At 41.8% G+C, this 72,089-nt stretch overlaps 3 protein-coding genes across 4 annotated transcripts; all 3 read right to left on the reverse strand.

Moving 5' to 3' along the window:
* Positions 1 to 20,865: 20,865 nt before the first annotated feature.
* On the reverse strand, positions 20,866 to 23,088 carry LOC115101768 (forkhead box C1-A-like). The gene has a single exon (XM_029621233.2). It carries the CDS (start codon positions 22,742 to 22,744, stop codon positions 21,317 to 21,319), a length of 1,428 nt encoding a protein of 475 aa, XP_029477093.1. The 5' UTR covers positions 22,745 to 23,088; the 3' UTR covers positions 20,866 to 21,316.
* Positions 23,089 to 39,029: 15,941 nt separating this feature from the next.
* Positions 39,030 to 43,796, reverse strand: LOC115101769 (forkhead box protein F2-like). Of its 2 annotated transcripts, none has more exons than XM_029621235.2 (2): positions 42,398 to 43,796; positions 39,030 to 41,015 (listed from the first exon to the last, which is right to left on the reverse strand). In XM_029621235.2, exons 1-2 carry the CDS (start codon positions 43,371 to 43,373, stop codon positions 40,843 to 40,845), a joined length of 1,149 nt encoding a protein of 382 aa, XP_029477095.1. In that variant the 5' UTR covers positions 43,374 to 43,796; the 3' UTR covers positions 39,030 to 40,842. The 2 variants fall into 2 exon arrangements, with proteins under 2 accessions (XP_029477095.1, XP_029477094.1); XM_029621234.2 differs by having other exon boundaries at positions 39,030 to 41,018.
* Positions 43,797 to 48,113: 4,317 nt separating this feature from the next.
* LOC115101770 (forkhead box protein Q1-like) lies at positions 48,114 to 50,583 on the reverse strand. The gene has a single exon (XM_029621237.2). It carries the CDS (start codon positions 50,359 to 50,361, stop codon positions 49,540 to 49,542), a length of 822 nt encoding a protein of 273 aa, XP_029477097.1. The 5' UTR covers positions 50,362 to 50,583; the 3' UTR covers positions 48,114 to 49,539.
* Positions 50,584 to 72,089: the final 21,506 nt, after the last annotated feature.

Consider the following 72,089-nt stretch of genomic DNA (forward strand, 5'->3'; position numbering starts at 1 on the left):
AACAGGGGAGGGTGGGATATGTGTATGTGACACTTGGGGATTTGGGGGATTTACAATTTCATCATGTGGACTCCCTGTTAACAACCTGTGTAACTACTCCAATAAAGTTTTTGACTGGCCGCCAGGGGTTCCATAGATATGACATGCATTGTCTTCTCTGTTCAAGATGCCTGGGAAAATCTTATCTGCCACAAAAAGTCTCTTTGGTCTGTGTGTCTCTTGCACTGTATTTGATCAGCTGTCTGCGATAAAGTATTATTCACAAACTATATTAAAAAAAGATTTGAGAAAGTCAGAGATGGCAAGACCGAAGGTTGTATTCTCATTTGACAGCTCCATATCAGCTCTAAGACCTCACATTGCATAACACTCTGAATCACCATTTGACATCCCTCCAGGCATTTCCTGGAGGGATACCCCCCCCCCCCCCTCTAAAGGAAGAAAGAGAAATGAAGGAGAGGAAAGCGTGTATGAGTAAATGTCAGACTGGCATGGGGCACAGCTCTTACTTTGGGGGGCGTCTCGAGAAGCATTGTGGTTGGGGGTGTGGGGTGTTGGGGGGGTGACCTGTCATGTGTTTAAGTGACAGACGGCCAGCTGCTTCTCGAGAGCAATGGTGAGGAGTGTCTAGATGGAAAGAGGCCCTGTCTGTCTTCATTGTTCTCTCCAGTGGTACTCCCTGTCCCCGTCACGGCCCAGCGAGGGCAGGTGCTTTGGGGTGCGAAAATAGGAAGCCCTCCCACGCCCTGGACAGGCTTGGCTGAGGTCCATGCCCTTCTGAGATAAGACAACTCTCACCTTGTCCGGCACAAAGGGGAGACTACTCTGTCTTCAACAAAAAACTGCAGCCCAGAGAGGAGACTCCGGAAAGTCTTGCTCAAACAGGAAGCACCAGCCTTTGGACCCAGATGAATGTGTTCTGGACAGAGTTGGTCATCCCCTTTGTAATTTTTAATCAGTTACGTTTGACATAGTGGTGATAACACGCTTGCTGTGGTCTTTCATGTATCATTGATGTGAGGATGGTAGATCGATGTCCACTATGACTCACTTTTATATTATGCTCAACGTTTTATTGGTGACCAAGACTCTAAAATGCATTGATATTAAACAGATTTGAATGCTCTCTTTGGGGATCATGTTTGTGCAGATCTTATAGATATCAGTGTGACCATGTCAGCGTACACAGCTTTTGTTTGACAGACATGAAAAATAGATAAATCAGGTCCTAGTTGAATGTAAAATTGAGTGGGGGGGGGGGGTAAGAGCGATGATTAAGAGCAAAGTAAAGGGGAGAATTGTAGTGAAGAGCTAGAATAGCAGCAGAGCACTGGAGCCTGTCTGAAAGAGGAGCCAAGTTTCTCATCAAAGCCCAGCTGATTATTTTCCAGGAGATTTTCCTGTCAGGATGTTATGATTGTCTCCATGTTCGGTGGTCACTGATAAATGGTGTCTCTCTTTTTTCATTTGTGATGTCATACGCCAGGCTGAAGGTCTGACTTCTCCTCCAGTAACCGTGAGACGAGACATACATTCCCTGTGTGTGTGTGTGTGTGTGTGTGTGTGTGTGTGTGAGGAGAGTGTGTGTGTGGAGAATGTGTGTGCGTCACACTCTCCAGCACTGTGCCTCCTTCCTGAGTGACTGTTAGGGGCTGGGATGGACACTCTTGGCTGTTAGAAGCAGTGACCCACATGCCCTCCTCTCTTTATGTGGGTTTTCTTATCGCACAGCCAGCTATGTTGGCTGGATGGTAATGTGTATAGACACAGGCTGTTGTAAGAGGCTGGGCAAGCGTGGTGGGTGGACACTATAGAATCAAGATACCACTCTTATTTATTCTAGATTAAGCTTGAAATAAAATTCAATGTGGATCTATATTTCTTCATAATTTAGTGATGAGCAGAGTATATGAGCTTCACATTGATAGTGTTGATACCTACAGTACATTTACACTTTTAAAGGCCTACCCAGAAGAAAATACCATTATTTAAAGTTAATATAATTCTGTAAATGTATTTAGTCACCAGTCACCACAATCCACTAGTAAAGTGAGGGTGGAATGTATGTTGGTTGCTAGGGAGTATAATAATAATGTATGCAACAGCGTGAAGTCAACAAGCTGCAAAACTTTGTTTGTTTTCACAGTGTATCTAGCCCTCACTCTGCAATTGGTTGATTGGGGTTAGATTAGATTTCCTGCACTGTAAAAGAAGCCATGGCAGGAATGTGTGAGTGTGTGAGCAGGAGCACTAATGTAGTGCACAGGTGCAAGAAAATATTGGGTTGCAATAACAGTGGTAGGAAAAGGTGTGATCTATGATTTTGATGTGCGGTGTTGTTTATAGTAAAATGAAGATGTGACAAAGGTGTCAAATAAATATACTGTTCAGCTGAACTTCCCCATTCATAGTCATGTTTCGCAGACAGTTTTGTCTTGACGGGGGCTTGGGTGCTTTGGAAAAGGGTCTCATATGTTAGCCCCTTTCTACTGGGCTTGTGATCTTGATTGAGCTAGTTGTGTGTGTGTGTGTTTGGGTATGAGTGCATAGTTTGTAGTTTATCCTCTCTCATCGTGTTCCTTTAACTCCTGTGTCAGTGCCCGTGAGACTTGCTGGCTGACTAAGTTTCCCTGAGGCCGGGGGAGCCTGTAGCCATTGTTCTGGAGGGCTGACGGCATTCGACAGGCCTCCCGCTCACGCTGACGGACATCACCAGCGATTCGCCTGCGCTTCCTGTGCAGACTCAGACGGAGGTCGCGGTTTACCTCTCCTCGCTTATCTCGCCTGTCACCGGGGCATAGCCAACGAGGGGGGAGAGTGAGAGAGAAAGAGAGCGGGAATCTCCCCCAGATTTATTTGGCCCAATAGATAAGTAGTAGCGTATATGTGGGGAGAGAAGTTAAGTGTGTGTATTCGAGTGTGTGTATATGTGTATGCGGGGGGGGGGGGGGGGGGCGAAGTTGCACTACTTTCATTATCGGTCTCCCTCTCCCTGTTTGGGCACGACGAGACGCGATAGAGATTGTTGCTGCGATAAGATTAGAATGTAGCAGCCAGTCGCTTGTTCAGATCGCTGGTGCAGAAGGAGGAAATGCCTATCTGATGAGATTTTCACTTCTTTGGATTTAGAATGTTGAACAGATCAGGGTGAGAGAAAGAAATGTACACATCTGTCTTCACCTGGCTGGGGTTTGTGGGGAGGGCCTCGGTAGACTTGTAAACAACGACACACCTAAAAGTTGCTTACTGACTCTAGTTGTGTTGAATAGTATTGCATTGAATTACCTGAATGGGTAGCTGTGTGGGGGGCATGCCTGCTCCTGCTAGTCCAAAGGAGATCTTTGATTGAGTGCATGATAAGTTATAGGCTTTTCTTCGATGCCCAGGCCGGGTACCCACAATGGTTTGACCATTTGCTTTTGTAAGAAGAAATGCTTCCTCTCTCCCTGTTCTCTATCTCCACCACTTCACTGATACCTCTTGTTCCCTAGCCACCCTAAATTCCAAACCACTGCTTCCCCCAGTGTGTAGATTGACTCTTCCTTGCAGGCGGATGCAGAAATATTTCGAAGCGTTGCCATAGCTCCCAGCAGAGATGATATTGCCAATGCAGCAGCGTCTCTCTACCTCTTTAGTTGAACCCTTTGTGTTCGTCTTTTCCTGATATTTAAAGGGGCAATCTGTGATTGATAGCGGGGTCAATTCCCTGGACCAACTATACTTAAAAATGTATGCACGCGTGACTGTAAGTCACTTACTATACATCAGTTTGAATACCAGATTTCCCCTTTAATTGTTCTTTGAAATGAATGGTGACCTCAGGTCTACCTCCAACTTATTCCCACAGTGGCAGCAGCCGTATCAGCCAGCTCCAGGGAACAGGGACTAAGTGTGGGTGGGAGCCCCGCCCCGGAGAGGAGAGTGACAGGATCTGTTGGTGAGAGGAAAAGCTTTCTGGAACTCTCTTGAATTAGTGAACTTCCTCATCTGGCATTCCTGTGATTATACCAGTGAGGAATGGCTTCACTGAAATGTGTTATTGTTTTGTGGATTGGTCTTCATCTATTTAAATATTTAAAAAATATCTCGTCTCTACGTGATTTTGTAATTATGAATATTTCCATAAAAAGCCTTTTTTGAAAGCAGCAATGTGAAACGAGGACAATAGAACCATCACCATATGACCATTCCTGTAATTGATTACTAAAATGACTCCTTCTGAGATATGTCTATTGTGGACAGAGTGGGGGAGAATGTGAGCCAGTGGAACCACAGTCAGACACCAGCTCTGGGCGAATCTCAAAAGCTTTTCCTTGATTCCTTGTGTCCTCTCCTCGCCTCCTAGGAACAAGGAACAACTTTTGAGATTCACGCTCAGTCTCCCTGCTGAGGGCCTGAGAGAACAGAATCAGGACCCTGGAGGTGAAATGTACCATGGGTAAACCAGGCACTGGCAGAGATGAGGGTTCTGCTGGCCCCTCCATTCCCCCTTCTTCTTCCTTTCTCCTCCCTTTTTCTTTTCCTCGCCCTCACCCTCCTCCAGCACTCACGAACAGCGCTTCCAAAATATTTGTCATTGCACAAGAAAAAAAAATATGAATTTTGATAGTGGCTTTTGGATCCCCTTTCCAGGGTGAAGATGTAGAGGGGAGGTATGGCAAAAATGCAGAAAGGACAGAAAGACAGTTCTAGACTGTGTTTTATGTATAGATCGAGTGCCTGGTGAGATTAAATCTTCCCTACATGCCTCCTTCCAAAATGAAAGAAACAGAGCCTTTTAACAAACACACACACATTCACACACTGATACACACGTTCACTGGCTCACACAAAAACAGGCACACACTCACATGCTCGCTCACAAACCTCCATGAAGTCTCACGGTATGTGTAACCATGTTTATTGTCCTTAGCAGGGGCAGCATTTTCTGTACGCAACCGTCAGGGCAGCCTGGCTTGATTCTCTCTCAATTGCTTTGCAACATACCAGAGAACCACAGCCAGAAACAAGGGTCGTGATGTTTAAAGTGGACTGACATACTGGACTCTTGACCCTACAATAATGATCAATTATTGTCATCTGTCACTGAGATTTCAGATCACATCAGCAAACGTCCCTTCTTACGGAGGCCAGTTCTTGAGAAGCAAAAGTTGTCTTGTACAGAGGAGGATCGTTTGTCTTATTTACCAAGCGCAAATCAAGTCCGTGACCTCTGCATTGTTTTTTGACTTGACGTCGGTTCTACGTCGTCCAATCAGACAGTTGTAGAACAAAGCAGAGCAAAGCAGCGGAGCTGTTTACTTCTGTGTGTGTGTGTGTGTGTGTGTGTGTGTGTGTGTGTGTGTGTGTGTGTGTGTGTGTGTGTGTGTGTGTGTGTGTGTGTGTGTGTGTGTGTGTGTGTGTGTGTGTGTGTGTGTGTGTGTGTGTGAGTGAGAGAAGCCCGAGCCGAAGGAACTCTTTCATGTTTCCCCATATGGCACACTCTATGCAATCGTTATGAGCATGAAGTAAACAAAACATTAGGTTGTCATTAATCACTGGCCAATGATGTGTCTGGGGCTGCAGAAGATTAGAAAGCCAGAGGAGCTGCAAAGGGCCACAGAGACCTTGCCCCCTAGTGTCGTGAGTGCGTGCGTGTGTGTGCCAGGCTGAATACTTGTCCCACTGCCTGATCCACCCTCGCCCACCCCCTAGCATCAGCGCCCACCCCCCAGCAGTCAATTAAGATAAGGGACAATTACTTTCTCCGTCTCTGCTTTGAAGTCCAGGGTTTTTTCCCCTCTTTTCAGTGTGGCAGCTGAAAAACAGACGGTAGAAAAGGGAGATTTTTTTGGCTGTGCAACGCTTTGATCTCGGAACCTATTACAGGGAAGTTTAATGGAGGCTCTGTATGATTGAATATGTGCATTTCGATTTTTTTTTAATTCTCGTGAAATTTGGAGCTAATCCCAATGGCCTTGGCTCCATTTACTAAATTGTATGCGACTTCTCATTGGCTCCGTTGCTTACCGGGTTCCATTCCATGCCAGTAGTAAACTCTTAGAAAACAAAGTGCTATCTAGAACCTAAAAGGGTTCTATGGTTGTCCCCATAGGAGAACCCTTTGAATAACAATTTTTGGTTCCAGGTAGAACCCATTTGGGTTCCATGTAGGACCCTTTCCACAGAGGGTTCTACATGGAACCCCAAAGGTTTGTATGTGGAACCTAAAAAGGCTAAGTGTAGGCTACCCAGAGAGAGAGTGGGAGGTGGACTGTTCCACTTTGCTTGAACTCCCTTCTCGTGACTTCTGGTTCCTCGCTTGTAAATGCTGAATCAGTGTAATTATATATGTTTCCCACTGAGTGCGGACTACAGTGCAAGTACCAGAGGTGTGTGTGTGTGTGTGTGTGTGTGTGTGTGTGTGTGTGTGTGTGTGTGTGTGTGTGTGTGCGTGTTGTTCTGGGAGCTCTATGGGGAGCTGGGGGTAAATTGTGTGTGTTTCAGGTTCAGTCAGCACATGAGAAACACAGTGTGTGTCGGCATTGGCGCTTGATTAAACAAACGCATGCAACAGAGAATGATGATGCTAATGTGTGGTGTAATAGTCAATGTCTTTGTATTGCTATCTGAGAAGATATCTAAAGCGTATTCTGTTTTGAAATCTTTCTCAAGTAAGTTTTCCTGGAGCCATCATGTAGCCTACAGCCCTGCCAGAGCTGTACTTCATACATTGTACCCTCTGAAATGAACTTAATTATTTTAGATGCATTATTGTAATTACATGCATTCATTTATTCTGTCCGCGGTCCGTGAGTGTTTCTAATGTGCGTTGTCGGGCCATTTTTCCTTCTTTGTCCAAAAGTTCACATATTTGCATGGCTTGTCAGTGTGAACACAATGGTGAAAACATCAGAGGGGCCATGGACTGGGGATGTTTATATGAGCAGAGAGCCTGAGATGGAGCAGAGATATGAACCACTGATCTGGGGATATCTGGAGGAGGAATCACTAATGCTGGCCATCACACACAAACACCATCTGTCTTCCCCCACACACAGACATACAGACACACACAAACACACAGACAGACAGACAAGACAGACAGACAAGACAGACAAGACAGACAAGACAGACAAGACAGACAGACAGACAGACAGACAGACAGACAGACAGACAGACAGACAGACAGACAGACAGACAGACAGACAGACAGACAGACAGACAGACAGACAGACAGACAGACAGACAGACAGACAGACAGACAGACAGACAGACGACCACACACCTGCACACCTACTGGGCATGAGTTATAATCAGTCACACCACAGTATGTACCTGTCATTGTACAGCCCTAGATGGGTCAGGTCAGGATGCAGTATTCACATGTGTTTCTGCTGGAGTTACTGAACTGCATTATGCTTTAATCTGATTCCCATGTTGTTGTGAGAACCACATGTCATATATGGGGGTGAGTCAAATGTACAGTATGTTCTTGTCTTCCTCCAACATTGTTGTGTGACTGTGAACCACATTTTCTATTCTCACATGAGTTGCCATATTTTTGGCAGTGGGCTGACTCTATACCCCAAATAATGCCTGAATTAACATGAATACTACAGGTTTTATAGTGAACCTAGTCAATATGGGCCATTTGCCCAATACTGAATAACACTAGACTTTTGAAAACGTCCGCATATTTCTTCCCCCGAACACTACCGGCGCCTTTGCCAAAAAGATAATCCGTGGGAGGACCAATTCATATTTGTGCCACTAGAGCTATTAAGATCTACTTAATATATATATATATATATATATATATATATATATATATATATATTTCACCTTTATTTAACAAGGTAGGCTAGTTGAGAACAAGTTCTCATTTGCAACTGTGACCTGGCCAAGATAAAGCAGAGCAATTTGACACGTACAACAACACAGAGTTACACATGGAATAAACAAAAATGGAGTCAATAATACAGTAGAAAAAAAGTATATATACAGTGAGTGCAAATGAGGTAAGATAAGGGATTTGAGGCAATAAATAGGCTATGGTGGCGAAGTAATTACAATATAGCAATTAAACATTGGAATGGTAGATGTGCAGAAGATGAATGGGCAAGTAGAGATACTGGGGCGCAAAGGAGCAAGATAAATAAATAAATACAGTATGGGGATGAGGTAGATAGATGGGCTGTTTACAGATGGGCTATGTACAGGTGCAGTGATCTGTGAGCTGTGAGCTGCTCCGACAGCTGGTGCTTACAGCTGGTGAGGGAGATATGAGTCTCCAGCTTCAGTGAGTTTTGCAGTTCATTCCAGTCATTGGCAGAAGAGAACTGGAAGGAAAGGCGAACAAAGGAGGAATTAGCTTTGGGGGTGACCAGTGAGATATACCTGCTGGAGCGAGTGCTACGAGTGGGTGCTGCTATGGTGACCAGTGAGCTGAGATAAGGCAGGGCTTTACCTAGCAGAGACTTGTAGATGCCCTGTAGCCAGTGGGTTTGGCAACGAGTAAGAAGCGAGGGCCAACCAACAAGAGCGTGCAGGTCGCAGTGGTGGGTAGTGTATGGGAATTTGGTGACAAAACGGATGGCACTGTGATAGACTGCATCCAATTTGTTGAGTAGAGTGTTGGAGGTTATTTTATAGATGACATCGCCGAAGTCGAGGATCGGTCGGATGGTCCGTTTTTCGAGGGTATGTTTGGCAGCATGAGTGAAGGATGCTTTGTTGCGATATAGGATGCCGATTCTAGATTTGGGATTGGAGATGCTTAATGTGAGTCTGGAAGGAGAGTTTACAGTCTAACCAGACACCTAGGTATTTGTAGTTGTCCACATATTCTAAGTCAGAGCCATCCAGAGTAGTGATGCTGGACGGGCGGGCAGGTGCAGGCAGCGATCGATTGAATAACATGCATTTAGTTTTACTTGCATTTAAGAGCAGTTGGAGGCAGTGTCCAAAGAGGGGTCAGAAGTATACAGAACTAAATTCTTACTGAATCCATCGGGTTCACAGAGAACTGAACTAGAGAAGTTGAACTCAGTCTCCAATATCTGCGAGTGTATAACGAAGTCAGGTCGCTCAAGATCCACCGCGAAATTCGAGGTCCGTCCAGGTAAGCAGGACATCGGGAAATTACTTCAAAACCAGCCACCAGGGGCAAAGGTTAGCGCTATGACCATCAAGTAGGCTTGTGGTTTGCTAGGGCGTTGTGGACGGGGATGGCGGATAGGCATAAACCGTGAGCTGCGTCTCCGAGGGTCAGGTATTCAATCCCAGGCACTTGTTTTTCTTTTTGGGTTTTAATCCTATACCAAACGTTAACCCTTATCTTAACTTAATTCATGCCTAAAATCAACCTTCAAAATGTTACCTTTATGGACAAACGTAGGATTCTGTGGTAAGACTGTGAGAGCTTGTTGGGATAATGATGTATAGTGTGCTCCTATGTATAGTGTGCTCCTATGTGTGCTCCTACCTCCTCCTATACCCTTCGCCTCTGGCACACAGACAGCTAATTTATAACTCTGCAGTCTTAAGTTGCACTCTCTTTGTCAAGGCCAGCGCTGGGGAGGGGAAGTTGAAAGAGCTTTCCTCCTAATCGTAACAATTGGACATTAAAACAAATAGCGAGGAGGACTCGACCGCACATTTTCAATTGCCTGTTAGAGTAAGACGCCAGTCCACCCCTCCCTCCCTCCATCTCTCTCTTCTTTGCCCTTTCCGTGGATCGCTTAAACATACACACACACATACACACATATTAAATACACATTCTTACATCCTCCCTTTTCTCACCTTCTTTCTGTCATTTTTCTGTTGCCGTCAGCAGCTCGCACTCCCTCTCACTGATTCTTGACAGCGCTTTCCAAAACAGTCAAGCGAGAGAAGGAGGCCTCAGAGAAAATTAGTTAACTGACTTGAGTGTAAACAACAAGGTGTTGAAATGTCCCATCAGGAAGGCACTCTGCTTTCTATTGAACAGAGAGGTCAAAGGGCAGATTGCCCAGCGGTTATCAGTGGTGTCTTTTCATAGATGTCAAGGGAATCCAGGGTCCCCCAAAACATTTACCACTAAAAAAAGATAGAAACATATAAAATAATTTATATTTTCTCTCTCTGTGTTTCACAATTGTCCTTCAATTCGCAAAAGGTTGAATGTATCTCACCGGAGAAAGCATCCGAGCGAGCGAAAAGCACCCCTCTGCCACTGTATGTGTAGGCCATCTATCTGCAGCTGTCTGGTCAAAAAGAGTATGACTTTGTTGCTGCCCGTAGCATTGAATGCAAAGAAAGCCAGCGAGCATTTGGCCTCCCTTGATAAAAATCATTGTTGAACTAAACTGACTGAGCGCCACTGTGAATGATCCTGGTGCACAAAAAAAAGTATCAAGGGAAGCCAGTTTGGATTTGGCTTCACTCCAATCACATCACATCGAGAGCCAAACGTCATGGACAGAAAGAACATGAATTGTTGCATCTCATTGTGTTGTTGTCCTCCGGTGGCTAGCTAGCTAGCTAAAATTAGTAATTTCCTAAATTAGCCATGGATGGAGATAGGGATTGAGACTTGTGGTTTTGATGATGTTGAAATGTTGAAGTTGAAATGGTGCTGGAATAGTGAAGGCAGCTCCTGTTATCTTTGCCACTTGCCGTAACTTTCTGTGGACTTCACCGGACAGCGGTGGCTCTCCGGATTTTGTGATGAAACAAAGATACGGTTGAATTTACTGTGTCTTCGTATTGTCTCGGCCTTAGGCCTATATATCACGGTCGCAAGGCATATGAACTAACAGGTTATAGAGCAAACAACACAAGTATCACAACACAGGTTGTAATATGGCATTTTTTCCTGGCTTGGCTTCCCCTGTGATTTTACACACACACCGCTTCTGGTGGTACTAGCACTGACTCATCACCACCCTAGGGCCATTAGGATACCTCTTTGCAGTATTATAATGAATAGTATGCAGAAGTAGGACCATTCCATTTCGGTTTGTAACCATTTTCTAATACTTTTTAAAGTATATTATATTCAAAAAGAAACATGTTTTATGCCTAAGCACTGCCAAATGTTTATATTTTTATGCATTTTTTACATTTCAATGTACATTGCAATGTATTTTATTGGCACATGATTACTAGATTCTCATACTACGTGCAGATTACATTGATAAAACAGGATATATGGTGAGTTGAGGTTAGCGCTATAGACTAAATAGGATCCGTATGATGTTTATGTGCTGTCAACTCCTGTTGAATTATTTGAAACAGGCATCTACTTCAGTGTTCTTAGTCAGTGGAATATTCTAATAGTTGTGGGTTTAGTGAATGTTATTCTTTTCACCGGCTTGGGTTTCCATGTACGTTTTTCACCTCGCAACCCCCGGCATAGTAATCCTCCATTTCAATGCGGTGTGTGTGTGTGTGTGTGTGTGTGTCAATGTGTTTGTGTCCGTGCGTGTGTTTGTGTGTGCATTCCTGCATGTGTATGTGTGTGTGTGTGTTCCCGTGCCCTTGTAGGTGTGTGTGTGTTTACAGCACTCTGCTTCAGAAGGTAAACCCCTGCTTCCTGCTATTCTGGTTACAGGGACTGATCATAATCTAAGTGGAAACATGGGGTATGCTTGAGCGCAAGGCTGTCACTAGAACAAAGCTCTCCTTTTCTCTCTCTGGCACACACACACACACTAATGGACACACACACACACACTACAATGGTTGTTAGGAACTCTTGTAGGCAGGGAGGGAGAGGGAAACATTGGCTTCTGTCTGCAGTAGAGTGGTTATCTATTTGGTGACATCATCTGTATCCACTATCCTGTTTGCCGCTCTGCTTTCCTCCGTTCAGTTCCATTACCCATCACACTGTCCTATTCTAGCTTCCTCTGCATGGCTATCATCACCAGCTCTGAAATGATTAACACTTCGTCTTCAGCAGTAGACCTGAGGAAAAAGTATGCATTCGTGTAATTGTAAGAAATTAAGCAATGTCTTTATTTTTCTCCTGACTTCATGGCTATTTGTAGAATTCATTATTTGCTCAATGTTGTAGAATAGCAACAAAAAAAATGACGATTTCTTCTGCAATTTATTTAGCTTGAGATGCATGGGATATTTAAGCAATAAGGCCCAAAGGAGGTGTGGTATATGGCAAATATAGCACAGCTAAGGGCTGTTCTGAACACGGAGTGCCTGGACACAGCCCTTAGCAGTGGTATATTGGTCAAATACCACAAACCCCTGAGGTGCCTCACTGCTGTTATAAACTGGTTACCAATGCAATTAGAACAGTAAAAAAAATGTATCATACCCATGATGTACAGTCTGATATACCACGGCTTTCAGCCAATCAACATTTAGGGCTCAAACCACCGAGTTTAAAATGCCATCTATACCTCTTTGTAGCTAATGGGAAACTGGCAGAAAGGAGAGAGAAAGGGAAAGAGAATGGTGACTGGGGAGAGAGAAACAGAGGAAGTGGCCTGTTCAAGTTGCAGACTGCTTACAGACTGTTTTGGTGGTCTGAGACTCATTCTCAGTGGATTTCTCTGCACAGCCCAAATCACAACAGGAACAGATTGTACACAAACCCTCTCATTTCATTATCTTTTGGTACGGCGGTCAGGGCCGAGGTGACACTGCTGCCGCGGATTGATGACCAATGGCACTCTATAGCCTCTACTTACTGCTATTCTGCCCCGACACACACACAAACACACACATATGCATTCACATGCACATACGCACACACTCACATACATCTACACACAAATATACATACTCATGAACATAGAATGATACTGTTCCTTGCGAAACAGTGTGCAATAAACACACACATAAAGGTATTTATGAGAAAGAAAGAGAGAATTTTTCAATTCCAATATTTCTCCCTCACCTCTCATCCCTCTTTCCACTGTTTATTATGATTCATTTTGTTGACTGTCCATCCCTTTCTCTCTCTCCATCTCTCCATCTGCACGTAGTTTCTGTCCGGCCCACTCCATTCTGCCCTCAGCAGGGCAGTGTTGGCCTGCCTGCCGGCCCCTGTGTTGTGATGGGTGACGGCCTGCCTCTGCACTCCCTGTATATCTGCTCCGATGACATTACACCACTCTGGAGTTATAAGGTGTGAGGAACAGGGGGAGAACACTGTGCACTGTCTGGAGATAAGAAGCCAAGATGGTGGTTGTGTGTGTGTGTGTGTGTGTGTGTGTGTGTGTGTGTGTGTGTGTGTGTGTGTGTGTGTGTGTGTGTGTGTGTGTGTGTGTGTGTGTGTGTGTGTGTGTGTGTGTGTGTGTGTGTGTGTGTTGACTGACAGGGATATCACCATTGCAAGTGCTGGGAGTTCATGAACATGATAATGGGAATTTTTGAAATGGTGAATAAACTGACTGAAACATATTTGTTGATCGTTCTAAATTAGCATACAGCAAAATGTATATTACAATGTTGACTAATAAAGACCATTCACATATTCTATTGAGAGCAAAGAATAAGAGCACAGGTTTTGACTTCAATGGTGAAATATTTTGGCCATTAGTGTTATCCCAATATTTTATCTCTCATGTTAGATGACTCTTAAAAAAATACGCCAAGTAAGGACTCAAGTAAGGACTCAAAATTCGAGCAATCCCTTGAAATAAAGAGCCAGACAATCACAAACGAACGTTTAATCACCACTGTAGTCTGCTGTTGACGTGGTTCTAGTGGCTGCCTAGGACCGTAAAATGGGGCGAGACCTGTGACACAGACAACTGCTACTGTCGCTCAAAAAGCAGGGCTCAGGCCACTTTGATGTATCATGTCACATGCTCACGGGTTCAAGTTCGTTCAATGTGTGTGCTTCATTGCTAGAAAGCAAGGTGCTATATATGGACGTATAAAGACACTGTTCAACTTGATTTCATTATTTTCGTTTATTTTCATCACTAGAATAACAGCTGTTTGTTGTTGTTCTTTTTTACGTTCTTTTTTTTCAGTTTGACATCAGATGACAGGCTATCGAGTCAAATAACAATGGCCTATTTATATATTAATATATAGGCCTAGGCTTATTTATAAAATGAATTTACATTTGGTTTCCATTATTTAAACTTCTATACGAAGTAGGTATATATGTAATAATTTGTCAGTATTACCATATTGTAATAATTATTGTCTCATCATGTATAATTACACAATATGAATAATTGGCCTATTGTTAGAAATAAATGCCTAGATGTATACATGTCTGAGGTAAATGTTGTTTTGCCTTCCTACCTGCTCATGGAATGCACCAGACACAATGTTAGCCTACTGGTTGAACCTCAGATACAGAAATTATAATTGAACACAACTTGACATTTCATACACAAAGAACAATTTCCTATTGCTCTGCTCGATGTAAATGTCCATGAATGAAATGAGTGGATGTAAATTTGAAATAGGCAACCTTTGTTATAACGAGGGGAAACATTGTATAATGATTTAAACACAATCCAAATAAAATGCAATAGAAATGCAACGTGTCGTTATTATTTTATCACTTAGGCCCTACAGCTGTAGCGAGTAATCACGTGTTCCTCCTAGTTGCATAATTAAAACAGAAAAATATGCCTATACTCAACACTTCTGGTATGAGACATTTAAAATATCATCGTAAATTTAAACTGGAGACAATAAAATCCTGTATGTCACACGGGCAGAATCGAGACATTCAGGGCCTAGCACCGTGTGTAAAAAAAAACCCGGCTATAATTAGCCTCAGTCTCCAGTCTCCACACAAGGCCGAGCGGAGTAGAGCAGAGCAGAGGTAGGTTTAATGTACAATTTAAAGTGTGTAGTTTATGCGTTCCTTGCCAGGCTTCTCGGGTTATCCGTAGGTCGTCGGGCACAGACGTTTCCCCTTGGTATGAAATCACACTACTCCTTTATTCCACCCTTTTCCACCGCGTTCCAAAACTGCTGGAGCGCGCGCTTGGATGTGTTTAATATTAAACGTTTTTCTGTGCAAGACGTCTGTATTAATAACCACGCGATTTCAAGACTTTTGCCATAACCGTGTTGGAGAGTAAAATCTTGAATGTACCATTTTTCTTGATTTGGTCCTTGAAAGCACGCGGTTTTAATATACGGTATAAAATATATGTTTGTATTATAAAATGACCTATAGAAATATTGTGGTATAGGCCATTGTGTGTTTTTACGTAAATAGTTCACCTGAGAAAAGCTGGTGGCCTATTTAAGGATTTTCCTTTGACATTGTGGGTTTCAGAGAAGAGGCAATGGCGTCTATGGGGTTTTATTTTTTCTTCTAAAAGACAAGTGTTGGACCTCGAGCCTTTCACTAGTTTGACTGTCAAACAGAGCCTGCGTCTATGTGGACTCTTAATTATAAACAGATGGCGCTTTGAGGTCGAGCCTTGTAACCAACTGTGAGCTGAAACACAGCAGTTTTCCATTGAGCTGACTGAGCTGGTCACCCAGCCATACAGGTGCACAGTCCCCGGGGCCGTAGTGGGCCGCCACGGTGTGTCCCTCTCAACGGTGTGCCCTCTCTCCCCTCACCCCTGCCCCCCTTCTCGGGGTAAACTGGAAACGAACATGAGTTGATTTATTCTGAAAAAGTGCGCACAGTCCAGGGTGGCGCGTGCGTGACACCACTGTTTCAGGGGCATGGTAAAAGTGAAGGACGCTGTTCAACGAGTCTCCTCTCTCCTATGTGTTCCATTTACAGTGGAACCACGACGTTGTTTGGAAATGCTATCGGTTTGATTCAATAAAATCTGCTTGGCTACTTTACACAGAATAAGCAAAAACCAAAACGAATAGGCCAACTGGTAGGCGTATTGCACCTTCTCGTTTATTAGTGAAATCCAATACAGTTTAATATGTTTTAATCTCAGACATTTGTCAATGTTAAAAAATCTGTCATAATAGCTATCATTATTAACCGTTACGTTGTGGTTATTGCAGCATACAGGCTATATGATGTGCTATTCAGAATTAATTAGACCATCTGTTTATTTTGGGTGGTTGTTATCAACTAATATAATGTTGATTAAGATGTATTTTTATTTGATCACTATGCGTTAGGGCTACAGTATTTCAATTCACGGATAGGCTATACTTTCTATATTTAAAAAATATATATCGTACATGTTTTATTTTAGTGCCATCTTTACATATTGTATTTAGCATGGTGTGTAGATTAAGCTATTTGAGGAATTGTAAATTCGTTTTAGAGAATCGAACTATGGTTAACACTGAGCGAGCTGATCTTTTCTCTCTCTCTCCATGGCTTGAGGGTCAGTGAAGTTGAGATGTCTGGACCCCAGGCTCTGGCATGAGACAGCAGAAGACAGCGCGGTGATCCGAATGTTGTTCCTATACTTTTCCGGTACACAAATACCTTTCTATAACTTTACTGTGTGTTTTTTTTTTATTGTTTATTATTGACTCCTCAGTTAACTTGGTTTGAAAAAACATATTTAGAAAAACGAAATGAGTCCTTATCGTTTGTCACTAATTTAGTTAAATGGCCTTACACATTCTTGTTAGACTGCTGCACATATGGACATCTTAAAATCTGTTTATCAGTTGGTGATTGACGAATTTTTTGTCGTTGAACTTTGACCCCCATGTCTTTAAATCCTCGTTAAAACTTCCTGGTGTCAGTGGGTCTCTTTCTGATATTTCACTGAAAATGGCATCGAAGTTAATCAAATCTCTACAAAGTAGTTACAATTACAAATAAATTACGTCGCTGGATGTGATTTTACCTTTATAGTCTAGGCAACATATGGCACAGATGGCATTGTTAAGATGGTGATATAAAATGGTAGTTATTTTCCACTGAGTGATGCTTGTGTGTGAGGAAAAGATAAATATAGCTGATAAGAAAGTACGCATTGGTCATTTATCACTCAATCATCAGGAGATCAACAAAGTTCACATAGGACTAATGCATTGTAATATATGTATCTAAACATGCATTTCAAATAGCCTACAGTCCAAACGCTCACCAGAAATATATTCTCTATTTGTAGTCAACTTCTGTTCAATTAAAACGGATATTGAAATCGTGTTGTTTTAATGAGCTAAATATAAAAGTAATGTAGAACACAGTCACTTTTGTTTTTGGTATTTGACCCAAAGAAATGTGGGAGAGAGTGTGAGAAGGGAAGGATGCGTGCTGACGCGCATGTGAAGCTGTGCATTTCAGGAATGTAGCGGAACGTTTCAGGAAAAGGGGAAAATATTGAGGGGATAGTGAAGTCAGTGGGGAAAAAGTGGCCAAATAAACAAAGTTTTGCCAAATGTACAATGTGGAATCCCCTATATAGCATTACACGTGTAGGCTTTCAAATCAATAGGCCTAACTTTAGGCCATGTCAAAATCAGTACGTTTTCTTAGAGACGTTATAAGGAATAAAACAGGGGATTGTTATCTGTAAAGAAATTAACATAGGCGTACTTAATGTACAACTCTTAGTCACACACACACACAAGTAATAACATCGATATAAATAGTCCTACCTAATATATTAGCCTAAGAGTAGAAGTAGACCTATAGTAGTACTGGTAGTAGTAGTAGCAGTAGTAGCCGTAGTAGTAGTAGGTAAATCTGTTGTAGTAGTGCGGTATACCTATGGGCTAAATTAGTATCCTAGTAGGTTTTAGTTAGTAGTAACATGAAGGGAAAAAACTACAGATAATCTGTGTACAATAGCGATTGAATAATAATAATAACACATAATATTAATATAAATATGGATCATAGTATTCATAATGACATTGATAAATGGTATCATCATTATCCATTTTAAAAACGGACTTATTTTAAACGTTGTCCTATACAAATGAATAAAATAACGTGTGCCCATCTGGGCACCATCTCAGGTCATGTTTGGGATAACGATTTGAGTGCAACCGATGTGCATGCTATTCTGTTGCACTTTTAGGAACTGTGCACAAATATTATTATGGCACATTTTGTTATTTAATTTCTCTAGGATATTTGTGGTAGCATTCGTCGCAGTTCACGTTCCAACTGCGCAGGTGGGGTCCAAGAGTGGAAAGAAATCATAAATTGTAGAGTCAGGCGTGTTCCTGAGTACACACACAGCGCACTGTCTTTCTCCTGCCATGCCTGGCTTTCTCCTGCGGTATTGTTGACGGTGCTCCGGCGGCCGACATCCTCCCCATTGACCCCCGTCTCCCTCTCTGCCTTTTCCGTCCCATGAAAAATGATTCCAGCGCTCTGATTGAATTTTATTCCTTCCTGACCTGGCCCGTTCTGTGAGGGTGCCATCAATCTTGGGACTAACACGACGTTTGTTTATAACTTGGGAAAGGATGTAATGACTTTTAGTTTTATGAGGCTGATTACAGCTATTCGACGGTGGGAGATAATGGGGCCTACATAGCTGCATTTCATTCCGTCTTTCTAGGCCAAAGTGTTGCTCAATTAAACACTATTATTTTTGCTAAACAGTTGATTTTTGTGCTCCGTTGTGATTCTGTTGTCAACGTTATTGTGGCTGCTGTGTGATTCATAATCTATTCTATGTAGGCACGATGTATACAGGATACATCGGGAAGATGCAGTTTACATACCGTTTGCTCATTGGCAAGACTTCTTGCAGATGCCTACATTCTAAATTCTGCAGTTCTACATCGTTTACACGTTGGCCAGACATCAAGATTATATTCTGATGTTTCGTCGACGTCTTCCAAATGTGCAAACGCTATCCAAACTGCATTCCCATACGCAACTTGATACGTCGGCCAATGGAGTGCGTGTTTACTGGGTATATATAGGTCCCGCTATTATTATGAGTTTTGTTTTGATGCTTTTGTTGAAGTTGTTTATCTTGTAAAAATAAATATCTATAGCTAGCCTATACCTTTCTTGTCGAGGTAATGTTGTTATCAGCCCACACGATCAGTTCGACGTATAGACATACATTGTTCCATTTATTGCAACCTTCAGGCCTATGGTTGTGCCCAGAGGATACACGACACGCTGCCATGCTCATATGATCATATCCCGTTTGACCCTCTAGCCCCAAGGGCCTCCTTGATAATAGTTACCCCTCATCCGCTTGAGCATAACATCAAGTCAACCAATGCCATTACATTGATATTAGACTAACGCAAAGTTAATAGTCAAATAATTGGCTGTTAACTTTGCGCTTAACATAACCTATAGCCGTGGAAATTCTAAGCAAATTTAAAGCGCTTTGTTGACCCTATCTAGGCAATTAGCAGCCAAATCAACCACATTAACCGAAAATATCTAATACATGCTTGAACTTTGAAAACATCCGTTGCGCTCTGGTAGCCTTTAGCAATAGTTGTTTTGGCAATTGGAAATAGTGTGCAAAAGGATTACTAAAATAGTAGTAATATTATAATTATCATTAGTAATATTATTATTATTAGTGGAGATGTTTTTATTCCTGGAATTTGAGAATAGGCATACACTTTACGCATAGTAGGCCTTGTTTACGCATAGGCCTACTTTACGCACAGGCCTACCGTCACACCAGAAAACAATAAAGTAGGCTTATGTATGTCAATTTTGGCATATGTAATTTGTAAAACCGTAATAAACTGAAGATGTCATTTATAACAGTATTCAAATGGAGGGATACAAGTATAAGAGAAATATATGGATTTATGCACAACATGGCTTTAAGCGCGCGCCCATGTTTCTCCTCATTGCAAATTCAACAAATGAATCGAATTTACTTCAAGCATACATCATATCATACTGTTCCCAAGGGTTTAAATTTAGGCAGTGGAACATGTTTCTGTAATTTGAAAATGTGACAACGAGGAAAATATGTCCCTTCATTAACCAGTCGAGGCAAGCCAGCTGTCTGAAGAAAAAAAAAAATAATAATAATTTACGTAGACCTGCCGATTAAAATAGGCCTATTTACGAATTTCTCCATTTTTAAAGAAGATTTCAATTAGGTGAGACCCTTGTGATATGTTTAACTATAAATACAAAACAAAAGCCACATAGGAAAGTATACTTTGCGCACGCGCTGTAGGATGCGTTTGGCTCTCATCTCCCTAATACAGATAGACGTTCAAGTTGGAGTCATCTTTATAGATCGCAGTCCCCAAACCATCGTGTGCCTACAGGACTATCTTTGGCATGTGTGGTATGATTTTAATTAAGCGTTGGAATGTGACTGTAAACACACGTGGCTATTCACAAGTCAGTTTTGCTGTGTGGACTACTAGCCTGCATCGATGAACTGTTATGAGGCCAGAGGGCCCCAGGTCAAGATGTTGACAGATCGTCCGTGTCTGACAAGAGAAGAGCTGTGTCACTTTAAATATGAAGCAAAACAATCATCTAAATACACTTCCACTTCAAGTCATCATCAACACAAACGATAAATATGTCTGTTTGTTTATACAGTTGACATCTTGGATCATTTTTACGCATATAACATTCAATTGTTTTTTGGTCATCATAACAAAAACGGACTAGATCGAGTTGCATTGAAATTCAAATTTTTGGAAATAAATGTTTTCCTATTCTAGAAAGATTCCATGTTAATTTGGGTAATTATTAATTATTTCATTCGACCTCGATTTTGTTGACAAGCTTAAACGAACTGACCAAACTCCGTGACTACAATTATACATTTTCTGTGAAAATGTATAGTGAGAATGGTAACCCAACCTGTCAAAAAAAAGGCTGTGATTTAAAATCTGATTTATCAATCGCTGCCAGTGATCGATCCCACGTCGATAGGTTTCAAACAGGGTGCAAAACAGCTTAAAGGTCTGTGAGAAATAAGGTCTGGTTAAATTACACAAACTGTCAAAAAAATATCATATAGTCTATAAGAAATCAGGCGTAGCTTTAACTCAAATAAAATGGCAATTTATTAAACAAACAATGCAATTCCTTCAGAATACTTTTCAACAAAAGAAGAAACTTTGAAAGAGTAGGACGATATACAAGTTCCGCTTTTTATAATGGAACATATTTGGACAATTAAGGCATTTCAATTTAGAAACACTTTTTGGTGTTTGGTCCATAATTTCCGGCAGTTTAGAAATAAATTACTATATGCAATTTACACGTAATAATATGTCCATGAAAGACTGGCATATTCTTATCTTTAAAACATGTCACAAAAGCGAGAAGAGACTTACGTGTTATTAGCCGTAACACTGTTCTTTACAAACCAAGATCATGTCTTTTTTTATCTGTCCATTATTTGTGTTCTGTTTCGTTTTAGTCCATCGTCGTGGCAGGTGGTGGGTAAAACGATATTTTTATGAAGAAGATCAATACGATGAAAACCTAATTTGGTCAGAACTTGCTGCAGTCATACACGAAAGCTCCTGAAGTGCGGTAGATGGATTGGCTAGGGGGAAATGACATTTGACAGCTGTTATTCCCGTTCACAGGAGAATTATTCAAGCCAATTCTTTGAGATTCGAACATCTCGCGCACAGAGTGGAAGTTCTGCTGCTGGGCGGGGTAGGTCGCCCCGATGTGGCCCAGGTCCCCGGCCTGGTTGAGGTACCATGAGGGAAGCCGCCCTTGGTGGGGATGGTGGCCCTCCTGCCCAGTGTTTAGATTGCCGTGGGCCAGAGGGGGGGAGGTGGTCGTGATGGAGTAATCTGGCAACGTTTCATCCACGGTGGTAGTCGGAGCTAGGTGGCTAGATCTATCCCCGGCGTATAAACTCATGGCTTGCATATTACAATGGTAGCTAGCATTCGAGGTAGTGGAGATAGAGTTTTGGTTACAGGGTGAGCTATAGACTGACGTCTGGTTCGGTGAATAGTTTAGGGACAAAGACGGTGTTATACCTGTCCTGGACGAGGCGATGAGGGACGGGGCAAGCTCTGTGGCATCCTGTGGGGACCCCCGGAGGGAAGTCATGATGTTGTCCACACTGAAGCCCTGGGCCTGGCTGTGCTGGTGGTGCTGCTGCTGCTGCTCGGAGCTCTCCATGCCGATGGACCTGTTGGACGGGATGCTGTGGGGGCTGCCGTTGCTGGACATGCTGCTGCTGCTGCTGTCGGGACTCTCGACTTTGGGCACAGTGCTCAGGGAGGGCGAGGCGGCCTGTGGGGGTGTCGCGTTACCGTTCTCGGTCTTAATATCCTGGATCCGGACTGGCTGGGAGCCCTGCACGGGCTGTTCCGCGTCCCGGCCCTGTCTAGACGGCGTCTCCTTAGCACCCCGATCATCCTTGTCTTTCATTGCGTCTTTCTTCTTGAACCGTCGCCTCCTCCTCAAGAAGCTGCCGTTCTCGAACATGTTGTATGAGTCCGGGTCCAGGGTCCAGTAGCTCCCCTTGCCAGGCTTTTTGTCATCACGGGGAACTTTGACAAAACACTCATTGAGAGAGAGATTATGCCTGATGCTGTTCTGCCAGCCCTGTTTGTTGTCTCGGTAGAACGGGAACCTCTCCATGATAAACTGATAAATCCCGTTCAGGGTCACCTTCTTGTCAGGCGAGTTCTGGATAGCCATAGTAATGAGCGCAATGTAACTGTACGGGGGTTTCACCATATCCTTCGGCTGGGGCTGCGGGGTATACGGTCCATAGGCTCGCGCCATGCTGGCCGGGTACTGGTCGTGGGCCGCGTGAGAGTACATACTCATAGGGGCCGGCATCCCGGTGTATCCTCCACCCGCGGCGGCCCGGTAGTAGCTTTGGTCGCTACTAATGTAAGGCACGACGCCCAGAGAGTTGGGGCTCGAGACGGAGTAGCGCGCCTGCATGTCTTCTCCCCACAGCTCAACTATGCTCCTGCCTAAAACGAACTTCCCAAAGTATGCAGACGGAGAGCTCCACTTTTTCTTTCTGAAAAGTTGAGGCGCTCAAAGCACGAGTTCCTGTCTTGTCACTTGACAAATAATACTATCAGGAATGCACTGTACCAGGTCTTAATAGGGTTTAAGCGGTTTCCATCTCAGTGTGCTGAGGCGCGCATTGAAAAACGTATGAACTTTGGGCATCCGTCACTACAGAATACTTTTGCGCTGTTAACTTCTTTCCCCCTTTTTGCTGCCAGTATGCTCCTCCCAAAGAGAATCCGAGCTGTCCAATTGTAGGTCAGGCAGTGCAGAGTGAGCAGCAAATGGATTGAGCTCCTGGCCACACACACGTCTTTAGAAAAACGAGAGGAGGGGTAACTCCCAGCCCACTCCGACAAAAGACTGGACTTCAGCAGTGAGCACGCTGCTTGCCCACGTACAAAATCAGATTATGGACTAGATTTAGTTATTGAAGAATATTTCCATTCACGAGCAAACACATTGTTGAGACCACCAGGTGGAATGATACATAATAAATAGCAATGTATTTTGTAAATTAATTAACTACTGTATGGGATAATAGGCCTAGATTTTTATTTAAGCATGCTAATGTGCTATTAATGATTAGGACAGTTGGCGATTGTGTGAACCACAGAGATCCTATTCAATTCCTTATTCTATGGTGTGACCTTAATTAACACATGAATTACTAGTCTATTGCAATAATGTTTCGAAAGAGTTTTCACTTAGAATGTGACATTGTGATATTCATTACAAAATCAATGGAGAACAAACACTCCATCATCTCCGTTTGGGTGAATCACTCCATTAAAATCTCCAGCCGCACATCTGTTTTCAAATATGCAATAAATACGAGTTACGAGGAGGAAATAATCCCCAGTGTTTGCCTCCTGCTGTTTAGCATCTTAATGCGATGCTTTATTAAGGCGGTATGTTAGTTAAAAGTCTCAATCAACATGCGTGGTCGGATCAAAGCGCTCCTCCTTCCGTTCAGTGGGCAGTATGTGAGATCTCATTACGGCAGAATTAAAGCTAGTTTGGCCGGAGAAAGGGTCAAGTTGCGAAGGTTTGCTCTAAGTGAGAAGCAGATTGAACAGAAGAACCAAATGGTGTGATCAGACAGCTAATTGTGTCATTCTTGTGGTCAAAATGTGTGAATATTAAACGGAATAAGGGCATTGTCACGTAGGCTAGACAAGATAAACTATATAGGGCATACCGTTCGTTTTTGTTGCACGGGAAAGCTCCTATAAACTTGCTCAGTGAATACAGAATTGATTAAATTCAGACAGATTGTAGCAAGTTGAAGGTGTCTAAACAAGCTTCAGATCCCTTGGATCGTATTGATCTATTCCTTATATAACCTTCATACTTCTTACCATCTCTATATTATAGGCGGATAAACATGGACACCACGCAGCCCAGCCTCACCACGATATTCCGTTTTAAAATGTTATTTTTTTAAGAGGACCAATTGTATTACTAAAACAAAACATTTTCAACCAAATTATCTCAGGGAGACACTATTCAAACATTTAAAAAACACACCATCAATGTTTATGGACGACCAGGTTTGCATTATATCGAAACCATTACAGTCATTCTATATAGGCCTAAGTTATTTTATCGTTTTGATATTTATTTAGCCTAGTATTTCTTCAGGCATACCTAGCAATTTTGAATTACTAAAGAAGGCATATTTACAAGAGGTATTAGCCCCTCAGCAAGAATAGTAAAAAAAAAAAAATCCTGAATATATTTCATGCAATTAAGGGAATCCATTGTTCTTAAAATGTGCCTAAATACAAATGCAAGCAACACAAACTTGTATGGGAGCGTAACTGATATGAAATGCCTTTGGCTATTACACAGGCGATGAAAAAAGTATTTTGTATGAATACGATGCTCCACAACAGATTCTCTTTTGCCAAACTTTTAGAGAATATACAGAAGAGGCAAAAATATGAACTTGTTAATTGATCCTTTGTCGCTCAGTTGGTAGAACATGGCGCTTGAAACGCCAGAGTAGTGGTTTGATTCCGGGGATCACTCATACCTAAATTGTATACACGTATGTCGCTTTGGATAAAAGCGTCTGCTAAATGGCCTTGTGAGGCACAATAACGCACTAATCTCTTTCAGGTCGTGTTGATTAAATGGCCGTCCACTGGCCTGGTGCTCCGGCGGTTTCTCCTTACTGGGACCCGGGCATGAACTTTTCCACTGCCCGGAGCTGTTTACACAATTCACAACGTGCCTCTTACTTAAAACCCCATGCCTCTGCCCACCCAATCCCCGATTCCTCTCTGTATTAACGGTAAACGACGACCATTATCAGTGAACATAAATGTAAGTGCAATAAAGTCAATAAGTAATAGGTATGATTTATTAGTATTATACATTATTATTATTATTATTGTTATTATTATTATTATTATTATTATATACAGTGACTTCTGTAAATGACAGCAACTAGTAGGCCAAGGCTATATGTTATTTATTTTTTATACACCGATCACTGAAGGTATGAATGCATTAGCCTGAAATAATGTAGAAGTACAGTTATCGACTAAATATACGTAAATATGTTTTAACTAAATATAACATATTATAAAGAAGCTCAACATGTTTGAAGCCTTACTGGGACTGTACAGTAAATCCCTACAACCTTGCGCGTCATCAATCTAGTTTCGTTGTGTCATGGTCTTTTGTGGTGTATTTTTGTTTTGTTTTATATCGACTACCCGAAAAGTAATGGGGAAAAGTCCCCCATGTAAATATAATTCATATACAAAGGACCCACGTCGGTCATTTCCAGATAAAATCGAATACACCATAGACATATTTGAATCCCTGGAGATTACAGCACAAAGAAAGGAGAATACGGTAAATAACGCCACGATAAAAGTTACTATCTCAAAATAAAAACATCTGTGAATAAACTGTTAATGAACAATGCAGAAAGAGCGAGAGAGATTTATTGGCCCCACGTACCAACTGCAGTACGGGGAAGGATGGGACTAATTGTGCTTGATGAAATGAGTTTCAGCGACCACATGTGGACTTAGCGCCCCCTGGCGACCAGTATGGCACCTATCAATCAGATAGGTCTAAGTATTTGCCCATTTTAGTTTAGCGTTAAAAACGGATAGTTCTGATCCTGTTTACTATTTCAGACTCGATCATGCCCTGCTTTCCAAGAAAGGTTTTCTATTAACCCTTGTACCTTACTATCACAGGTTCTGCTAGCCCATGATCATGACGTTCAGTTCCATTACATGACACATACGAGTCATTGGACAAAGGCAGTGTTTTGCTAAGATCCTCACCGCTCAGTCTGAACATTAACAACACGCATCGCTCCTGGTACGGATTTGGAAGCATAAGGACCTTATCTTTCACATCAGCGGTTAAATGGTTGATTTGACACACACCTTGATAGTGTTATGGTTAGTGTTCCCACATGACAGACGGAAAACAAGAGGTGACCAAATCAAATCAAATCAAAGTCACGTGCGACGAATACAACAGGTGTAAACCTTACAGTGAAATCCTTACTTACAGGCTCTAACCAATGGAGCGAGAAAAAAAGGTATGTGTGTGTGTAGGTAAGTAAAGAAATAAAACAACAGCAGAAAAAAAAATGGAAAAAAAGAGTAGCAAGGCTATATACCGGCTTATTGAGGTAGTATGTACATGTAGGTATCGTTAAAGTGACTATGCATATATGATGAACAGAGAGTAGCAGTAGCTTAAAAGAGGGGTTTGCGGGTAGTGGGTGGTGGGTGGCGAGTGGTGGGTGGCGGGACACAATGCAGATAGCCCAGTTAGCCAATGTGCGGAAGCACTGGTTGGTCGGCCCAATTGAGGTAGAATGTACGAATTAATAGTTAAAGTGACTATGCATATATGATAAACAGAGATTAGCAGCAGCGTAAAAAGAGGGGTTGGGGGGGACACACAATGCAAATAGTCCGGGGAATCATTTGGTTACCTGTTCAGGAGTCTTATGGCTTGGGGGTCAAAACTGTTGAGAAGCCTTTTATCCTAGACTTGGCACTCCGGAAACGCTTGCCATTCGGTAGTAGAGAGAACCGTCTATGACTGGGGTGGCTGGGGTCTTTGACAATTTTTAGGGACTTCCTCTGACACCGCCTGGTGTAGAGGTCCTGGATGGCAGGCAGCTTTGCCCCAGTGATGTACTGCGCCGTACGCACTACTCTCAGAAGTGCCTTGCGGTCGGAGGCCGAGCAATTGCCATACCAGGCAGTGATGCAACCGGTCAGGATGCTCTCGATGTTGCAGCTGTAGAACCTTTTGAGGATCTCAGGACCCATGGCAAATATTTTTAGTGTCCTGAGGGGGAATAGGCTTTGTTGTGCCCTTTTCACAACTGTCTTGGTGTGTTTGGACTAATCTAGTTTGTTGTTGATGTGGACACCAAGGAATTCTCAACCTGCTCCACTACAGACCCATCGATTAGAATGGGGACGTGCTCGGTGCTCCTTTTCCTGTAGCTATCTAGCATGCTCTGAACACCAGCATGGAAGCGTAACTTGGGAAGTGAAGCGGAAATGTAGTTTCGTCGGATGCAGGCACCCATAGCTGTATGGATCTGTGCAAAACTGTTACAGTAAGTGTATATTTTTTATTGGAAGGAATCTTTCTCGCTGATGAAATATAAGGTTCATATGTTTTGAAAGCTGCAATGGAAGCGATGATTAATGATGTTTCTAAACTTTAAAACACAGGGTGGGGATTGTAGCTCACATAAGGCAGTCATGGGCGAAGCTAATTGCTGAGAACTGTAGGGAGAAGGCAAAATGCCGCCTAAAGTTTGAGAGCACTAGGGTTTTACTTGCCCTTATCATGACTCCAATTGCATTACATTACATTCGGTCATTCCACTTACCATACCGTCCTAGGCAAATGCCCCGACGCTCCGACTGTCTGATGCTGGCCAAATGCTCTGTTTTGGAAACATTTTTTTAAAGTCATATGAAGAAAAATAATGATTATAGATAAAACATGTCGGTGCTCATCGGCCATTGGACATAAACATTACAAAACAAGTTGAAAATTGCAAATTCAACAATTAGTAGTTTGGAAAGAATCAGTGGCTACCTGCAAGCATTGCAAAGCAATCACTAGCCTGCTATTCAGTGGAGTGGTGGTGTGGTCCCAAGTCTGGGAATTGGGGTCTCTTTTCCAAGTTTAAAATTATAAACACTCAACATTGGCCATTCTGTCAATGAAGCATGATTTGTTCCCGGGCTGAAAACAACTATTAACTTGGAACTGTGAGATCTGACTTCCGTAAGTTCAAGACAACTGGGAACTCAGAAAAAAATTAGCTCCGACTGGGAAAATATGTTTTGAACAGTCATCCAACTCGGAATTGTAAATCAGGAGCTCGGGCCTCTTTCTTTCTAGGGCTACGACCTGAAGATCACTGACGTCACCTTGTTTTTTTCAAAGTTCCCAGTTGTCTTAAAAGCAACTTAAAACTTCTTATGGCTTAGATCCCGCTAACGGGATCGATATGACAACAGCTAGTGAAAGTGCAGGGCGACAAATTCAAAACAGAAATCCCATAATTAAAATTCCTCAAACATACAAGTATTTCACACCATTTTAAAGAAAAACTTGTTGTTAATCCCACCACAGTGTCCGATTTCAAAAAGGCTTTATGACGAAAGCACACCAAACAATTATGTTAGGTCTGCACCTAGTCACAGAAAAACACAGACATTTTTCCAGCCAAAGAGAGGAGTCACAAAAAGCAGAAATAGAGATCAAATTAATCACTAACCTTTGATGATCTCCATCAGATGACACTCATAGGACTTCATGTTACACAATACATGAAAGTTTTGTTCGACAAAGTTCATATTTATATCCAAAACTCTCAGTTTACATTGGCGCGTTACATTCAGTAATGTTTTTCTTCCAAAACATCCAGTGATTTTGCAGAGAGCCACATCAATTTACAGAAATACTCATCATAAATGTTGATGAACATACAAGTGTTATGCATGGAACTTTAGATAAACTTCTCCTTAATGCAACCACTGTGTCAGATTTCAAAAAAGCTTTACCGAAAAAGCACACCATGCAATAATCAATAGAGTCAACAGAAGTCAGAAATAGCATTATAAATATTCACTTACCTTTGATGATCTTCATCAGAATGCACTCCCAGGAATCCAAGTTCCACAATAAATGTTTGATTTGTTCGATAAAGTCCATAATTTATGTCCAAATACCTCCTTTTTGTTCACGCATTTAGTACACAATCCAAACTCACGACGCGCGGGCAAGTCCAGGCGAATGTTTAGACGAAAAGTCATATTACAGTTCGTAGAAACATGTCAAACGAAGTATAGAATCAATCTTTGGGATGTTTTTATCATAAATCTTCAATAATGTTCCAACCGGAGAATTCCTTAGTCTGTAGAAATGCGATGGAACGCAGCTAACTCTCATGTGAGCGTGCGTGATCAGCTCATGGCACTCTGGCAGAGCCCTGACTCATTCAGCTCTCATTCCCCCATCCTTCACAGTAGAAGCATCAAACAAGGTTCTAAAGACTGTTGACATCTAGTAGAAGCCGTAGGAAGTGCAATATGACCTCATAGACACTGTATATTCGATAGTCAATGACTTGAAAAACTACAAACCTCAGATTTCCCACTTCCTGGTTGGATTTTTTCTCAGGTTTTTGCCTGCCATATGAGTTCTGTTATACTCACAGACATCATTCAATTTTTTTTAGAAACTTCAGAGTGTTTTCTATCCAAATATAGTAATAATATGCATATATTAGCAACTGGGCCTGAGTAGCAGGCAGTTTACTCTGGGCACCTTTTTCATCCAAGCCACTCAATACTGCCCCCAGCCATAAAAAGTTAAATCCAGAGAATGTCAGACTTTGATGACAAAGTTTGATGACAAAATTTGCCCGTGATGGACCACAGTGCCACCTTCCTGTTCAAGTGAGCACAGCACAACAAGGTGAGTCCAAAAATGTCTTGTATGCTGCTGCATAAATTATGTCATAAGCCAGGGAGATATGCATACTGTAGCTAAGAAAGCAATACTAAGTGTATGTTATGTAGTAAACTGTTAGTAGCCCATGTGCCTAACCCTAATAATTTGGTTTATTTTCCCCTCTTAATTTTGCCTACTGTTCTGACTTGGTGGTGCACATGTAGCCTATAACCTGTTTAGAGAAATGTAATCATTGAATATTGTAAGAGCTTTCATTATCTGCTTATATGCCCCCTTTATTTATCCTACGATTCTGACTTGGTGTACAGGGAGAACACTGTAAGAACGGCCCTTGTTCTGAATTCTGTGGCTGTACATTTCAAAAGTGCTGAACAAATAGTTATATTGACTACGTCTGTCCTAGTTCGCTCATTAATATCTTAATCAATATTATGGATTGCCTCTTATCTGCTTGTTGTCCCCTTATGCCATAGTTTGTACATCTCAATTGTCAGTACAAAGCACATCAGCTATGTTTTTTTTAAGGCAGTAAATGAGGCCGAATGTGCACTGTTTGTCACCGTTATAGTGCAATTCATGTACTGTTTAGTATAGTGTTGTGTGATGTGGTGGCTTGTGGGCAACGTTTGTCACTGTTATAAGGCAATTAATGTATTGTTCAGTGTTGTGTAGTGGCTTTGCTGGCTTGCATCCCACATTTTTTGATGTGTTTTCCCCGCCAAGAGTGACATGCTAAAATTGCCACTGTGTGGTCCATACCTTGAGCTGAGAGCCCAGAGCTAGGGTTCTACAGCTTAAAGGTTATGGACAGGTTCCATGTTGTACTGGTTAGTACTCTTAATCCAAGGATGTGAGTTCAAATCACAGGTAGGACATGCCTGGCTTTTGTGCTCAAATACTCACTTTCGCCTGAGAAGCTTATATAGCCTTGCTGGATGCGCACTATAGTTTGCCCATATGTTATTGTATAAGCTAGCATCAACATAATCAATGAACACCAAAGGTATCCAACGCACTAGATTCAAACATTTTCACAGCAGCTCTAACAATCTCTTAAAAATGTGACAGACAGAGCCTATTACTCCTATTATGTTTATTTGAGTGTGGGTAAATGCCACAGGCTTTCTTTGACAGTAGTTTTAGGATGTTTCATTAGATATTATGCTGCTGCCCCCATGTGTTTCATGTCCGTATTACATTTAACTTGGCTGCTTTTGTTTCAAGTTTTCAAGTAAAGTTTCAAGTTTTGGCGTTTTGGCAAGCGGGGAATAAAGCAATGGAGGTCCTGAAAATGAAGAAGAACAAATGATAAACAAATACTTTCTCAACAGCCTAATAATAGATCCCCTTAGAGCAGCAGAAGTGGTTACCTCATTAATCATAACAGTCATTTGATGGCAGACTGGAAAAATCCTGGAAAATATCAAACTACTTTACGTCACTTGCGCTAGCCACTATCCCTGAATCCCCATCGAAGCCGGATGCAGTTTGATTGCCATCTTAAGGTGCTGTCCAATTCCCAAAAGATGCCTCCCCAGCCCTCGATTTAGCTCCAGGGAGAGAGTGAACACCTTTGGCACAAGTGTCCCAAAGCTGAGAGAGTGATAATTATTGAGGGTGTAAGGGCTAATTAGACCCTCAGATAGCCACTTCGACCGAGCCAGCAAGGCTGCAGGCTGCATTTGGTTATGTCAGATTTCGAGACTTGACACGTAACAGATGAAATACCTTCCAAATTAAATGTTTAACTCTTACTGAGGTTTATACCTTGTAAAACAGGGGGGGTTTGTTCATTTGAATTTCATGTTCACTTCATTACTTCAGGAGTGTGTCTTGAAGTTGATGGGTTTATTGATCCCATCGCTACTCTCTGGAAGTCACCCTCAGAGTTTCGTCAGCAACACGTGACAATGGAGGGCCCTACGGGCAAGTAGGTAGTTAGGGGCGAGAAGGTGGTTTGTGATTCCTAGTGGGAGCGTTCGAGCGGATCACTTTTGTTAAATTGGTGTCCATCGTTGGTCCCCGCCTTTCAAAGTGTGCTGCATTATGGGGATACAAATTGTCCAACTTGCGTGAACTTTGACAATGTGATCAAAGGTCATGAAGTTTCGACTGCAGTTGACTTCAATTGTCTGCAGTTGCTCTTCACCAGCTGCAACTTGCTGCCATTGCCTGCATTGTGGGAGGCACTATTTGTCAACCAATCATTAGAGTTTTTTTGTTTGACTCATGCGAACAGGACCAAAGACCTGACTAAACAGGATGCAACTTTGCCAGGATTTATATGTATACAGTGGATGTAGATATGTACAAATAAATTGGATATTTGAGGCTCTCTCTCCCCAATTGATAGTACAATGTACACACATATATTTACAGTATGTGAGTGTGTGATTAGGGGGTTACATTACAACAACAAAAACATTTATAAATAATAGCAACACTGCCATGTTGCACTGAGCCTTGCTGTTGGAAAACCACATCAGTGTCCGACTTTCGGCTGTAGCAGATGCACCTCCCCCGACTTCAGTCCTCGACTTTCGTCTGCAGTCAGTTGCTTAAGTCCTACCACTCAAACAAGCCCAGTATGGTCACTTGCAGGGTTGATACGACCCACAATTCAATGAAAACTGTAGTCATGTGTCACTCTTGTGGCCGCAAAATTTCAAATTGAATCAACACGCTGCACTTTTTTGAGACAAACTTATGACGCTAGCTTACTAGCTATCTTAGCTAAATAAATAAATATATATATATATATAAAAATATATATACAAAAATGATCTGCTCGAACACGCCAAATGTTATCTATATATATATATATATATATATATATATATATATATATAGATAACATTTGGCGTGTTCGAGCAGATCATTTTTGTCAAGTCGGTTACCATCTTCGGTCACCGCCTTTCAATGTGTGTTGCATTATGGGGTTAAAAATTGTCCTACTTGCCCCCTAGATGTCAACTGCATTAACTTTACAAAAAGCATGCGATCAAAGGTCATGAAGTTATAACTGCAGTCGACTGCAAGTTTATGCAGTCACTCTTTACCAACTTCCTCCTGCAGCCATCACCTGCATTGTGGGATGCTCTATTGCCAACCAATCATTAGGGTGTTTTTGTCTGACTCATGTGAATGTGACCAAAGCACATTATTGACACAGGCACCACCCTTGACGCAACTCATGTATACAGTGGATATATACAAATGAATGTGATATTTGATGTTCTCTCTCACTGATTGATGTGGTACAATGTACCTACATATGATTTCAGTATGTGAGTGTGTAATATGGGGATTGGAGCCATGTTTATTTCAACGTTATAAAGATAAACTTTTATCTACGGCAGTACTGAAAACCACATTAGTGTCCGATTTTCGGCTGTCGAATGATGAACCTCCCAGATTTCACTGCTCGACTTTCGTCTACAGTTGGTTGCTTTAGCCTTACCACTCAAACGCGCCCATTGATTTTAACTGTGGCAAATGGTAATATGAGGCTCAAAGCACTTAGGGCGCATGCAAACAGTCTAGTCGGTGACTATTTTCTGTACATTTTAGTCATTTAGCAGACGTTCTTATCCAGAACAACTTACAGGAGCAATTAGGGTTAAGTGCCTCAACATATCAACAGATTTTTCACCTAGTCAGCTTTGGGAGTCAAATCAGCAATCTTTCGGTTACTGGCCCAATGCTTTTAACCTCTAAGCTACCCGCCTTTCAAAGTGTTTTGCATTATGGGGTTAATGATTGTCAGATTTGCGCATACACGTCGACTGCATGAACTTGAAAAAAATTGTGATAAGAGGTCATGAAGTTTTTGACTGCAGGCGACTGCACGTTTGGACAGTTGCTCTTCACCAACGTCACCGTGCAGCCATCGCCTATGGTGTGGGAGGCTCTGTTGTCAACCAGTCATTAGGTTGTATTTGTTTGACCCAGACATGACCAAAGATGTGACTGGAACAGGAAGCAACTTGGCCACAATAAATGTATACAGTGGTTATGTACAAATAAACGTGATATTTGATGCTCTCTCTCTCACCAATTGATTGTACAATGTACACACACACACACACACAGTATATTTTCAATTTTGTGAGTAGGCCTATGTCAGTGGGTCCTCCAGTACCCCAACAGTACACCGTTTCGTTGTATCCCTTGACCAACACATCTCATTCAACTCATTGAGGGCTTGATGATTAGTTGAAAAGTTGAATCAGGTGTGCTTTTCCAGGGTTACAATAAAAATGTGTACTGTTGGGGGTATTCGAGGACCAGGGTTGGGAAACACAGGCTTAGGGGGTTGGAGACATGTTCATTTCAAAAGGATTTATATACAACGGCAACACTGAGCCTTGCTGTTGGAAAACCACATCAGTGTCCGACTTTAGTCTGTCACAGATGCACCCAGGACGTTACCACTCTGGTCATCACTGAGCCTCTATTTTAGTGTCATAGCATTATTTATGTAGATAAATTACTTACACGTTAGGGGTTTTGGCTGCGTTGTGGCTCAAGGCTACGGTGAGATTCCTCAAGTGGTACAGCAACAGCAACATTTGGAGGATAGTATTTTCTATTTATACAACTTCACCCAACACATTTTGGCCTTTATCAGGATTTTTTACAGGTAGGGTAATGAAGGAGGTTTTAATACACTTCAAAACGGCGTCACATGGGTTCAGGGATCAATCACAATTGGGATGTGACTGATGTGGCCAAAGATGGCCAGAGATGTGACTGAAACAAGGAACCAACTTTGCCACAATTCAAAATCTACAAGGGATACAAATGAAAGTGGTGAGAATGAAGGAAGGCTCATCTCCATTTATTATCAAAGTACACGTTATTGAAATGAGATTGCTCTTTTCCTTAGGAAACTGACTTGGCCAAGGATACTGGTTCGAGGGTGGAAAATGGCAAGTGGCAAAATGGAAAATGGCAAAATGGCAAGAACAGGATATATGACTGGAGAAGTGCAGTATTATCATCAGGAGACGTTTTACTTTGATTAGGGAGGAGGAATGGAGGGGAAAAGAGAGAGGGGGAGGAAGAGGGTGAGCTTGAATCGGTTCAAATGGCGGAAAAGGGGAGATGGTTTGTTAACGAAGAATGTTAGAAAGTGTATGCAGGGTGAGCTGTATGCCGGATCGAAGACAGGATGAGAAATGGAAGTGAGAGAGGGTGAAGTATCGGAGGTGGTAGGTGTGGTGAAGTATCGGAGGTGGTAGGTGTGGTGAAGTATCGGAGGTGGTAGGTGTGGTGAAGTATCGGAGGTGGTAGGTGTGGTGAAGTTCTCGGAGCCTGTGGGTTGCACCAAGTGTCAGGATAAAGATGAGTCTGTGACTGTAGGAGTGACATTTTTGTGAAAAGTGGACCCTTGCTTTTTGGCTGATCCATTTGTGTTTTCAGGGTGGGTAAAATTGGGTGCTGTGGAATCGGGGAGGGTAACCAGAAGTGGTCTTGTGATAATTGTTTGTGTTTCTGCTGGTCAGAGGGAGCAGGCGCTCCTCGTTAAACGAATGTGAATTGTTTCGCTCTCAAGAAAAGGGCACCATTGAAAGGAGTGATTACTGGGGTAGCGGTAAATGTGAAAGATGACCAACTGAAGGGGAAGATTCCTGGTGTTTGTGATGCTCGTCGTTTGGTGCAACACAGACAGGGTGGCGTGAAACAGAAGAGTCGTCTCTTCCTTTGAGTTTTGATGTTGAGTCTTTGCCCGACAAGTAATGTTAAGATACTGTATATGCTTCAGTGAGATTCGATTTTTAGCGTTTATAGCAATGGTTTTCAACTGTACTGCAGGGATGGAATGTAAGTTGCAGAAAAGGTAGGTTGTGGTGTAAGCTGCAGAGAGGTATTTGGGTGTACGAGACCTGACGTCAGAGGAGTTAGAGGGCGTGTTAAGTGGTGGGTGTCCCGTCTTTTCAGGCTGTTGGACTGAGGTAGGACTAGATAGACTTAAACAGCGGAGAAGGATGGTGGGTTTTTTAGTAAGTGTAGGGTTAGATGGTAGGGTATTTGTTGATTTTTTTTCAATTCCATTTCCTTTAAACCAAAGTATAAGGTGGTGGTAATGCAACATTTATCGGATACCAACCGCTGTCAAACCTCATCGAATAAGAAGAATGGAGGTGAGGTTTTAGATATCTCTGTAACCAATTCATTGCACCCACATTATGTTTCCAGTTTGTGAGTGTGTCATATGGGGGTATAGAAAAGTTGATTTAGACATTTATACAGAAGAACTTTTAGAACCAATAGCAGCTATGTTGACACTGCAATGTTGATCTGAGCCTTGCAGTTGGAAAACCACTACAGAGTCCGACTTTCTGCTATTGCAGATGCGCCTTCCACAACTTCACTCACCGACTTTCGTCTACAGTCGTCTTCGTTGGGCTTACTGCTCGAACACACCCAGCGTTTAAAATGGAGTCAGGGGATCATTGCCAGGTAATGGCTGACTATTACAGCAACGTGGATTAGCCCAGCCGCAGCTGTACCAATAGACATCTCAGTCAAAGATGTACTTATTTTCTAAAGTAACCTTTCAGAAGAGCCAAGCAAGCTTACCCTCGAGTCCCATTTTTAAGAGACACGTCTTGTCCAAAGTGATCGAATGGGCAGGCTGATATCTAAATCTATCCATCATCAACCATGCATAACATGCATCTAATCCTAATGTCAGGGCTTCATTGATAAGACATGATGCATGATTCATGCGGAAGGACTGATCTCTGCCCAACTGAAACGCTCGGCTGTTTAGGGAAGTAGATTTATGATGGATGGTGAATCATTATGATGTGTCGTGGTGGTGCTAGTCATTTCTGGTGGTTGTGATTGTTGTTGAATACTCAACAGCATTGACGGTAGCATTGATAGCCAGGTTGAACTACACAGTTTATACACGTTACATGACCTTTTATTCATTCAACAGATAAGCTGTTTATATGTGGCAAGGAGGCCGTGCCATGAAATGAGGAGTTCCACAGGAGTCCTATGGATAGAGGTAGGCCTGTGTTACTCTGAATACATCCATCATGTCTAAGGGACCCACCAATTGGAAGTAGCCTATAGATTGTGAGAGAGATGCATGTAATGTATCTATCAAGACCAGTCTTAGAGCGCAGACAAATCAATCAACCACCAACTCTCTCAAGTCAGTTGGAAGAAAAACATATTCAATTTAATTGCTGAATAGCTAATATAAATCTGGACTAAACATTTCATAGCTGCAGAAATGAATTCAGATGCCTTTCAGGACCTTTCCAGATTATTAATAATATAACATAACCTGGAGTAATGATGACATGGATAAGATCACTACAATGTTAAGGGGTACTTTATTATGCATTTACATGTACATGTTTCTAACCCCCAGAGTCTTTTCCTGATTAAATAAAGGTTCAATAAAATGTTTAAAAGTGATCCGTTTTTTTTTTATTTCTGAAGTGTCAGTCTTTTCCAAATGTAACACTCTCACGGAATGTATCATGCACATCTGCTGATGTTGTTAGTGAAAATCGGATGTTTAGATTATTAAAAATGACTGCAGATTAAAAAATAGTGCTTTACCACACGTAATTTTTCACAATAAATAGATCTCGGCCCGAGGACCCCATAGACCCCATCCCTAGGCCCCCATAGACCCCGGTCCGAGGCCCCTATACACCCTATATAGTATTCTGTCATTTACAAACCTCTGGCTGTTTTGATTCAAATTACATTTTTTTATCCACTACATAGAATAATCCAATCCAATTTACTTTCATGATAGGTCAATTTACATTCAAATCAATATTGAACTCAGGAACCACATGTCCAATTTATGAAAAGTTTGTGATAGACCTTATAGAAGGGTCAGATTGACTTGGAATGAATTGAATATCGGTCTGTCCAATCGAAGCTTGGAAGTCAAAGAGAAAAGCTGTAAGCCTGGTAATGTGTGAGGCAGAGGGAAGGCTCCAGAGTCTTGTCTATATGGTCTGGTATGCATCATGTCCATGAAACAGGAAAGGATCACGAGAGTCACCAGTGTAGATGCTATATTGAACTTGAACCATTTCCCATTCCAGGCATCAGGGAGCCCTCGTTAATGTGGTAAAGATGTAGGTTACCTCAACTACTATTTTGGGTAGTTAAATGCCAATATTGGCTTCATGATTGCATCGTCTCAATAATGTACAGTAGTTGTTTTCCATCTTTGTGAATTTCACGTTTCACATTTCTCTGTCTGTGGTCGGTGTACAGGTAAGGCAGTACCACTAGGTGGTGGCCTTGTTACAATCATTGCTTTAGATGGATTTGTGAGCAACTGGTAGGCATTACTAATCACCTGAAACCCAAACTTGAGTATAGTTCTATTTCACTATTGTTTTCTGGTATTCAGATTTCAGGCTACATGTATGCCTTTTTAGCTACTATTAATTTCACAATGGCAAATCATGTATGTTTCTCCACCTTGTATCTATTTGTCTTTCTTTCTCCTCTCTAGTCAGCTATGCATCAATTCCAGTGACATGTAGGCAGGGTAGGCAGTGCAGGCAGTGCTTACCCTGTGATAGTCGAATAAAAAAGCTGATTCTGGTGGTTTTTATACTCAACATTTCAAAATGGGCTAAAATGGCATCAAAGCTGCAAGGCCATTCCCATACAGTCACTGTCTGGATAGGGTCAGCATAGGCCTCGCTGCTTTGCCTATAGTTTCATTTATTTATTGAGCCAATTTCCTATTTTGCACATAAGTATTACCTCATCATGTTGTGTGGGTAAACTCTGCACATGTGGGCGTGTCTACATAATTTAGCTGGCAAGCAAAAGCAACCTGACCAATTGATACTAAACTGTACCTAAAACAATTTTCCAAGTTGTATTTTGAAGGAAAACTTGGTATAATTCAGAGAGGGATACCAACACCGGAGTTACATGACCTTCATCAGAGGAAGGGACAGAAAATCATCCGATCAAATGAACCACACTCAGCCTGACAGACACAGAAACCCGAAGCAGACAAGACGATTACAGATGAGACTAGAGGAATGTTTTACAACATTTTTTGGCAATGTCAGTGTTCAAATGAAAGCCAGGTTTGATCATTTTGTCATTCTTGGCCCTACAACGATGCATTTTATAAATGCATTTCCCTTTGCATTTTACGGGTTAGGCTACGGTTGAATGAATATGAGAATAGACAATATCACTTTGATGCATTTTATTTATTAAGGTAGAATTTCATTTTGAGACACTTTTTAAAAACATTTTAAACTGCATTTTCATTCATTTCGAGTATTTATATGAAGACTTTGTTGGAAGCATTGTAAATCCATTGTGAAAGGCTATGGAGTTTGTGTTGTGAATTATTTGGATGAAATGTGTCCGTATGTTGGTATTTTAGTGCCAGCTATCAGTTGTAACTCGGTCATTGGCTGAGCTATGTTGATCAGTGTGTCATTTTGTAGTATGATATGAAATATGCCACCATCTGAGGCTATCGCTTGTGTATGATGGCTACATTGGTATTTACATTTGAGGATTTTTCTTGACGTTGTCAATTTTGGTTAATAGCTTATGTCACCCTGATTGTTGGAGTTATCTGTTGTATGGTGAATTTTTGCTTCATCAAAGTTTATTTGTAGGCAAATCAGATTTTTTTTTTAGACAGACAGTTTCTAGCCAGCCACTGACCTCACCTCATGTCAATGTTCAATTCCATCCAAACGTTTATTATTGTATAACCAGGACAAGCCAAGTGATATCTCACAAATAATTATACTAAACATACATGTCCACACACGAGTCATTCCTCAGAATCAGATTTGTTTTTAAATCAGGATTTAGAGAAGAAAAAGCATTGGTTGAATAGTATAATAGTAGGCCTACGTATGTTCAAAAGGTAGCTAGCATTTTGAAAGTCCACATTTCAAAGTTTTAACCAATAGGTTATCTCAAATGTAATGCCGTTATGATTATTTGTCAAATGTATTCTGTAGCAAATATGTAACAATATGTTGATATTAGTATGATCATGTTATATATTCGATCCCAATGGAAATTAATCCTAAAAGCACCAACATATTTAAATCTTAAAACCTCCAACGGGGGTAATTTCTGACCCAAAATTGATAATGATTGCATTTGTAAATGCTGAATATAATACATTAGATGTATTCATGTGTTTGTGATTTATTTGTCAACGGTAAATTCGTTGAATTCAAATAGTAGGCTGTAACAATAACAATCTATCTGTGTATTAATAACAGTTATATTAAGGTTTATAATAACAAAACAAAAAATAACAAAAATAAAACACCTAATTTGTCATAAAGAACTCAAAGATAATTTTGGGCAATTGTAGTCCCAAAAGATCTCCCACGCTGTATACAATCCCTATAGGATTTGCGATATGCTGCATTGCATAAACATTTAGCCTACCCTTGAATAAGAATGAACCCAAACAGTTTTAAAATAGATCTCTTTATTGACTTGCTGCAGCGAAATCTTTCGAAAACTCAAGGGTTTAGATTTAAGTGCAAATAGGTAAAGATAAATCGGAGTGAATGTGCATGTATTTTTAATTAAACACATTTAACGTAGTTGTCTTGCATTTGATCCGTGTTGATAACTTATACTCAAACACTAGTCTACAATATGAATGAAACGACACAATTAGTGTACTCCTGAAGGCATCATGGCATGGTGACAGAGTTTGAAGGAAGGCTGACTTGAGATGTCATTGATCAACTATATCCAATAGCTGTCTGAGCCGTCCTTGACAATGGCAATAGGCTACATGTATGTATTTTTTCTTCTCCAATTTTTACTCCATGTACTCAGTCCTAAAGTTTTTCATTTCTCCTGAAAGGTGTTATGGCATGGAAGTTCTCACAGACAGAGTGACTGACATATTGTATACTGCCTACACCCCCCCCCCCCCGCCGCCCAGTTTATGGCTTGTATATAGTAGCTGTGTAGTTGTTGTGATCCTCATCCAAGATGGCGGTGGTCTTAACGCGTTGATTTCACAAGACGCATGGCTTGACGTCCTGATAGACATTCTGGTGATGGTGATGTAGCTGGTGGTAGTACGATCCACTGGCAGTTGGTGGGTGAAATGAAGAGATTCCGTTAAAGTTTAAAACAAAGTCTTTCCTGTCACATACTGGCGATGAATGGCTCGAGTATCGAGACAATCCTGCTGCAAACAGATGGAAGAGACGTGACAGTCAAACACAAAGCTTTTTCAAATACAAAACCAACTTGTTCTAATGCAAAAAAATGAAAAAACTCCATGGCGCCAATATTTGGACGTTGTATTAATGCCAATTATTTGTCTTAAATGGTAGGCTACATTTTTCCTAAAACAACTGCATGCAGATCATTTAGAGCATACATGCAAAATACAAACGATTTCATGAAACACGCACATATTTATTTATATATATATATATATATATATATATATATATATATATATAGGCTACATCACTTTTACAATGTGAAAATAATAGATCATTTGTAAACATAAGGTTTTGAATATTTTCCTGGAAAAGTGTCCTTGATATTAGTGTCCTTGATATGAATACTTTGCTTTCTATTTAGTGTTGAATTATTTTACAAACATCATTTGTATTTGTAATGAAACTATTTAATTCAGTGATATTATTGTTCATATTTACATGTAGTTTCTTATGGAGACCATTGCGCAGAAAGGTCACAGGCAGTTCTATCTATACTGCCCAGAATCAACCATGTGTACGGATAGGGAAAACATACTTGGTTGTTGACATTACTGATGTAGTTTTGTGTATTATATCATTTGTGTATTTTTGTGTATTATACACATAATTAGTATGTATTATACACATAATTAGATGTTGACATATTATTGCCATGGCACATATTGGTGTTTGGCGCATTTTCATTTAGGCCTATAGCCTTGAAAATGAAATCTAGGCTACAGTTTTTGGCCTTACTGCTATTAGCCCATACAAACATATTGAATAACAGCTTCACTACATGGAACAACATATAGTCCCCCCCCAAAAAAAATCTAAAGAAAGCTTGTACATTTTTGTGTATTATTATATACATAATTAGGTGTCGACATATTATTGTCATGTCATATATTGGTGTTTGTAAGTCCGTCTGTGGCTGAGCTGGCCAATAGCCTTGAAAATAAAAATATAGGCTACAGTTTTTTTTACTTCCTTGAGAGTGATTATGTTCATCTTGGCAGTAGAATTTGCATGAATATTACTTAATTATTTGTGTTTTTAGTTAAAATTGTCATAGTTCTACAATAGTCTTTTATTCATAAAGGGTCAAGCAGAACAATGCCAGTGTTGCCTAACTAGGCCCAATGCCCACCTTCCCTATGATTCGCAATCAGCAACTGCCCATCTCGACTAGGTCTACTTCCAAATAAAACAGTAGATATAAATACGCACGATTTAATGCAAACTGCACATAATAATATAATATTTATTATTTGGTTGCATATGTTATAATTGTCCACATAGTGTGCCCATGCAATTAAATATTGTGTTTGCCTATTAGTAAAGTAAACAGGCTTACTTGAAATATCAGATGAGTCTCTTCCGTTGTGATGGCGATAGCTTTGCTCCAGAGAGTAGGGGGATATGCTCGAGTGCAAGGCAGAGGACGTGGGACTGTTTGAAGCCAGGGATTGCTGCTTGATGTATGGAGACACACCTGGTGATGTCCAGTGTGAGGGGACACTGGTATATGGAGAGTGACAGTCCAAGGTGCCTCCTGCCATCGCCGCCGGCGATGAGTGCAGAGGGCTACTACTGTTGTCTGGGCAGTATTCTCCATTAGACGACAACTGACAGGCAGCCATGTAGGTGGACCCAGGGCTTGGCGACATGTGAGGAACATGATGCCCTCCAGCCAGCCCGTCGTAGCTCCCTGGCACCGTGGTCCCCATCACGTCCAAGTTGTAACCATTATGACATGCCAAGGACGCAGAGGGGTTCTGGAAATCGAAGTTTTGGGGCAGTATCGACGCGCCAAAGCCGATGCCATTCATCATTCGATACATGGGTTTCAGAGCTTGGCATTTCCTACGGAATCCGCGAGGTCTGCGACGGAAGGACCCTTCTTCGAACATAAACTCGCTTCCCGGGTCTATGGTCCAGTAGTGTCCCTTACCTGGTCTGCCGAGGCCCTTGGGCAGTTTTATGAAGCACTCGTTTAGAGACAGGTTGTGCCTCACAGAGTTTTTCCATCCCTGGTAAGACCCTCTAAAGAAAGGGAAACGGGCCTGAAGAAACTGATAGATTTCAGCCAGAGTAAGCCTCTTTGTCGGGGAGCTTTGGATAGCCATCACAATAAGAGCGATGTATGAATAGGGCGGCTTCTCAGGACGCCTCAAGCCAGAGTTGCCCTTTTTCCTTTTGTTCGACGCATTTGGTGAGCTCTCCGCCACTGGCTGTGCGCTCATCTGAGTGGCGTGCATCACTCCGGCTGCTGGGCTGGATCTCAGAGGATGAGACGAGTCCAGATGTTGCTGTGAGCTCTCAGTCGTCATGTTTGCGCCCAAATTGGGACACAGAGGAGTATGAGTAGCCTATAACCAAGAGGATGACCAATGCTCTTTTTATTTTTGCACTGACCTGAAAAATCTATTGAGAGCAGTATCCTACACCCAATACTTCAGTCAATTGCTCAGCATAACTCCTTCAGACGTTCTAAAATATGTTTCCAAATGTGATAATTGGAGAGGTTAGTGTCCAGTGGCGATTCACTGCGCGTTTATTGCAGTTCTAATCAGGAACACCAGCTGAGTATCGGTGTGGCGGCTGCTCCTCCTCCGTCTCACTGTGGCCATCGCTGGCAATAATCCTTTAAGAGGGGAAACATAAAGCTCCTCGACTTTCTTGCGCATATCCACTCGGCCAAACAAAACTCGACCACCTATCAATTCTTAAATCTCTCTCTGCCCCCTAGATCCCGGCTAAATCCCTCCAAGAAATCGCCAGGAACTCGAGACCCACCCTCTCCCAGATCTGGCCCCGGTCCAGCGTTCCAGACATAATTCTAGCAAGAGCCACACACATCACAGCACAAGCTCAGAAGACTAACAGAGACCTCTTCCCACCCACTCCTCACAACTCTCATACACGCAATTAAACCATTTATCAAACTCATTTAGACATTCCAGTCAACAGTGCAACACGCCAGATGATGAAGGCAATGGTTCCAAGTTAACCATGAATGAGACATAAACATAACGTAGGCATATCCTATTTACTAGCATTCTAGTTTTAGGTATATACAGTACCAGTCAAACGTTTAGGCACACCTACTCATTCAAAGGTTTTTCTTTATTTGTACTATTTCATATATTGTAGAATAATAGTGAATACATCAAAACGATGAAGTAACACATATAGACTCATGTAGTAACCCAAAAAGTGTTAAACTAATCCAAATATATTTTAGATTTTAGATTCTTCAAAGAAGCCACCCTTTGCCTTAATGACAGCTTTGCACACTCTTGGCATTATCTCAACCAGCTTCATGAGGTAGTCACCTGGAATGCATTTCAATTAACAGGTGCCTTCTTAAAAGTTCATTTATAGAATTTCTTTCCTTCTTAATGCATTTAAGCCAATCAGTTTTGTTGTGACAATGTGGTGGTGGTATACAGAAGATAGACCTATTTGGTAAAAGACCAAGTCCATATTATGGCAAGAACAGCTAAAATAAGCAAAGAGAAATGACAGTTCATCATTAATTTAAAACATGAAGTTCAGTCAATCAGGAAAATATAAAACACTTTAAGGTTCTTCAAGTGCAGTCGCAAAAACAAGCAAGCGCTATGAAACTGGCTCTCATGAGGACCGCCTCAGGAAAGGAAGACCCAGAGTTACCTCTGCTGCAGAGTATAAGTTCATTAGAGTTACCAGCTTCAGAAATCAACAATTAACTGCACTTCAGATTGCACCTCACACATCTCAACATGAACTGTTCAGAGGAGACTGCGTGAATCAGGCCTTCATGGACCTTTGATAAATTTGAGAGGTGTGATGGTGTGGGGTGCTTTACAGAGTTCAAGTAACAGACACATCACAGCATCAACTGTTCGAAGGAGACTGCGTGAATCAGGCCTCCATGGTCAAATTGCGGAAAAGAAACCACTAAAGGACACCAATAAGAAGAAGAGACTTGCTTGGGCCAAGAAACATGAGCAATGGACATTAGACCAGTGGAAATTTGTCCTTTGGTCTGATGAGTCCAAATTTGAGATTTTTGGTTCCAACCGCCATGTCTTTGTGAGACACAGAGTAGGTGAATGGATGATTTCCGGATATGTGTTTCCTACCGTCAAATTTGAGATGTGTGATGGTGTGGGGGTGCTTTGCAAGTGACTCTGTCAGTGATGAATTTAGAATTGAAGGCACACTTAACCAGCATGGCTACCACAGCATTCTGCAGTGATACGCCATCCCACCTGGTTTGCACTTAGTGGGACTGTCATTTGTTTTTTAACCAGACAATGATCCAACACACCTCCGGGCTGTTTAAGGGCTATTTGACCAAGAAGGAGAGTGATGAAGTGCTGCATCTCCACAATCACCCGACCTGAACCCAATTGAGATGGTTTGAGAAGTTGGACTGCAGAGTGAAGGAAAAGCAGCCAAGAAGTGGTCAGCATATGTGGGAACTTCTTTAAGATTATTGGAAAAGCATTCCATGTGAAGCTGGTTAAGACAATGCCAAGAGTGTAAAAAGCTGTCATCAATGCAAAGGGTGGCTACTTTGAAGAATCTAACACTTTTTTGGTTACTACATGATTTCATATCTTATTACATAGTTTTGATATCTTCACTATTTTCTACAATGTAGAAAATCGTACAAATAACAAAGAACCATTGAATGAGTAGGTGTGTCCAAACGTTTGACTGGTATTGTATATATTCATATATACAGCCTATTATGTATAAAGCCTATGATGTACTTGAGGATAGAAAAAAAGTAATGGAGAGCGGAGAACTACAGATCACAGTATTATTCTGCACAGTCAGAGCTTCTTAGAGCTTGTAGTTTTGTCTAGCAGAGGTCATGGAGAAATAACAGTCCATAGTTGTCGTGTTCATTTGTTCGGGGCTGTTCAGGATAGTACTTTGACATGAGTGGAAACATGATTTTTCCATCAGGCGCTGCCAGCATACCACACACGGCGCGCGAGTGTCAGTTTACCTCCTCGAACCATGGATCATATCCCTCGAGAGATGAATTAATTACACAGATCCAAATGAGGTCTTAGAAAAATAGGTCCAATGGATAATTTTTATAGGAGCTTATGATGATGATTCTGATGTTATTCTGTTGTTATTGTCGAAGAAGAAACCATGCATGACTTTGGTGCCCATATGCTAGGGGACATTGTGCTGTGCGTAAGCATGCATAATGCTTGTAAGGAGAAAATATTTGGCAAAACAAAAGAAGGTCAAACGAAAGCTGGTTGCATGTGTATCCTCTCCCAATTCTTGATCGGGTTAAGTTTAATTTCAATATAAATCACTTCAGGAGATAAACTATATACAAATCATCGAGGAAAACTGAGACATGTATAGAAGACAAATATATAGATTTTGAGTTTAACTGAAATACAATTTTCACCCAACTGCATTTAATTTATTACTTGCTATAAGGCAATACAGGTAAAATTACAAAAACAATAAAGTCAAAGATTTAATGACGAAATTAAAAATATTTACAGACGTGGTTTTACGAACTTTACGTACCCATTAGATGTGTAATAACAGTATAGTACTTTAACCCAACGACTTGAATGCAACAATTAAGCGACAAGCTCAAACTCTTAACCAAACAAGTATGTCGAGATAAAATCATTTCCCCTTATAAAATCAAAGGTAAAGAACATAATCTCCTCATAATTTCCGGCAACATAAAAACTAATAAGCCCGCTGCGTTCAGGACGCACAGCTGGTTTAAAGGACTTTTATTTTCTCAGCCACAGAAGAATACTTAGAAGGCTTTGAACATATTGCACACAGAACGAGAGATCCTGTCATAACGTCTTGGTAAAATCGAAAAGAGTTGTTTTTCAGCTGTTAATGTGGACTGAAATCCACTTGGATAGGCTATTTTGCGATTATCTCTCCCCTGCTCATGTGTCTCGACTTGAGGCGACGGTTATTTGTAGCTCCAGACAGAAAATATAAATACTGAATGTCTGTATCCGCTCACAGGGAGCTTCTCAGACACAGAAAAATAAATGCCGTATTTCTGCCCCAATAGAGGGACCAAATTATAATTAGATATGTGCCACACTAATAATGATACATCATTTCTTTAATTAACAACATTATGGCTGTATTATTATTATCCCAAGCTATTTTGCCAATAACGATAGTTATTAACAATTATTGTAACGCAGTAGTAGGCCTAAATATGAATTGGCCTACCTCTGATAGCCTATTTGTAGAGTTGCAGAGAGTATGCTACTAAGGGACCTTTAGGTAACAATGTTATCTTAAATCTAGAATTACGTATGTGAAACATTTGAATGCGTAAAACTAATGTTATTGGACTATATTTAGTGTTAGGCCCATTCCCTTTTCGCAACCTTATTCGTCACCTCAGTCCCTTCTTTACCTTTTATCCTTCTGTCTATCTTTGTTTCCATTCTCCGGCCTCTTCCTCCCTTACTTCCTTTCTCTTCCCATTTGGTTTTGGTTAGACTATTCAATACATACATAGTCTAGGCGAGACGATACTAGCCTAAACTGTAAATGGAATATTAAGGATATTTACAACATTATCAATGTGCTTCATACAGCACATCCACTGTTTGAGAGCTCACAATGATAGGCATATACGTTTTGACTGACAGCTCTCAGCCAACGAAGCTTTACTCATGTCCCAATCAATTTCAATGTGACAGCGCGCGAATAAGAAGCGCCTAATAGGCCTGACCAATATGTCACCTCGGTAGTAATGACAATGCAGTCTATTGAAATTAGGTGGATATTGCACCAAGTTGATAAGGCAATTTTAAATTCAGTAGCATAAGTAGTAGGCTACAAAAGGCGGGTAGGCATTGGGGAATGTAATGAGGGATCAGGCACCTGCAGGGCTACACCATACACCTGTCAGTGTTTGTGTGGATAGATTGGCATTTTGCCGTTTGTCTTGAAAACAACTTGTAGCGCAGATATCTTGTTTGTTCACAATCTATTCTATGCGATATGAATTCAATGCCACAAAATATATATCAACATAAAAACACATCACAATGTCAATGTAAAAGTTACTCTTTATTCAAAATATGTATTCTGTTTAAACAAAATTAAAACATATATACAAACTGCTCGACTTGATCACAAAATGCTAAATGTTAAATTGTAGATTAAAAACTGGGTGGTTAGAGCCCTGAATGATGATTGGCTGACAGCCATGGCATATCAAACCGTATATCATGGGTATGACAAAAACAACATTTTTATTGATCTAATCACATTGGGAACCAGTTTATAACCGTGGTATATTGGCCATATACCACACCCCCTTGGGCCTAATTGCTTAAGTAATTTGGGGGAAAACGCCCCCTTAAGGGAAATGTCCATGTTCTGACAAAAAAAAGCAATGTTTTGGTAATATTTAGATATGTGCATATTGCCTATACTTAGGTAAACACATTTTGAAGGGAAATAAGTGGGCAGAATTCATTAAAAGGCCATAAAGTGGGCATTTTGAACTCACTATCCCTGCAAAATGCAACCCTGATGATTAGTGTGTTAAAACTAAAAAAAAAATGTGTAATTGACTCTTAAAAGCTCAAGTTTAGGTATCTTATTTTTTATTCAAATACATCGAATCTAGATTTTTTTTAAACTGCATTTCTCACTATTAAATATCCTCAATATGATGCGGTTAGAATGTACTCTTTTTATTTTCGCACTTCCTAACTCTCAATGAAGTTACTTATGGAGGACATGGATATGATTTGGAAAATTCTAATATAGATACCACTGACTTGCATTGAATTATCCTGAGGGCATTTTGCCCCACTGGAGTCACTCCTGACTTAAAAGTTGAGGTGAGACATGACATTTTTAGTTGAGCAAGACTACTGGCATCAAGGGGAAGTGTTAAAAAATGAGTGACATGAAGTGGTTTCTGTGAGAATTACAGGAGGGGGCGTTTAACCCCAAGTTACCCTAAACAGCATGATTTGAAGGTCATTCGACAATTCAGTAACAATATTTTTAATAAACCAACAACATAAATAGCCTATAATCTATACACCATGAACTGTATGTACACTGTATAGCAAAAAAAATGCTATTGTTTTAAAGGGAAATTACCATAGAACATCAAAGCAACGAAATAAAGCTTTACTCCTCCCCACAAGGTGCGTCGATCCATACAAAAATGTCCAGATATAAAAAATACTATACTCTGTGACCTTGTCCAAATATAAGGCAATGAAATAAAATGCATTTTGTTCATACACAATTACTGTCAAAGTACACCAATGCCAACACAGTGTTTTCATTCTATTTGCCACACCGCTCGAGTCCATTACGAAAGAATACTGTCTATTTTGAATGGGTGGTAAACGTCAGATCCTGGAGTAGCCAGCTGCTGGGATTATCTGGTAAATGTATGAGCCCTTTTATGTCAATTTCAGAGCCGCGAAACTATCTTTTCGATGATCTATCTCAGTACAATCCACCACCATATCCCCCCAGGACTTGCGCAGCGTATGAGTCAATATGAAACATCGAATGGGCGTGATGCGGTAAGGCGACTGATGGTCCTCTCACAATGTGGGGCATCATCTGAGTGTAACCGGGCCACGGTAACGCACCAACGGTGGGAGAAACATCTGCCCACTCCTGTCTCTTGAACGGTTTGCTGAGGATACTGTCTATAGCGAAGGAGCTGGAGAACTTGGCACTGCTGGCTGGTGGTGCGGGTGTTGTGGTGAGTTGCGTGTCCTCGTCTGTACGATGGTCAGACACGTCTTGCTCTTTGCCTGTCTTTTTGTTGATTCGCTTTCTCCTGCGTCGGAACACTCCGTCAGCGAAGGTGTACTCGCTGTGAGGATTCAGCATCCAGTAGTTGTCCTTTCCCCATGGTCTAGACGGGTCCCGGAGGACCTTCAGAAAACAGTCGTTCAGCGACAAGTTGTGGCGCACGGAATTCCTCCAACCGGTGTAACTGCCCCGGAAAAAGGGAAACTTTGTCATCAGATAGTCATTGATCTCCGCCAGAGTCAGACGCCCCGACGTTGAGTCACGGATAGCCATGGCAATCAGTGCGATGTAAGAGTATGGAGGTTTTGGTCTCCGCGTGTACGGCTTGACTTTGCCATCTGCACCCGGTGTGACAGGTGGCGGGCTGTGCGCTAGACAGTCCCCATCCGAACCCAACTCCTCCTCACCAGAGACAGGCGAGCGGATGCTGTTCTTAGCATCGCTGCACAGCTCCACAGATTTCACCTCATAGTGGTGGTTTCCACAGAACACTTCAAGTTTCATGTTGTCTGTTGAAATTTCTGCTTTACTGCGAGTTTCTATCTAAAGTTTATCCGATGCCCAAGTAAAAACAGGCACGTCGCCAGAAGAGCTCAGGCCCCAGAGGAAGTCTCGTCTTGTTTGTAAAGGTGTCAAAGCGCAGAACGCTTTCAGTCAAAATATCCTATAAGTACCCGATGAAGTTTATACCTTTGGCAGCACTAGAGCTCGTCTCACCTTCCGTCTGTCTGGTGGGCTGTTTATAGCAACAGGCTCACCTCAGGACCAACCCAACAAGGCGGGGCTTGATAATTACATGGATGTTTTGGAACAACTGAACATCATGCACTCTCAGTGTTTATGACACATCATAAATCATAATAGTAATTTTTTATCTATTTTTATTTAAATATTTGTTTGACAATGGAATTGCGTTGAGTAGCCCTTTCACCCTCTCTTTTTAAGTATAACAAGACACGTAGGAAAAGGCTATATTTCTTACCTGTGTAACTCGATCTCGCTGTGGAGGTAGACACCGCTGGAGTACTTCACCTGAGACAACAGGTGGCGTGCGTTTCATTTCCATCTGTTCTGCCTCGCATGATGCAATCCTTATGGAGAGTTATACCTGACTTATCATCTTATAATAGGATATGAATTCTTCAAATGTTTAAGATTGGCCGATCATATGTCTGCAGATACCTGGAATAATACCCTATTATATGAATTTGCTACAAGCAGCCACCACTGATACAAATTATATATATATTTTTTTATAAAGATACTATGCAGTGAATGTATTACACTACATAGCCAAAAGTATCTGGAAACCCTTCAAATGAGAGGATTCAGCTATTTCAGCCACACATCAACAGGTGTATAACATCGAGCACACGGCCATGCAATCTCCATAGACAACGATTGGCAATAGAATGGCCCGTACTAAAGAGCTCAGTGACTTTCAACGTGGCACTGTCATAGGATGCCACCTTTCCAACAAGTCAGTTCGTAAAAACTCTGCCCTGCTAGAGCAGCCCCGGTCAACTGTAAGTGCTGTTATTGTGAAGTGGAAATGTCTAGGAGCAACAAAGACTCAGCCGCAAAGTGGTAGGCCACACAAGCTCACCGAACGGGACCGCCGAGTGTTGAAGCGTGTAGTGCGTAAAAATCATCTGTCCTCGGTTGCAACACTCACTACCGAGTTCCAAACTGCCTCTGGAAGCAACGTCAGCACAAGAACTGTTCGTCGGGAGCTTCATGAAATGGATTTCCATGGCCGAGCAGCCACACACAAGCCTAAGATCACCATGCACAATGGCAAGCGTCAGCTGGAGTGGTGTAAAGCTTGCCGCCAGGAGCAGTGGAAACGCATTCTCTGGAGAGCTGAATCACGCTTCACCATCATGCAGTCCGATGGATGAATCAGTGTTTGGCAGACGCCAGGAGAACACTACCTGCACGAACGCATAGTGCCAACTGTAAAGTTTGGTGGAGGAGGAATAATGGTCTGGGAATGTTTTTCATGGTTCGGGCTAGGCCCCTTAGTTCCAGTGAAGGGAAATCTTCATGCTACAGCATACAATGACATTCTAGACAATTATATGCTTCCAACTTTGTGGCAACAGTTTGGGGAAGGCCTTTTCCTGTTTCAGCATGACAATGCCCCCGTGCACAAAGTGAGGTCCATACAGAAATGGTTTGTTGACATTGTTGTGGAAGAACTTGACTGGCCTGCACAGAGCCCTGACCTCAACCCCATCGAACAATTTTGGTATGAATTGTAACAATGACTGCGAGCCAGGCCTAGTCGCCTAACATCAGTGCCCGACCTCACTAATGCTCTTGTAGCTGAATAGAAGTCCCTGCTGCAATGTTCCCACATCTAGTGGAAATCCTTCCCAGAAGAGTGGAGGCTGTTAAAGCACCAAATCACGCTCCTTACAATAATCAGACTCAAAACATCTGGTCATACCAGTCACAACCTTGCACAGCATGGGTGACATGGCCTTCTCACATATGGTCCATTAGCTCTGGAACACTCTACCTGCGCATGTCAAGGAAGAAACCTCAATTTCCTCATATAAAACACAACTAAATGTTTGATTGCCTAATTTGCCAAAAGTCTATATTTTGCATTAGAAGGTTGTGATGTTTTGATGTATTGTGATAACGTATTCTACTTTTTATAGTATTGATGCATTTTTTAAAAACTTTTTAGTTTTCTACATTATGTACATTGAGCGTGAGAAATGCACTCTACAAATGAAACATTATTATTATTTTTCCACAGTTTCTTTAGTCTTTGCATTCTCTATACGTCTGTGAATGATAAGAGCATTCCATCAAACACATGAACGCTATCTCAGGTGTCAACCATGGGGCAACATCTCAGAAAAACACTATAGTCATGGAATTGTCTGTAGAGTCAGCAGTATGTTACTGTGAAATGCTCCACTGATAACGAATGCCATTATGAATAGTGAACATTCCGTTTTCCTATGGGGGTGTGTGGGATTTCCATACTATGGTTAGTGTAGAGAAGAAATCACAAGGCAGGTATTATGGTCATGGGGGGACTAATTGTGAATTCTTAGTGGTGAGTCTTGTTCAGTTGTTATGTCTTGAAGAAGAACAGTCACACTAGTGGATGTCAGGGTGACAAAGAAAAAGTAAAAACAAATAGTCTCATAGTGCAAAGGGACACTTTCAAGTGTCCTCATGACCTCACATTAATGCACTTTGTTTTGGTGTAGCTGAAAGCGTGTTCATACCAACTTGAGCACCCCCATAGAAGAGCAATGTTGTTGTGTTGGGCAACTTTGATCGGTTTGGGGGCCACAAAAAAGTCTGAACTCATCATGAGGGGCAACAGTTGCTTACGGGTCTGCATACCCACATCCATAACCCCCTATTGAGACCCAGACTGAGTTCCTAAACAAAAAACGATTAAATATCCGAGGGCCGTCAAAAGGGCCGTTAATTGGCCATCCCTAAGCCAGACTATTTACCTGTGTATTCCTGTTCACCCTTGTTGCTGAGGGACTGAATGGCAGGCTGTTTTTATTAATCACTACTTTCTATTTATTAATTCATTTGAAATAAATAGCCTTGAGGGTTCTGATGACTTTAAGGAACAGGGAAGTTATGCAGATTTAATACCAAGATGACACTACAACTATGAAAACAGAGTGTCTGGCTAGAAGCCATGACAGAACAGGTTTCTGGAAGATATGCAAAGGGGGAGCTAGGCAAGCCCAATGCTCACTGGGTAAGCATTAATCTCAGGATCATGCACAGTTTAGCAAAAGAGAAGGAAGATCACACTGTTGGTTTTGTCACCGTGACAAAGCATTTGTCTCTCTGTCTCTGGTGTTGTTTTTGGGTTTGGTTAGGCCACTTAATCCAGGGGATGACCGCCAAAAGGTTAGCACAACACTGGATGTAAAACTGACTCACATCATGGAGGTTTTGTATTGTTTATTTAAATTAAATAAATCAAATATGAATATAGGACAAAACACACATCAGGACAAGAGAGACAACACAACACAAAGAGAGACCTAGGACAACATAGCAAGGAAGCAACACATGACAACACAGCATGGTAGCAACACAACATGGCAACAACATGGTAGCAACAAAACATGGTAGCAGCACAAAACATGGTACACACATTATTGGGCACAGACAAGGGCAAGAAGGTAGAGACAACAATACATCACACGAAGCAGCCACAACTGTCAGTAAGAGTGTCCATGATTGAGTCTTTGAATGAAGAGATTGAGATAAAACAGTTTGAGTGTTTGTTGCAGCTCGTTCCAGTAACTATCTGCAGTGAACTGAAAAGAGGAGCGACCCAGGGATGTGTGTGCTTTGGGGACTTTTAACAGAATGTGACTGGCAGAATGGGTGTTGTATGTGAAGGATGAGGGCTGCAGTAGATATCTCAGATAGGGGGGAGTGAGGCCTAAGAGGGTTTCATAAATAAGCATCAACCAGTGGGTCTTGCGACAGGTATACAGAGATGACCAGTTTACAGAGGAGTATGGAGTGAAGTGATGTGTCCTGTAAGTAGCATTGGTGGCAAATCTGATATGTCTTATAAGTAGCATTGGTTGTAAATCCAAATGGTAAAGAACATATAGCCGCTCGAGAGCACCCTTACCTACCGATCTATAAATTATGTCTCTGTAATCTAGCGTAGGTAGGATGGTCATCTGAATCAGGGTTAGTTTGGCAACTGGGGTGAAAGAGGAGTGATTATAATAGTGGAAACCAGGTCTAGATTTAACTTTAGCCTGCAGATTTGATATGTGCTGAGAGAAGGACAGTGTACCGTCTAGCCATACTCACCAGTAACCGTATGAGGTGACTACCTCAAGCTCTAAACCCTCAGAGGTAGTAATCACACCTGTGGGGAGAGGGGCATTCTTCTTACCAAACCACATGACCTTTGTTTTGGAGGTGTTCAGAACAAGGTTAAGGGTAGAGAAAGCTTGTTGGACACTAAGAAAGCTTCGTTGTAGAGCATTTAACACAAAATACAGGGAGCTGAGTATAAGACTGTATCATCTGCATATAAATGGATGAGAGAGCTTCCTACTGCTTGAGCTATATTGTTGATGTAAATTGAGAAGAGCATGGGGCCTTGGATCGAGCCTTGGGGTACTCCCTTGGCGACAGGCAGTGGCGGAGACAGCAAAATTCCTGACTTTATACACTGCACTCTTTGAGAGAGGTAGTTAGCAAACCAGGCCAAAGACCCCTCAGAGACACCAATAATCCTTAGCCGGCCACAAGAATGGAATGGTCTACCGTATCAAAAGCTTTGGCCAAGTCAATAAAAATAGCAGCACAACATTGCTTAGAATCAAGGGCAATGGTGACATCATTGAGGACCTTTAAGGTTGCAGTGACACATCCATAACCTGAGTGGGAACCAGATTGCATACCAGAGAGAATACTATAGGCATCAAGAAAGCCAGTCAGTTGATTATTGACAAGTTTTTCCAACACTTTTGATAAACAGGGAAAAATAGTACACCCTAGACTTCTCTGTAATGCACGCTATTACAGTGGCAGTGAATGTTACTGTAATTACTGAATGTAGCTGAACTGTCATGGATGTCTTGAGGATGCTGAATTCTATTGGCAATGCTTCAAGAAAGAAAGTGTTGTTGGTTTGAGGTTGGAGATAATGCAATGGCATATCAAAGGGCATAGCAGTTGATCACCTCTCAATGCCCTGTCAACCTTCTCCAACCTCTACCACAGGGACATCGCAGACTGAGGGCATGCTTTAGCAGAGCAGAGTTAACCTGACTTGTGATGTGATTTCCCCCTATGGCTAATGCCAATGCTTTGATTCACCTTTAGCACCATCCCACCCCAGCTCAGAATCCCTGATATATTTACTCCAGATGTATAAAATATTCTCCTCCCCTGTAAGCACACGTCACGGGCCGCTGCCGGAGTCAAGTGGCAGTCATACTAAATTGGATAACTCATCGGTTGCCTTTTGTTGCACCCTGTATCGGTGGCACGCTATAACAAGAGTACACCAGACACCTCCTGTGCCAATAGTTTTATTGGTTGGCCACCATCTCTTAAAGTAGACACAAAGACAACAGTGCATTTCAGGAAGACAAATTTGAATACAGAGTTATGCAAATTAATTCAATTCTCCCATTTCTTGTTGACTTCACAAGGACCAATACATGCCAGAATGTTTTCTTCCAGACACGAGGCCCTCCACCCTCTCTTTACGGAAAAAGCACTTCAAATGTCAACGTGTGTGTGTGTGTCATAGTCTGTGTCCGTGTGTTTTCAGAGCATATTGAGTGTGATAATCTGTTTGTGCTGTCTGTGACACCCAATTCTGGGTGAAGTCACTGTTTTAAGAGAGGCTATGTTGACTATAGGTTTCTGTAATCCAACCACACAATGAGTAAGGCTCAGGTGTTATGTATGATTTCTCCTCCTCACATGTAATGGCTTGTGTTAGTGTGTGTTTATGTGTGTTTTCACACTCCCCTTGACCTTTTCTACATTTTGTTGTGTAACATACAGCCTGAATTTAAAATGGATTAAATTAAGAAGTTGTGTCACTGGTCTACACACAATGCCCCATAATGTCAGAGTGGAATTGTGTTTTTAGAAATGTTTACAAATTTAATAAAAAATGAAAATCTGAAAGTCATTAAGTATTCAACCCCTTTGTTATGGCAACCCTAAATCAGGTCAGGAGCAAAAATGTGTTTAACAAGTCAATTAATTAAGTTGCATGGACTCACTTTGTGTGCAATAATAGTGTTTAACATCATTTTTGAACGACTACCTCATCTCTCTACCACACACATATAATATAATTATCTGTAAGGTTTCTCAATCGAGCAGTGCATTTTAAACACTGATTCAACCACAAAGACCAGGGAGGTTTTCCCTCACTGAACATGTTTCTCGACTCCCAGCACACAAGTTACACAAAGATACAGGTGTCCTTCTTAACTCAGTTGCCGGAGATGAAGGAAACCACCCTGGGATTTCACCATGAGGCAAATGGTGACTTTAAAACAGTTACAGAGTTTAATGGTTGTGATAGGAGAAAACTGAGGATGGATCAATAACATTGTAGTTACTCCACAATACTAACCTAATTGACAGAGTGAAAAGAAGGAAGCCTGTACAGAATACAAATATTCCAAAACATGCATCATGTTTGCAACAAGACACTAAAGTCATACTGCCAACAGTGTAGCAAAGCAATTCACTTTTGGTCCTGAATAAAAAGTGTTATGTTTGGGGAAAATCCAAAGCAACATTTTACTGAGTGCCACTCTCCATATTTTCACGCATAGTGGTGGCTGCATCATGTTATGGGTATGCTTGTAATCTTTAAGGACTGGGGAGTTTATCAGGATAAAAAAATAAACAGAATGGAGCTAAGCACAGGCAAAATCTTAGAGGAAAACCTGGTTTAGTCTGCTTTCCACCAGACACTGAGTGTCACGTTGGTAACAATGATTCGGGAGACAGGCGCAGGAATGCATAATAGTTTTTTTTATTACGCCCCAAATTACGGCGTGCTGTGTAAGAGCACGGGGACGAAGACCAAACAAACACGTACACAAAACACAGGGTTGAAACCCAGACAAAAGAGTAAGCAGTACCTCAAATAAATACACACACAATGAGTTACACACGGGCAAATCCGGTAATCATCTGCGCAATTCACAATGGCACGAAAGCCAAAACACACCAGCAGCTCAACGACACTGGCTTTGAGGACTATCACAGGAACACAGTGCGATCAGGATCTGATGCAGCTGCCGAAGTTGCGTCGTCGGACGGATCCGTGTGGCGACGTCGGACGGCCCAGTTGCAGCTGCTGAAGTTGCGGCGGTGCAGGACTGACCAGTCGCAGCGTCGTCGGATGGGCCATTCCCACTGTCTCCCTTAATGATCGATTATTCTCTCATGTTGGTAATAATGATTCGGGAGACAGGCGCAGGAATGCGTAATAGTTTTTTTATTAAGCCCAAATTACGGCTTGCCATGTAAAGGCACGGGGACAAAGACCAAAAAAACACATAACAAAAACACAGGGTTGAAACCCAAACAAAAGAGAGAGGAGTACCTTGAATAAATTACACACGCGCACGATGATTAACACACGGGAGGAGACCCGTAATCATCTGCGCATTCCACAATGGCACGAAAGCCAAAACACACAGCACAGGTACCCACACGCACCAACGGACATTGGAACAATAATCGACAAATAAGGGAAACCAAAGGGCACACTTATACAAGTACTAATCAGTGGGAATAGGGGACAGGTGTGCGTGATGAAAGTTCCAGAGGGATCCGTAACACTGAGAGATGAATTCACATTTCAACATTACAATAACCTATAAGACAAGGCCACATCTACACTGGAGTTGTTTACCAAGAAGACAGTAAATGTTCCTGAGCGGCAGAGTTACAGTTTTGACTTAAATCTACTGAACAAAAATATAAAAGCAACATGCAACAATTTCAAAGATTTTTCTGAGTTACAATTCACATACTGAAATCAGTTAATTTAAATAAATTCATTAAGACCTAATCTATGGATTTCACATGACTCGGTATACAGATATGCATCTGTTGGTCACAGATACCTTAAAAAAAGGTAAGGGCGTGAATCAGAAAACTATTTAGTATCTGGTGTGACCACCATTTGCCTCACGTAGAGTGACACATCTCCTTCACATAGAGTTGATCAGGCTGTTGATTGTGGCCTGTGGAATGTTGTCATTCTCCTCTTCAATGGCTGTGTGAAGTTGCTGGTCTCAGAAAATCCCGCAGGTGAAGAAACCAGATGTGGAGGTCCTGGGCTCACATGGTTACACGTGCATTGCGTTTATAAGGCCGGTTGGAGGTGGCTTATGGTAGAGAAATTCACATTCAGTTTTCTGGTAACAGATCTGATGGACATTCCTGCAGTCAGCCTGCCAATTGCATGCTCCTTCAAAACTTGAGACATTTGTGGCATTGTGTTGTGTGACAAAACTGCACATTATTGTGGCTGGTGTGCCTGGAACATACTACCATATATAAAAAATAAATAAGCTTCTTGTGTGTATTGAACATTTCTGGGATCTTTTGTTTCAGCTCATGAAACATGGGACCAACACTTTACATGTTGCTTTTATACTTTCGTTTAGTACACCTATGACAACCTCAAAATGGTTGTCTAGCAATGATCAACAACCAATTAGACAGAGATTGAAGATGAAGTTTGTGAAGAATAACGGGCAAATGTTGCACAATCCATATGTGGAAAGCTCTTAGAGGACTTACCCAGAAAGACTCACTGCCAAAGGTGCTTCTACAAAGTATTGACTCAGGGGTGTGTATGCCTATGTAAATGAGATATTTCTGTATTTCATTTTCAATAAATTAGCAAACAAAATTAGAAAAAAAATGCAATTAACTCTTTTTCAATTCAGGCTGCAGCAACACAATGTGGAATAAGTCAAGGGGCATTAATCATTTCTGAAGGCACTGTATGTCTTCCTCTTAATAAGAGCTTGGCTGACATGCTGCAGCAGGTGGGACTGGAGAGAGGGAGAGAGCATGGCAGAGGGGTAAGCCCATCGTAGATCTGTAAGGATGAGATATCACATTGGGACCTACGTCAGAGTGCAGGTGAAAGTCACAGTGATGGAATAAAGTAGAACAGTGCAACTATGGAAAACCAGGATGACTTGGTATGATAGCCTAGTTGTCAATATGAATATAGCCATGTTCATGAAATTGTTAGCCTCTGTATGGGTGTGTGGGATTGAATTGTAGTTTAAGCTGACAACACAAGGAGATCCCCAACAATTTGTCATGGTGGTCCCAGTTCACTCTCCCCAGTCACATGGTGTCTGACTCTTTCATTTATTAAATAAACCTGTGATTAACCAGTGCTTCTTCTACCTGCTATTGTCACATGTTGCCCTCTTTAATATTTTCCCCAAATTAGAGACCAGGACTTTTTGTGTGTATTTAATTGTATTTAGTTTGCTGTGACCTTTATTATATATATTTGTTGTGCCTTTTTGTAATTTTGCTTGATTAAGGTTTGCTATTATTATCCCTCCTTGTGTTTTTAATGGTAGACTCTACCCCCTTGGCTGGTCTTCTTGGAGACAAGAATAGGCCCAGGTCTGCCACACCTGAGCGTAATTGACCAACGAGCTCCCTGAGCCCCTTAAAATGGAGCTTGTGTAAAGGTTGTCACGCTGCTTGCTTAGCGAGTACCACTTTCCCTCCAATTCAGCCCATACTCGGACCTCTGCCTCGCTAGCACACGTGACTGTCCTCCCTCAAGTGTCTTAGACGATTGCGCCATCTCAAAAGCTAGCCAATGAGGCGACGCAAGTGGGACACTTCAGGCTGAGGAGTAAGTTTCACAGATCTTCATCATCTGCTACACTTGCAATTTACTCTGCCGGAGGAGGAAGACCCCATGTTGAACTGCTGTTGCCACTACCGTCACACCGCTCTGCCACTTACATTGCAACCAGAGGGGGACCATTTATGTGTGAGTTTGGTTGAATACTTCTGTTCAGAATGGTTCTTTGCTCATGTTTTCCTGTCCCCCCTCTGTAGACTAAATTGGACCGGATCATGGGCTGGGTGCCACAGACGATTGAGGACAACAGACGATGAGGAATGACTGCCAAATGACTACTGACTAACAATCCTCCAGCAGCACGGACATTATCTCCAGAACCGAGTTTGGTGTGTGTGTGTGTGTGTGTGTGTGTGTGTGTGTGTGTGTGTGTGTGTGTGTGTCTGTGTGTGTGTGTGTGTGTGTGTGTGTGTGTGTGTGTGTGTGTGTGTGTGTGTGTGTGTGTGTGTGTGTGTGTGTGTGTGTGTGTGTGTGTGTGTGTGTGTGAATGGTGTTGTCGAACTTGTACTACACAAGAACTTGAGATAAAGAACATTTTCAAACCTGTATAACCTTGTCTGTGTGCTGGCCTGGGATTTTTTAAAAACAACGTTTTTGACACTAGGCATAGTCGGCAGGATCCCAGCACCACAAACAGACTGGGTTAGGGTTTGTAGAATGACCTGTAGCATTTCAGGTGGATGGGACAACCACCATTTTAGGGGGTACATGTTGCCCTCCTTTGTATTTTTCCCAAAGCAGTGACCATTATTATATATACAGTATATTTGGTGTGCCTTATTCTAATTTCACATGATTAAGGTTGGCTGTGTTGCTCCCTGGTGTTTTCTAATTGATCGATGGTAGACTCCTCCCCCTTGGATGATTTCCTTGGCGATGAGAATTGGCCCAGATCTGCCACACCTGGGCCTCATTGACTAACTCCTTAGCTCCTTAAAATGGAGCTTGCAGTTCACTTGGGAGGAGGACGAGCATGTCGAACTGCTGCTTCCTCTCCCCCCTCTGTCGACTGCATTGGAACGGACCACGGGCTGGGTGCCACAGACGACGAGGAATGGCTACCGAACGACTACCAACCAACAAACAAACCAATGGTAGATGAGCAACTGATGGGTTGTGGCGGTGGCCATCTTAGACAATCCTCCAGTAGCACAAACATTAACCCCCGGGACTGCGTTTTCTGTATGTGTGAATGGTGTTGTTGAACTCCCAAAGAACTTGAGAAAGAACATTTGATATTTTCTGTGGTGGCCTAAGATCAAAGAAATCTCCTCCCTCTCACATGTGTCAAGATCAGTGCTGTGAGATTCATGAGGAAGTTAGATTACATTCAGGAGCCTTGCCACAGGCCCTAGATCAGATAAGAAACCTCCAGTTAAAGACCACAGTCAGGTATGAACACACACACACGCATACGCAAACACACGCACGCACATTGGTTCACGTCACGTTCATGTGCAGTACTTTATGTGCAGTTCAGCCAGACACGCCAACATTTATCACGCTGTTGATAATGTCAGTGTTATGATTAGCCATATAGCTAGCTGCAAGTTATTTCATCATCGTACAGTATGTTCAGGTAAAAAGTTTCAGATATTCTTTTAAATATCTGGGTCAGGAGGTTTGAATTCTGTAATAGAAAACTCTGATGTGTTAAGAAATGATTAAATACCTGTATCCGTTCCCCATACAGTACCCAACTAAAACCCCTCACCATTCAGTTCCACAGTCAAATAAACAACCTAGTTTGGTTTACAGCAGAACTCCACTCTGACTGGGTTCAGCAGTAAATCATATAAAGAGGAGTAGTCACAGATATTTTCCCTCTAATTCCTTCCTTCTGTCTCTGTGTTTGTTTCCAAAGACAAAGTGGGCCTTAGTCATTTGGGGTATGGATTGGAGTGCCCAACCGACAGGCCCAAACATAAACAACTGCACTCTCAGCAGATTGAAGGTTTTACACATAAATTAGGAGGGGGTGAAAGTATAGAGGACAAGATTTATGGTTGGTGAAAGATTGATTTCTCTTAACCTGATCCTTCAAAGGTAGAGTTGTGTTGTAATTTGTTCTGTCAATATGATCAACCCCTGAATTCTCTTGATCAGTTGACCTAGGTGCCAACCAGTGCAATGGGAATGAAAGAATGAGTAAAGTATTGTTTGCTTGAAACTAGCATAAGGGTGGCCATTTTACAAATTGTTGTATCATATTTACAGATAGTGTGGTCATCACAGTCAGACAGGTGCATTGCTTTCAAACTTGGAGACATGGTGATTGCTCTTCAAACGAACATACAGGAAATGTTTTGGACTATTCAAATGGTTGAATTGTATTTGAGTGTTAATACAATATAGTAATGGATGTATGTGTTTGTTGAGAATACACAGGCCCTGATATGGGATATGGTCAAATAAAACATGAGCTTTAAATGGGCCCACAAATATTTATTTTGCCAGCTACTGTATGTCTGGGCCATTGGCTGTTGAGATTGGTCCGTTTCCATTATACAATGTTATAAAATGGTCTGGAATTGTGTGGTAAGGCCTAATACATTTGTGTGATGTCAATACATGCTTAGGTCTAAATGTATTAGACATAAGCACGTAATGTATCTTCATGTCAATGAATCTTGTAATTGAACTGTACAGGTCACACAGTTACAGTGGAGTCAAATACTTGTTTTTTTCAACAACAACAAAAATATTTTGTTTATCACAGGCCATCTAGAAACATCTGTTAAAGTTAGAAATGTTGACCTTAATAAGTATTTCAGTAATGTAAACTGTCTCAGCTAATTGCCCAGTCCGGTCTAAAAATATCCTCGTCTGTGGATCGTATACCTGCCAAGCGGTAAGTCTGCATAGCTTCAGCTCAAAAGGTTGTGTCTCTCTCCCTCTGAGCAACCAAAACATTTCTTACGTGTGCCACGCTGATGCTAACTTGGGTAGATGTTCCAATGTTTTCCCCGCAGATTACCTGGATGAAAGTATTAAAAACCACTGAATCACTTCACCGAGCGGAGATCGACTAAAAGCAAGGCTCAAAATAGAACTGGGAATTCCAGGGTGATTCCAGACACTCCTTCATGTTCTTAATGACAGCTACTGCCTTTTATCCTCGTTGTACAATGCATTCCAGCCCAGCATATTCCATCAGCCAATAATTTGTGTTTTGACAGCACTGTTTCCAAACCACCTTTCCAGTGCCTCGTGTTCAACTGGAGCTTTATGGTTTTGCACAAACGTGTGTCTGTGTGCTCTTGGTAATAACAACGACTTACAATGAAGGCTGTTTCTTCATATTGGTCACGGTCCTACTTTGTTGTGCAGATTTAGAAACCATATTTTGTAACAATCTTCGCAGTATATAGACGCAGGTGTCGCTGTTCTTTTAGATGCCGTTGCGTTCCAAAACCAAAAGCATTGGTTTATAAGAAACACTTTTAAAGGCAAAGCACGGTCCTTTATCTTTACATGGTCTCTTCTGGAGGTCTTTGAGCCAAGTGTTCAACTTTGTATTTTCTTACGTTATGATATAAATACTAGCAAGGTCAGCTTACAAAGGCTTTTTACAACGCTTTCATATAGTGTAATGATGTGAAGATAGCGGTGAACAAAGTTCAAGTTTTTTCATGCCCTCCCGTGTGAAAAAGTAGCAAACTGTTTTAGAGGGAGCAAGCCCTTGCCTGTTGTTGGCAGGAAGAAGTTTCTATTTTGGTAATGTGGTCTCCTCACGTGACAACTAGGTGGCAACAGAAATGTATCGAAACCCACAATTTCAAATAACAAAGGGAGAAGGTTAATTACCGGTGAAGAGGAACATGGTGCCTGTACATCTCTCAAAGGTAGTCTGGTCTAAATGAAGCAATCAACGCTTAACCTCGCAGAAATACTGCAACGACATGCATGAGAACTCCACCACACAGGGTCAAGGAGTCAAATGCTAAACGACTAGCACAACCTCCCTTGTTTTAACGGTTTCATTAAACATCAGAGGAATGAACACTCGCTGACGATTGACTGTGCTGTCAGTCTGCAATTAGAAATCAGTGATTTGAGGCGTCAGCCTGCCACTGTGTGATGGATGGGGTAGATGGCATGTTGTAAAGATTATTTATGGGCACGAACAGAGCCACTGCATAAGGAGTATGTAGTAGATGTACAGTGCCAGTCAAAGGTTTTAACACACCTACTCATTCAAGTGTTTTTCTTTATTTGGACTATTTCTACATTGTAGAGTAATAGTAAAGACATCCAAACTATGAAATAACACATATGGAATCATGTATTTAACCAGTAAAGTGAAACAAATGTGAAATAAATTCAAATGTAACATATAATTGAGATTCTTCAAAGTAGCCACCCTTTGCCTTGATGACAGCTTTGCACACTTCTGTCATTTTCTCAACCAGCTTCATGAGTCAGCTGGAACGCATTTCAATTAACAGGTGTGCCTTGTTAAAAGTTCATTTGTAGAATTGCTTTCCTTCTTAATGCATTTGAGCTAATCAGCTGTGTTTGTGACAAGGTAGGGGTGGAATACAGAAGATAACCCTATTTGGTAAAATACCAAGTCCATATTATGGCAAGAACAGCTCAAATAAGCAAAGAGAAACAACAGTCCATCATTAGTTGAAAACGTCAGGTCAGTCAATCAAGAACATTTCAAGAACATTGAAAGTTTCTTCCATTCGAGTCGCAAAAACCATCAAACGCTATGATAAAACTGGCTCTCATGAGGACCGCCACAGGAAAGGAAGACCCAGAGTTATCTCTGCTGCAGAGGATGAGTTCATTAGAGTTACCGGCCTCAGAAATTGGTAGCTAACTGCACCTCAGTTTGCACCTCACACATCTCAACATGAACTGTTCAGAGGAGATCAGGCCTTCATGGTCCTTTAACAAATTTGAGAGGTGTGATGGTGTGGGGGTGCTTTGCTGGTGACACTGAGTGATACATTTAGAATTCAAGGCACACTTAACCAGCATGGCTACCACCGCATTCTGCAGCAATACGCCATCCCATCTGATTTGCGCTTAGTGGGACTATCATTTGTTTTTTAACAGGACAATGACCCAACACACCTCCAGGCTGTTTAAGGGCTATTTGACCAATAAGGAGAGTGATGGAGTGCTGCATCAGCTGACCTGGCCTCTACAATCTCCTGACCTCAACCCAGTTGAGATGGTTTGGGATGAGTTGGACCGCAGAGTGAAGAAAAAGCAGCCAACAAGTGCTCAGCATATGTGGGAAATCCTTCAAGACTGTTGGAAAAGCATTCCATTTGACTACCCGTTGAGAGAATGCAAAGCTGTCATCAAGACAAAGTGTGGCTACTTTGAATAATCTAAAGTCTAAAATATATTTGGATTTGTTTAACACTTTTTTGGTTACAGCATGATTCCATATTTGTTATTTCATAGTTTTGATGTATTGACTATTATTATGCAATGCAGGAAATAGTGAAAATAAAGAAAGACCATTGAATGAGAAGGTGTGTCCAAAGGGTGTTGATTGAAGGGATAGCATTGCACCATGCAAAGTGTTAGGATTCTGTCGCTGCATGTGTGTGGTCCTTGATGAAGAGATTAATTTAAAAAGACTTGGTTATGGTCTTGTGTCGGCTATACAGGATGACGGACATCTCCAGGTAAGATGACTAATATCTTCTCTAGATTGTTACTGAGTCAGCAGAAGGGCACCTAGCCATTGGTTTAGAGTAGGAGAGAGAGAGAATTGAAAAATCATTGGGATGAATGAAAAGAGAGAGAGAAAGAGAAGTAATTGAAAATCCAATAGGACAAATTAAAAGAGAGCGAGAGAGAGAGAGAAGGAATTGAAAACCCATTGGAAAGAATGAAAAGAGAGAGAGAAGGAATTGAAAACCCATTGGGACGAATGAAAAGAGAGATTGAGAGAGAAGGATTTGAAAACCCATTGGAACAAATTTAAAAGAGAGAGAGAGAAGAAATTGAAAACCCATTGGGATGAGAGAGAGAGAGAGAGAAAGAAAGAAAGACTCCTGGCTGTTTGCAAAGGTGAAAAGGTGACAAGTATAAAAATACACTTGACTGACACAACAGCATTCCATTTTTTTATTACAGTTGCATCTTAGAAGCCAATTAGTCTTTCAGCGCAGAGGGTTCCAGGGCTTTCTGGTTTAATCCAGTCATAGGGAGAAACAGGTCCTCCTCTGCCCGACCTGAAGGAAACCAGAATGGGGTGGAGAGGTGTAGGGTAGCAGGGGATGCTGGAGGGGCACTGTGGTACGGCGGTTAAGCGGTACATCTCGTGCAAGCCCTCTGCGTGAGTACGGTGTTTGGCTCCTCTTTCGTGTTTAGACAAAAAGAAAAAGGGGGGAAGGGGTGAAACCGCTGCCAAGAAGGCAGCAGCACTGTACTGTAGGTGAGGCTGATGTAAAGTGCAGAGAGAGGGGGAGATCAGGGATACGATTTAGCCTCTCGAGAGAAGAAAAAATCCTCAGTGTTGAATGAGGGCAGCGTCATAACAGGGTGAGTGATAACAGACAGCTAAAGCGTTTAGAATGGGTATCAATCATTTCCCTCTCTTTATTCTCCTATAGGCTCTGGTGGTGTGGCCCTTGTGGAGGGAGGGCTAGCGTGTGAAGGGCCAGGCCAGAGAGAGACAGATCTGTATAAGCTGTTACTGACAGACTCTGGCTACGTTAGCAGCTGTGCTAGGAGAGCTAACAAGCCCACACCATGGTCGAGCGAGGGATCAGATAAACATCTCATTGCAGATCCACACCACACCACACCACACCACACACCAACCACTAACGTCAAACTAGGTGGGCCCAGAGGCTAGATAAAGCCTAAATCTGCTGGTGGTGTTTCATGAGTTTGAGAGGAATCGTGTCTTGCGAAACTTTAGATTGTCAAATATATCTCTGACATGATAAGCAAGGGCAACATGTACAGTATCATGTCCTATGGGAACACCACATGCATATTTTTTCTTTTTACCTTGTTTTGCTACAGAAAATATCATACTGTACATAGTTTGCTCTCAGTCAGGCCCTTCACATGCTACTTTTTATAGACCCTCACACCTCAATCACAGCTCAGCTGAGAGTCATCCAACTCAGTGACCCAGTTACTGCAAGGAGAATAGTGACAATACATCAATTGCAGCCACACAGGTTTAGTGGTTACATAATAGTCTCGTCAGTCGTTATGGCTGCATCATTTGAAGCACAGTTAGGGATTTGTAGAATGTTAGGGATAATCGCCTTGATATCAAGTCCCAAACCCATTTATGGTTCCACAAGAAACAATAGACCCCTCACAACTAAATAAATACATGTTTCGCACTAACTCAGTCGTTATATCTGCTATATTCCTACTGTATTCATAGATGTCCATCATTTTTCTGTATACAAAAAGACAGCATGATAAATTAGCATTGCATTTCAATGGCTGCTAGTATCTCTACACAGTTGCCAGATCTTTCCCCACTCACAACCTGCCAATGATCTCTTCTTACGTAAGATTCTCAATGGCGAACGTTGGACGAGACTTGTGAATTAATAAATCCCTCCGGGGGATACCAACATAGTTGTACAATGCAATGACAAACGTCAAAGTTGGAACTTGATCATCTGTACTACATTGTACCCCATAAACTGTAACTTTCTGTGCCACAGTGTACCAGAGACAAGCACAGTTACAGTGTGTTCTCTGCGGTCCATAAGACTCATCGAGAGCAGTCGCTGAGAACAATGTATTAAGTTATTCAGAAACATTTTCAAAGTTCACACCTGAACTTATACAGATGGAAGAGAAGTAGGTATTTACAGAGCCTTGAGAAAGTGTTCACAGCCCTGGACTTTTGTCACATTTTGTTGTGTTACAGCCTGAATTTAAAATGGATAAACTTGGATTTTATTTGTCAATACCCCATAATCGCAAAATTGAATTATGTTTTTACAAATTTCTACAAATTAATTAAATATGGAAAGGTGAGGCCTCCCGTGTGGCGCAGTGGTCTAGGGCACTGCATCGCTGTGCCACCAGAGACTCTGGGTTCATGCCCAGGCTCTGTCGCAGCTGGCCGTGACCGGGAGGTCCATGGGGCGATGTACAATTGGCCTAGAGTCATCCGGGTTAGGGAGGGCTTGGCTGGTAGGGATATCCTTGTCTCATTGTGTACCAGCGACTCCTGTGGCGGGCCGGGCGCAGTGTACGCTAAGCAAGGTAGCCAGGTGCTTCCTTCCTCCACTGTGTTAAGAAGCAGTGTGGCTTAGTTGGGTTGTGTTTCGGAGGACGCATGGCTTTCAACCTACGTCTCTCCCGAGCCCGTACGGGAGTTGTAGCGATGAGACAAGATAGTAATTACTAACAACAATTGGATACCACAAAATTGGGGAGAAAAGGGGGTAAAAAAAAAAAAATTTAAATGAAAAGGTGAAATGTCTTGAGTCAATAAGTATTCAACCCCTTTTCTATGGCAAGCCTAAATAAGTTCAGGTGTAAAAATGTGTTTAACAAGTTATATAATAAGTTGCATGGACATGATTTTAACATGATTTTTTTAATGACTTCCTCATCTCTGTACCCCACACATACAATTATCTGTGAAGTCCCTCAGTTGAGCAGTGAATTACAAACACAGATTAAACCACAAAGACCAGGGAGGTTTTCCAATGCCTCACAAAGAAGGGCACCTATTGGTAGATGGGTAAAAAAAACAGACATTGAAGATCCCTTTGAGCATGGTGAAGTTATTAATTGCACTTTAGATGGTGTATCAATATACCCAGTCACTACAAAGATACAGGGGTCCTTCCTAAATCAGTTGACATAGAGGAAGGAAACTGCTCAGGATTCTCACCATGAAACCAATGGTGACTTTAAAACAGTTAGTGTTGAATGGCTGTGATAGGAGAAAACTGGGGAAGGATCAACAACATTGTAGTTCCTCCACAATACTAACCTAATTGACAAAGTGAAAAGAAGGAAACTTGTACAGAATAAAAATATTCAAAAACATGCATCCTGTTTGCAACAAGACACTAAAGTAATACTGGAAAAAATGTGGAAAAGCAATTCACTTTTTGTCCTGAATAGAAGGGGGGGGGTCTAGGTGAGGAACGGGATTATTTAAGATACTCTTAGAAGAAGAAGGGTTTCAGGTGCTTTCGGAAGATTAGCTGGGACTGCTGTTCTAGCTTCAGGAGGAATCTGGTTCCACCATTCGGGTGCCAGGACAGAGAAGAGCTTGGACTGGGCTGAGCGGGAGCTTCCCTCCCGTATGGGTGGGAGGGCCAAGAGACCAGAGGTGGTAGAATGAAGTGCTCAGGTTGGGTTGTAGGGTTTCAGCATAGCCCAAAGGTGGGGAGGTACACTCCCTCTTGCTGTTCCGTAGGCAAAACACCATGGTCTTGTAGTGGAAGCAAGCTTCAACTGGAAGCCAGTGGAGTGTGCAGAGGAGCGGAGTCACATGGGTGAACTTGGAAAGGTAGAAAACCAGGTGGGCTACAGCATTCTGGGTAAGTTGCAGGGGTTTGATGGTACAAGCTGGGAGACCAGCCTATAGAGAGTTGCAGTAGTTCAGATGGGAGAGGACAAGTGCCTGGATTAGGACATGTGCTGCTTCATGTATGAGGTAAGGTCATACTCTATGGATGTTGTAGAGTATGAGCCTGCAGGAGCGAGTCACTGCTTTATTAATGTTTACAGAGAATGTCAGGGTGTTGTCCAGGGTCACGCCAAGGTTTTTGGGAGTTTTCAACCATGATGGAGAGGTCTTTGAGCAGACAAGCCTTTCCCGAGAAGAGAACAGCTCTGTCTTCTCTTGGTTGAGCTTGAGGTGGAGGGCCGACATCCAAGCTGAGATATCTGCCAGGCACGCAGAGATGTGAGTCGCCACCTGGGTGTCAGAAGGGGGAAGGAGAAAAGTAGTTGAGTGTCATCCGCATAGCAATGATAGGAGAGACCATGTGAGGATATGGCGGAGCTCAGTGACTTGGTGTATGCGGAGAGGGGTCGAAGAGGGTCGAAGAGGCAGAATCAGGAGATAGGAGGGAGAAGGATTTAACAGAAGAGAGAGATGATAGGATAGAAGAGGAGAGAGTAGGTGGAGGGAGAGAGAGAGTGAAGATTGCAATGGTGCATGACCATCTGAGCACTAGTAAAAAAAAAACAATAGCGAGGCTACATACAGCGGGTACAGAGTTAGTCTGTTAGTCGAGGTAATTGAGGTAATATGTACATGTAGGCATAGTTATTAAAGTGACTATGCATAGACAATAACAGGGAGTAGCAGCAGCGTCAAAGGGTGGGGGCAATGCAAATAGACTGGGTAGCCATTTGATCAGATGTTCAGGAGTCTTATGGCTCGGGGGTAGAACATGTTTAGAAGCCTCTTGGACCAAGACTTGGCGCTGGAGTCTTCACCAATTTTTAGGGCCTTCCTCTGACACAGCCTGGTATAGGTCCTGGATGGCAAGAAGCTTGGCCCCAGTGATGTACTGGGACGTACGCACTACCCTCTGTATTGCCTGCCTTGTGAGTGGGAGGGGCTTGGGAAAGGATGAGGTCAAAAGAGGCAAGGAGGGGAAAAAATAGTTGGCGACACAGGTCAGGAGGTTGAAGTCACCTACTATGAAATTAGCTTATCAAGATGTTAAGCTCATTGAGGGACTCTCCAAGGGCACATGGTGGGCAATAGATGACAACAATGTTAAGCTTGAGTGGACAAGTGACAGTGACAGCATGGAATTCAAATGAGCAGCTGGACAGGTGAGAGGGAGAAACAAGAAAATCTTCAGTTAGGAGAAATGAGTAGCCCTGTGCCACCACAGCGACGACCAGATGCTCTTGGACTATGAGAGAAAACATAGTCAGATGAAGAGAGAGCAGCTTGAGTTGCGGTGTTCTCTGGGGTGATCTATGTCTCAGTCAGGGCTACTGGGAAGACAGGTAGCATTTAAGTAGATTAAGCAAAACTCCTGGAGATGTCAGCAGTCCTCGAGGCATGGAATGAAGCAGGTTTGGTGCAAATCCAATACAACACATTATTGAGTACCACTCTCCATATTTTCAAGCACAGTTGTGGCTGAATCATGTTATGGGTATGCTTGTAATTGTTAAGGACTGGGGAGTTTTTCAGGATAAAACATGTACGGAATGGAGCTAAGCACAGGCGAAATCTTAAAGGAAATCCTGGTTCACTCTGCTTTCTACCAGACACTGGGAGATGAATTTACCTTTCAGCAGGACAATAACCCCAAACACAAGGCCAAATCTACAGTGGAGTTGCTTACCAAGAAAACAGTGAATGTTTCTGAGTGGTTGAGTATCAGTTTTCATTTAAATCTACTTGAAAATCTATGGCAAATAGTTGTCTAGCAATGTTCAACAAAACATTTGACAGAGCATGAAGAATCCTGAAGAATATAATGGGCAAATGTTGCACAATCCAGGTGTGGAAAGCTCTTAGAAACTTACCCAGAAATACTCACAGCTGTAATCGCTGCCAAAGGTGCTTCTACAAATGATTGATTCAGGGGTGTGAATACCTATGTAAAGTAGATATTTCTGTATTTCATTTTCAATACATTTGAAAATACTTCTAAAAAACGTGTGTAGATGCGTGACAAAAAAAATATTTAATTCATTTTGAATTCAGGCTGTAACACAACAAAATGTGGAAAAGTCTAGAGGTATGAACACATTCTGAAGGCACCAAATGGGATCATTCTTTCAAGTTGTTGATTAAAAACTCATAGGCAGTCATCTGTCAGATATTGTTACTACCTCCGTTTCTTGAGATACTGTACAA

The sequence above is a fragment of the Oncorhynchus nerka genome, linkage group LG20, assembly GCF_034236695.1.
Source record: "Oncorhynchus nerka isolate Pitt River linkage group LG20, Oner_Uvic_2.0, whole genome shotgun sequence".
Classification (NCBI taxonomy): domain Eukaryota; kingdom Metazoa; phylum Chordata; class Actinopteri; order Salmoniformes; family Salmonidae; genus Oncorhynchus; species Oncorhynchus nerka.

Coding starts and splice junctions, on each gene's coding strand:
- LOC115101768 (XM_029621233.2), bottom strand. CDS start 22,744: ATGCAGGCGCGCTACTCCGTCTCGAGCCCCAACTCTCTGGGCGTCGTG.
- LOC115101769 (XM_029621234.2), bottom strand. CDS start 43,373: ATGACGACTGAGAGCTCACAGCAACATCTGGACTCGTCTCATCCTCTG. Junction 41,019..42,397: donor AGACTCATCTGATATTTCAA/GTAAGCCTGTTT, acceptor ATCTGTTTGCAG/CAGGATTGTCTCGATACTCG.
- LOC115101770 (XM_029621237.2), bottom strand. CDS start 50,361: ATGAAACTTGAAGTGTTCTGTGGAAACCACCACTATGAGGTGAAATCT.